Source organism: Diadema setosum, chromosome 18 (assembly GCF_964275005.1).
Source record: "Diadema setosum chromosome 18, eeDiaSeto1, whole genome shotgun sequence".
Taxonomy (NCBI): Eukaryota; Metazoa; Echinodermata; class Echinoidea; order Diadematoida; family Diadematidae; genus Diadema; species Diadema setosum.
The window spans coordinates 29,310,337-29,382,425 of record NC_092702.1 but is presented as its reverse complement, the minus strand read 5'-3'; the positions used below and the strand labels follow the sequence as shown (position 1 = coordinate 29,382,425).

Below are 72,089 nucleotides of genomic sequence, written 5' to 3'. Positions count from 1 at the left end.
CGTTACGCGAGGAAAGGGCCCATAAGGCATAACATACTGAAAATGAGCTTTCACTTCCACATTGTAGAATGAACTCTGATGTTTTTAGATACGCAAACCGTTTTCTGAAATTCCACTCCTAAATGCCCCCAATTATGACATTTCAAAAGGCATGTTTTGGCCAAATCCTGCCACTTTTTGATGCGTCTTTGCATGCGCAGCTAGTTAGCTGATCTTTTATGCGCATATTGGTTTGTCAAACTTCTGTGCGTTTTTATGGCATTTGTGTGCAACGGCGCTAAGGGCCCTTTTCTCGCGTCACGGCCCATATATATATATATATATATATATATATATATATATATATATATATATATATATTTATATATATATATCATGGCAACATAAACTCCTACAACAAGTGTGTACACAAGTTTTGATGCTCATTATCCAGTTTTTGAGACAGCAAGGAAGGCAGAGTGTTATTCCTTCCTGCATGCATTCTCGGAAATGTATTTCAGCTCAAGCCATTTCAACTGGAGGGTTTCACTTTTGATAATATATAAGCATATGCTTCTGATCCAAACATCACTGTACAGACCACAGGGCTTGCGTACTGGCGTGCAACATCGCCACATTGAATCATTATATTATATTGGATGGCTATGAATGGGATACCAGGGAATATTGCACGAGTTAGGGCCAATATTGCACGAATCGAAGATGAGTGCAACCTTGGCCCTAACGAGTGCAATATTCCCTGGTATTCCATGAATCAAGGCCATCCAATATAATTATTATCATCAATACAATCAAGTAGAGCAAGCATTTGTAAACTGCACAAAATTACCCGGCTTCTACTCGTCTTTGAAGTTGACTCAGCAGTCACATCCTAGCGCTGAAAAGGGGAAACCCTTAAAACTGCGTACATGAAACAAACAACTAGCAAGATGCTTGCGCGCTTGTGAATTGTAACAAAAACGACGCACACTAGTAGCAAGCGTTTGCGCATTCAGCAAGCGCTCGCGCAATAGACGAGACAGAATTGAATATGGTATGATCTTGAACGGCAATTAACAATGGTAGCCTATGGGGAATTAATACGTTGGCCTATGCGTTTCGTTCAATACGCTCTGATATTGAATGGTAAAAATTGAGCGGACTACAATACGCGTTTTTAATGCGCCGCTGAAACGTCCTATATAGATGATAATCATAAATATTGCGTAACACTTTAGGCTTGATCATCATAGTTGTGTTGTTACAATAGCAAAGGTAATGATCATTGATAGCTCTTGCTGGTATGGTCAGTTTTGTAGTGCACAAGAACTGTCGCCAATGTTTGATGAATTACAACAGTGACCTTCTTCTGGGGACCTCAAAATCTCATCTTACATGTCTCTTCCTGCACAAATTAAGTTTTGCATGGTGAATTTAATTTCAGCTCATGCATGTTGCAATCTGACAGACTGTCAAAATATGAGAGATGGAGAAAGAGAACAGAAAAGGAGATGAATAGGGTAGATATGAGAGATAGAGAAATGGTACAGAAAGAGAGATATGTAGATATGAGAGATAGACTTGTAAATAGTACAGAAAGATAGATATGTAGAGATGAGAGATAGGGAAATAGTACAGAAAGACAAATATACAGATATGAGGGATAGGGAAATAGTATAGAAAGATAAATATATAGATATGAGAGATAGGGAAATAGCACAGAAAGATAGATATATACAGGTAGATAAGAGACATAGGGAAATAGTACAGAAAGATAGATATATAGATATGAGAGATAGAGAAATAGTACAGAAAGAGATACAAATAGATATGAGAGACAGAGAAATAGTACAGAAAGATAGATTATATAGATATGAGAGATAGAGAAATAGTACAGAAAGGTAGATAAATAGATATGAGAGATAGAGAAAGTATTGTGTGATATTGAGACATACAAGACAGAGAAAGTACAGAAAGATAGACATTTGTATAAACGAGGATAGACAGACAGATAGGAAAATAAATCAAGAAATGAACCATTTATGTTATAGATCTTCAAATTTATGCATATATACAACTGCACAATCATTACAAACAGTAAGAATTGATAATTCAGGTAGTTTTTGCTTTGATCTTGTTGGAATTGCCAGTTATCAATTACTAGCAATAAACAATATATGAGGATAGCCATTTTTACTGAAATGACAGATGGCAGAACCCCTGGAAATTCATGCCATTAGAAAGAAAAGAAAAAGTAAGATACTGGGTACAATCCTACATCCCCTTGTGTACATCTTTCCTAACAAACAGCAAATTATCATTCCCTTGACACTTCCACCACATTCCTCACACAGCCTCATCAAGACAACAATACCATGTACAAGTGTATACTTGTACCATACATGCTTTACCAAAAGTAATGACATGCATCATTGATTCCACTTACCCTTAATTGGGTGACCCGATCGACATGCTACATATCAGTGGCTGATTACAAGCCTCACATGAATACAAACAAACACTATGCAAGGAGGGTCCCAGGGGTGTTATCAGGAAAATGCTGTGAGCTGTATCACGCACGACAGTGTCTGCACTGACTGCACTGACTGATAAGACAAGAGGATTACGTAACCTTCTGAGCAACATCATTGTCAATTGCAGACCAGTACAGTTGAAATTAAATACCATTCATCAAACAGGGCATGCTACAACCCGGTCCCAACAGACACACAAGGCGCATCCACACGTACATGAGATGCACTCCTAACTAATAGATGGGGACGGAATGCAGGAATTGATATCAATTATGGGAAATAGGGATTTGTAATCTAACATTTGAATAATCCATGGAATGTACACTTGGATACACGTATACATATCTGAAACTTATAATGAATAAATAATACATTAATCTGCATTTGCAACATTTAAAATTTACAACACCTGCTGAGTAAAATGAAGTGTCTTTTTCATCAGTTGAGAACGCAATGATGATCATAAGAAGATAATCTTCACAATATTTTGTGTCATTTCCACACGCCTGTAAGCTTAAATGAATTTATCTGTTCTCCCTCTGCCACACAATGGTGTTTAAGATTTGCAACATGCTGCCATGTAGATTCTGACAGATGCAAAAAGGCATGATGATGTGTTTAGCCGGCATGATGTAAACTGCACTAATTATTTGTAGCGGCCTGCTGTGCGTGCAGTTTAACTCTGAGGGCTCGTTATCGGCTGCGGTGCGTGCAGTGATGGCCTGTGAATCACACGACAGCCATAGCTACGTGTAGCTTACTGATCACATGGAACTATGTTGGTCTGACAGTGGATATGAGCCACACATCAAGTTTAATCCCTTCACGAGATACTGAAAACCTCATGGACTTAAAAAATGACTTCCCATGTTTTTGAAGACAATGGGTTAATAGAGGAATGCACACAACATTCCTAACTTGACTCCAGTGGTTTTTCTACTCACATTTGATTCACACATATTCTTCATATTTTTGTAAAAATAAATTGCAGTGCAAAGTGTAAATGGCCTGTATTCGACAAAAGGAGAATGTGTATCACACTATATTTTGTGCATCAGGCCAGCGGGCGTGTGTATAATTGGCTGCAGTGATAAGCGCATAGTGGTATCATCACATAGAACATGTACATGTACAAAACTGAAATTGACAAACTTGACAAAGGCACTCCAGAAATTCCAACTTAATGTGGTACAAATAAAATAAAGAAAATTTGGGGGTTCAAAAGGCTTCATTATAAGAACTGTTGAAAAAAATACTTGAACAACAAGCTGAGTTGTATTGGGATGAGGTAAAGGCATGTACAATGTACATGCATTTACATAATAATGTTTATATTGCAGGCACAGACAGATGAACTTCAGCACTGAAGAATGCAACATGTAAACTTCATGACCCGAATTCACGAAGGTGGTACAAATGAAACCATGGTTTAAACCATGGACAAAAACCATGGAGCGCAAAGTGTCGCTTGGAATATTTCGTTACGAAATCAGTCATTTCGTTGATGAAATGATTATTTTGTAACGAAATGACAATATTTTGTAACTATATGAACATTTCGTCCACAAAATGATAATTTCGTTAACGAAACAGACATTTTGTCGATGAAATGACTGATTTCGTAATGAAATATTCCATGCGACACTTGGCACGCCATGGTTTTTGTCCATGGTTTAAACCATGGTTTCATTTGTACCACCTTCGTGAATCCGGGCCCATGTGTCTCTGTGGTTACCTTGAACTTGGATATTTTAATCTTTTATCATCTCATGATATGGCATGAATAATGCACACAGTCAGATAGTGTTGAAAGTAATGAAGTTTCACATAGGGCCAATGATTTCAATCAGGTGGTCGAAAAGGTATACAACTGGTTGATTATTTCTTCCCTAAGATGAAACATCTGAATGATGCTAGTACATGTAGTCTGAACATACATAAAATTTCAAGGGTTGATGTCCCTCTGAGATTACTGGTCTGAGTGTACAGATCGATCAAATCCACGATACAAAGTGAGTCAGATTTATTTTAGAGCTAGTGTATATTCTTCAGATACAACTGTAAGAATTTATGCAATAATTATCTTTTCTTTCAAACACAATCAAGACAATAAATACATTTTTGTTCAACCAGTGTATGCATACCAGTTATAAGCATGTTATGTCAAGCTAAAAGAGGGGCAACGCCATTAAAATAAAAGGCCTAAGTTCTTACTAATCAAACTTGTGATTTGATATTTTTCATCACCAAACAACAGTTACACGGATGATGATGGTGATGATGATAACAACTAAAATCACAATAATAATTCTCATATAAATACCATTACCATCATCATCATCACCACCACCATCATCATCATCATTATCAAAATGACCTCACACACTAATTTTGTGTAGGTACACCAGTACAGGTTGATATGCACATACTCCAGTCAGTATTTGGTGGAATTTTGCCTCATTTTGCTGGTCCCTAAATTCAAGAATTAAATATGGGTATTTGCCCAATGAAACATTTTAGAGCAAAATTCAATTTCAAAGTCAGTTAGGTTGGTTGCTTTAACTGAATTGGCGCCTTTAAAATGTAGGGTATATTCCTACAATGAATGTACATGTACAAATATATCTATAGCAAGTGTATGCCATTCATCCTCTAGAACCCTAACTGGTCAGCATCAGAAAATAAACAATTTGAGACAGTTAAACTAATACCAAGTGCAGAAATTTTCATATTATATCTCATAGGTATGATGGATGTTGTATTAACTTTGTAATTTTGCTGACTGTATACATTTGATTAGTAATGGTATAAATCTATGTAAACATAATAGAATATTAAGATTGAAAAATTTGCAAGTTTTCATCTCTTCACTCTTATCAAATTGAGTAAAGTACACAAAACTTTCCACATGAGAAAATATTTCCAAAAATGTGGTCATTGATTATCAATGCAACATGAAATTTTTCTGGGAATGATAACACACATGTATGAATAACAATAAGATATCTAAGCTGTACTTTGCGTGTATATGTCTATGATGCTGAAAGCCTACAAGTGATGCAAACTAATAAGCACAGTCTTAAATTCTACTCATTTCCCATCATCAACACTTCACCTTTCAATAAATATTGCTTTTTTTTCTTACCTATAGTAATCTCTGCAGTTAGTCCCACTCAAACCGCATGGCTGTCATATGTGCATTGCAGTACATTGTGCTCATGCACAATGTACCTTCTTTTATGACATCTTCCACAACTGTGGCATTTACACATTCCCACCCATTCAGAGTGTGAATATAAAGGTACAACAAACTTAAAACAGGCATGTCTCAATTGACATGTTACATTGAAAACTTAGGCTGAAAAAAGAATCTACATTTGAAATTTGTACATAATCATCAAAGACGAATGTAAGGCAATAAAGATAGACAGCGAACAGGTAAAAGAGCTGGTTACTAGGCCAGTTCATTCATCAAAAAAAAAAAAAAAAGGAAAAAAGGAAAAAGAAGTAAACTGAACTTGAAGTGAAACTGATGGTAAAGAAAGAATGAGAAATATAAATCATTCATAAAGTATATTCTGATGATTTGTTTTTCATAGAACTGGACTTGCCAGTTGCATGGACCAGGGCTGGAGCCGAAACACTGCAGGGGTCAACCATCCACAGGTGCTGGGTTCGGCGGACTGATTATTACTTGCACGACATATCCTTTCATTAGCTTAGCCTCCTCTATTCGTGTCTTGTCCGTGAGCAGTTTGCCACCGAAGTAAAACCGTTGCCGCGAGGGCTCCACGTTCTCCGAGGCATGAATGCGCTTCTTCACCTGGTACATCGTGTCCGTGGATCGCACAGTTAGTTTGATTTCCTTGCCTGTGGACAGGCGGAATTTGACAGTCAGTTCTGTGCCGCCCTCTGCTGGCGGCTCCGGGTCAATGACATCAATGTCACTTGTCTCCTCGACCATGTTCACGGGCGCACTGAGGGTGTAGACGGGTAGAGTGTAGCGATTGCCGAGCTCATCGTAGCAGTCCGTTAGGGCACCTACAGGGAGGAGATGAATCAACAATGACATGAGTATCTTTTTAGGTAGAATGAGTGTTTTCATGAGAGTCTTTCTATTATTATTATTATTATTATTATTATTATTATTATCATCATCATCATTATCATTATTATTATCATTATTATTATTATTATTATCATCATCATTATCATTATCATTATTATTATCATTATCATTATTATTATCATTATTATTATTATTATCATTATTATTATTATTATTATTATTATTATTATTATTATTATTATCATTATTATTATCGTTATTATTATTGTCATTATTATTATCATTATAATTATCATTGATACCTTCCAACCTCTGCACACCAAAACACAAATATGGACGGATACGTGGCAAAAACATATTTTTTTAGGCAAAAAACAGATTTGGGTGAAAATAACCATACTGTTGTAAAATCAATTTACAGAAACCATTTTCTCATTCATGCACATACAGTATCTTCCTTATTTTCAGGGAAGAAAACATATCCTGTACATACTTTAAAGGGTGTGTACAGTTCTGGTCGAGGTGAGGATTTAGCTTTTAACGTTTTGCAAGATATTCAGAAACCACTCTATGAGATGTCAAAGAGTATGCAGTTCTAAGGGGTATCAAAAGTTTATTCGATAAAAATCGGTTTTGAAATGGCTGAGATATCCAAAAACAAGGTGAAACAAAGAGATCCTAATAAAGTTGTGGCATGTCGCCTTTTATTATTATCACTTTTGTGGATATCTCAGCCATTTGAAAACCAATTTTCATCAAATAAACGTTGAATCCTTCTCAAAATTACATGCTCTTTCATATTTCATAAGAGGCTTTTCATTATCTCATTTAGGAATGTTCAAAACATGAATCCCCACCTCAACCAGTACTGTACAGTCCCTTTGATAGCAAACATTGCAAAAAACATATTCAATGATAAATCCATCACATTACTATTCAAATGTCATACAGCTTTACATGGACTTGCACAACCAAGGGTTTAGAAGGAAGAGGCATAGTACACTGTAAATGGGATCTTAAAATGTAGAACATATTCTACATCAGCCACATCCAGGCTGTTCAAATGCTATAACAACATAACCATGCTGTTTATAGGTAGAACTTCAAAAACAAAACAAAAGACCACAAATATAAATTTTTCTGGTCGATTAAAAACAAACATTACTGAAGAAAAAAAAACTACAACTACACATTTTAGAGAACTTTAAGTCACAATAACAGTAAATCCTGCAAATACTACAGAAAATATAACAACAGGTGCACTGTATAGTTGTATTTATAACTAGATTGTTAGTCTTTAAAAAAATGTTCATATCGCAACTTCTGTACACATTGCTCTATATTGTTCCTTCTTTAGTTTTCCCTTGGTATGATTGTATTTTTGTAGAATTTACAGTAAATGAAAAAAAAAATGCAAACATCTCAAGTTTTCATCCCCTAATATTTTTCCTAACACTTGTGCACTGGCACTGAATGAATGTTCTGTGCAGTAATGACTCATGATCCTGGCATGTGCATACTGCATGAAGGATTGCATCACATTTGTTTCGCATGCAAAGCTCCAATTGTACTACTACAATTGATGTAGTTGTATGTTGTATTTCCTAAAATCTGTTCCATAGGGCTACCCACATTCAAACAATAAAACTGCTGTATCTACCAAAGTGGGTAAAAATAGGGTAAAAGAGAGAGAGAAAAAAAGGAGAAGATGCAGTAACAGTAGGGTACCAGCAATACTCCAATATTGTATTGCTCTCTGTTATTAAGGATTGCAAAAATTCTGCACATGACAGACTCATGCCAAAACATGGTGTACAGTGTACATACATGTAAATCATACATGGTCTGGAGGGAAAATTCACAATTTGGTTTAAAAGAGTGGGAAAATTGCACATGTCAAGCATGTTAAACCTACTTTTAGAAAAAGAAATCCTATAAGTATTTCTATTTTTGATTGTGAAGAAAAAACACAAAATATTACAAAAACATACACACATTTGTATGATTGTTATAAAACTTGAAATTCAAGGCAAAAGGTAGAAAATTTTAAGGTTCAAACAGTAACAAGGGGTACATGTATCTAAACGAATGTGTAAAGGTCTGTGAATGACATGTCCAGTCAGGCTGAGGTCAAATGTACAAGTGTACATCATTCTGTGTACACTTCATTTGATACATTCATTTAATGTCAGAAGCAGTTCACTATAGATGTGAATTCAATGGAGACATGGATACCCATTGAATTGCCCCCTGCGCACATGAACTTTGAGCAGTGCAGTAGAATATCAAAATAAACGGTAGATCAAACACAGAAGGCCTTCTTTACAGAGACAATCACGTTTATTCATGACTCTCTCCACAAATTTAGACAAAATAAAAAGAATAATTTGGGGGATTTACCTTTGAAGAGCGCTCTGCATGTGTAACAAGTACAAATAAAGGATTTGAAATGTAATTTATGAAATGACTCCACCCTTAAAAATCACACCACACAAGCTGAGCTTGCACAATAGAGGCTTGAAGACTAGTACAACAATGTAGGTTTCTATCTCAAACAAAAGAACTTTCCATGCATCTCTAGACGAGTGCCATGAAGTGCCTTCCCATGCATGGACTTCATTGTACTGTTTCACGACCTTGCTAAACGACCTCTGGCTCTCAGTCTCGGCTGTAGTGCAGTGCTCATCACATAATCGCAAGCTGCTTCTGTGAGAATACTGACTATGTGCAACAAAAATTCAATGCACACTGAACAAAACTTGTGCTATTTTGACAGCTTAATCAAAACCACACCCCACTTTTCCAAGACCATTGTCTGAGCATTCCCCTGGTTGCACATCATACAAAACTGAAATTACTTGCATGGTCTACTAGAAATATCTAATGTGCCTTGGTAAATTGTTCACAAACCCTGCACATACTGTATTTAATGCGCGCAGCATCACTGTTTCACAACTGGAGTACAGCGTAACAACAACCAGCAATACTCTGCAAATATTGTGACACCATTGCTGGAAAAATTCCACTGGACTGAAATTAATGTGGTTTGGATTTAATAATTGCTTTATTATTATTTTTTTTTTACTCTGCCAACATAATGTATGGGGACATTGCTAAATTGTGCTTTGCCTTGTAAATGAGAACGGAAAAAAAGATCATTAAAAAAAAGAGAGAAACAATTTAAGGAACTATGCAGTGTAAATGCATGTTGATATACAACTGTATAATATCGATTCATGACATCCTGATCATCAATCACTTTGCCAAAAGAAAATAAATATGTATCATATAGTTTATTATAATATTTCTTCTATTTTCCTTCAGATTGCATGTACCTTGCACTTGTACACACCCACAAAGATCTCTCCAAACCTAAGATTCTGTCAATGACATCATCTGTCAATCATTGCTTTAAAGGGATGGTACACTTTTGGTTGAGATGGGGCTTGAGGTTTCCAATTTTTTTTTTTATGATGATTTTTTTTTTAGATGAGAAACTTCTTATGAAATATGAAAGAGCATATAATTCTAAGAGGAATTCAGAGTTTATTTGATGAAAATTGGTTTTAAAAATGGCTGAGATATCCAAAAAAAAGCAATCCTAATAAAAAGCTGGACCTACCTTTTGAGGATCACTTTGTGTAAACATTTTTTGGGGGGGATATCTCAGCCACTTCAAAACCGATTTTCATCAAATAAAGTTTGATTTTCTCTTAGAATTATATGCCTTTCAACATTTCGTGAGGTGGTTTCTAAGTATCTCGCAAAAAGTTAAAAGCTGAATTCTCATTTCAACCAATATTACACCATATCTTTAAGTACTAATATGATTACCAAAAGACATTGGTGTGCATCTTTCCCTATCAGACCAGGCATAACTTGCATGTTTCCCTTCAATGTCTATATCGTCGCTGGGGTGACAAGACCTCGTATCTCAAAAATGTCAAAAAATTTTTTTTTAGCTTAATGGTCAAATAATGGGTCAAGTGATGTCTTGGCCAAATCCTAACTGTCTTACTCCAAAAATGAAGCCACCATGACATGTCAAAGAGAAGGCTTTCCCATTCACTATAGTGCTTTGGCCGCCATGTTTTTTCGCTCTCCTGAACATTTGACAATTTTGAGATACGAGGTTTTGTCACCCCAGCGACGATATACTGAATGATATTAGTGACACGGAAATATACAAATTATGCTCATTCTAGGGAAACGGGTATTCCAATGTTGTTTGTTTATCATATTAGTACTTATAAAAAAGCAATAATTGACTGATGATGTCACTGGCAGAATCTGGGTTTGGCAGGTTTTGTTTTGTCGGCATACATATTGTATATATATATCCAAGTACAGTTATGGTCTGAAGATAAATAGTAGACAAATTATTACATGCGATGTAAGATATGAGTATATGGTACATACATTGTACATATCATATAGATTTTCATTTGGCTGCATACATTTTATAAGTGATACTGAGCACACAAAGCATTATAAATCAACTGAAGTCAACATGCATTTGCAGATCATGCATTCAATGACATTTGACTCTTTGGTTAAAGGTACTATTTATCATTGGGAGCAGTGATATAAATTTTTTTTCGAGATATCACATTTTATGCATATATAATGTGTACAGGAGGTATGTTGTATCAACCATCACATCCCCCATGTTAAAAATTTGCAATAAAGCCTACTGTAGAATAAGTAGATACACATATCACTAATTTTCTCAATAAACCATAACTGTAGACGGTTTAATCTAGAAACACTTTTATTATCAACTATTGTTCATATTTTGTATACTAGTATAATATATTCAACAATACTTATCAATAATTATACTGATTCAAATTTCTAAATTGGTTGTTTCTATTCCTAAATCACATTATAGAACTATTTTGAAGCACTAAAGAGGGGTTTTTGTTTAATCTGCAAATGGTAAATAATGCCTTTAACATCAAAATCAGGTGATTAATTAATATCTGCTGACTCTCTGCTGAGTTAAAAGAGTAAGAATACTGTAACTGCACTTCAGTATTGGGCCCAGTGCTATTTCTGTGAGATTTGATCACCAAAAGAAATATTACATGGTTGTATTCATTAACCAAGTCTGTAAACCCACAGACATCTACTGTGTGTGTATATATATGGCATATACACTGCATATGAAATTTAATTTTGATTATCAATTCTCAGTGTCACACGCGAGTCATGAAAGCAAAGTCTCGCTCAGGTCAGACCAGACAAGAAGAGGCCAGGGGCGCCAGTCATCTGTTGCTGAAATCAACGATAACATCTGTTGGAATGTTACACAATGGAAAGACCATCGTCATTCACTGCATTGATTCCACTACCCCTTGTGAAGACACTTTCCATACACACAGGCAATTAAAAGGATGGGTTTGCCACTGGAAGTGTGGTCAAAACAAATCCCAGGCTTTCCCATGCTTTGCATCTTTCCTACTAAAAACTTCCTAGGCAATTATGGTTTGTTTGCTTGTTTTTTTGTTTTTTTTTTTATGGGGGGGGGAGGCTTGATGGACACATAATTTTCTGCTATACAATGTATCTGACTGTACTTGTTAACACATTGGCACATTCTATGTGCCGCTATACAGTATGTTGTACTTGTATGCATTACCAAATACCAGGAAATGTACAACTATTACAGACATCATTCATTTAAATGACAATGAGCATTTACTGTAATAAACAAAAGGGCTTGGTTTCTTGGAGGGTTCAAGACAAAGCAAAGTTACAGTTCCAATGGTGACTAGCTCCAAATACTGACATACAAGTACATTGTACACTTGTATGTTCTTAAATTTGAACATTATCCAGATTTTAACTATCAAAAGCATTAACATGCATTTTATTTGGATAGATCTGTACACTAACAATAAAATCCCAGTAACTGGAGCTGTCTACATACAGTGTAGGTGGCAGAAAACAATAGCTAATTCTACCCAAAAGACCAGCTCTAAATACTGACATGTCCAGGCAATGCCATGTAAAGGTGACTCTGATTATAACATTAGTAAAGTTTTGAAACTACATCAGCCCAATACAAGAAAACAAAAGCGTCACCAAACTCCTTTTGATATTTATAGTTTCCACACAAAGTTGGGATGTCACTGTTAAGCATTAAAAATGACTTAAAGGCGTTATTTACCATTAACAGATGAAACAAAAACCCAGCTTTAGTGCTTCAAAATAGTTCTTAAATGTGACCTAGAGATAGAAACAACCAATGTAAAAATATCAATCAGTATTATCAATGTTAAGTATTGTTAAATATACAAAATGTGAACAACAGTTACAATAAAATTGTTTCTAGAATAAACTGTCTACAGTTATGGTTCATTGACTGCTGACAATCCTCTCAGCTCGACATCCACCACCCTTCAGTTAATGCCAAGGGCACGGCATTGTCCCCATGGGAAGTGTTCAGAGAAGCACTGGTACGTGTGCACACATGTGGGTCACGATTCGGTAGTCGAAATTCTGAGAAATGAAGTTGCAACATCGCAGCCCCACTTCGCCCCCGCCCCCACAATATCAGTCTATGTACATGTGGGAAACTTTTCAATGAATGCCGTATTGATAAGGGCACAAGAACTTAGCCTATGGATGCATTTTAACCTGTTGAGGACGAGTCCCGAGAACAGTTATACTTGGGCAGGGGTCTATGGAAAATATGTGTTGTATAGCAAAATCAGCCCGTCCTCAATGGGTTAAATGCTGACCATTTTCTAAAGCGTTGCATCAAATTATGTCCAGCAGGATCCCTCAGGATCCTGCTTGAATCAGGATCCTGCAAGGTATAATTTTGATGCAACGCCTAGGCGTGTATACCTTGTGAGGGATCCTGCTGGTCTAAGACCCCGTTTACAGTGCGAGGCTCAGCCCAGCCCCGCTTCAGTGTAAACGCGCGAAAGGCCAAATGCGAGGCCAAAATTGGCCTCGCATTTGGCCTCTCTCTGGAGGTGGTCTCGGCCGCGGCCGAGCCGCGGCCGAGCCGCGGCCGAGCCCGGCCTCTTCTTGGTGGTAACGCAAACTGGGCCAAATGCGCGGCCAATTTTAGTCTGCCTTCCAGACCCTCTGCCCGTACTATTTCGCTATTCAAGATATTCACCCCCTCAACGTCGACAACTAGTATAGTTTAAGGTGGTTTTGTCCTGCAAAGGATTTTTCCTTCGGCAAAGGCCTTTGCCCGAACGGCGACTTCGTCGCAACGGAATCCAGTTGGCAAAGGGTCTGAAAACCAGACTATACCAAATTGCGTTTGTTTACAAGCAGAGCGTCACTACGACAAAATATTGAAAGGTTTGAATTAAAAGCGCGGCCGAGCCCAGCAGTGTAAACGGACAAAATTGCGAGGCTCGGCCGCGCAATTGAGGCCGGGGCTCGGCCGCGGCCGAGCCGCGGCCCCGCACTGTAAACGGGGTCATAAACTTGACTGGAATGCACTTTTGTGTACTGTAACAGTAGTGCATTGTTACTTCTAATAACTGGTTATGCTGGTACCTTTACTGTGCCTAGGATTTTAGCCCCAAAATGTGAAGAGGAAAGACAGAAAAATGCCTTCCACTTATGATACTTTTAGTGTGTACATGTACGGCACTCTTTTACACTATTTCAGATGACACTAGCTTTCATTTCAATTAGAAAGTGAGTCTTCGCTGTTCCAGGCCAGCAGGCATATCGGCTCATAGCGCCATGAACAGTCTCAAATTTCACTGATATGTCACACACAGTCATCCTGTCATGCTTTGGAATGGAATGGGGTTAACTCACCGTTCGGACATGATATATTGGCCCCGTCGATGATGGCCTGAGCCAGGACATGGTCGCCGGACTCCAGGGCGGAGGCCGCCCCTCGCAGGGCATCCCAAATCTCCTTCCGTCCCTCGTAGGCTGGGGCAGTCTCCCAGAACTCATCTCGCTTGCTCTGTAGTTGCCCCGTCGTCAGGGGAACGTCGCTCTTCCATTTTGGCTTCTCTGGTTTCAAGGGTTGGTTCCGCCCTATGGGCACTGCAAAATAGAAATCATGATTTGTGAATTAATCATCCAAAACATAAAATAATCAATGTGACTTTATACTTTCACTTCTTTTTCCATTTCATAAAAGGACACATCTGAGGCTTGTGTCAATTCTTTATATTGTAAATTGGAGAATTTAGATACCAACACCTTACATCTCAATGGTTGAAAACTGACCTTTCAATTCTTTTTTTCTTTCTTTTTTTTGGGGGGTCAAATTTTTGCCCTCATTTTCATATGATTTTCAATTGTTATTATTACAGGCTGATTGTGATCTCATTGAAGGAAAAATTCAGGATAAACTAGAACATTAGAAAATTACTCGGAGAGCGCAGACCTCCACCAAGGAGCCTATTTCCAACCCATACACATATGCTGCACAATTTTCCAAAATAGAAGCATTTTGTTTATGACCACCCACAAAAACCACACACTTAAGAGCCCATATGCAAACCTGAAATACATACATGCAGCTTGAAACTCCAAGTTCATTGCCCCTATTTGCCAAAGGATTAAAAAATCCTTCAAAAGTTCATAATGATTCCCGAATCACCACCAAAAATTTAATCATCCATTCCATGTGTCATCAACTTTTCCTGCAAGTTTCATCAAAATCTGTGCGCAACTTTTTGAGTTATTTTGCACACACAAAAACAAACAAAAAAACAAACTGTAGCAAAAACATAACATGCTTGGCGGAGGTAATATATGCTGTATGAACAGAATGTTATAAGGCTCTGTAGATAAATAGAGCAAAATTCAGTATGCTGCAGTAGTGCAATGAAACGTTAAGCAACATTCATACAAAATGATGACTTGCAACCTACACCTGTAATATACACTGCATCCCCATAGGGGGAAAAAAAAAGCAAAACAAATGGAGAAAGCTGGTGAAGGATAAGATACCAGTAACTCACTGAAATACTTTTTCAGCAAGCTAACCAGTGATTCTGATCAGCAAAGGAGTACTCTGCTTTAATATCCGTTTCCCTCTATTTGGTGACTATTTCACTAAGTGCCACCAATTAAGTGTGGAACAAATTTGTCATTATTACAGAGTTCCATGTATCTTCATTATTTATCTTCATTATTTGTTTGGTACTGTGTACAGCCAAATGCCTATCTGGATTTGATGGTACAATGTATAATGCAAGTTGTGCTGACATTTGTTACCATGGTAACTATAACAACACAGAGCTGCTTTGGGATATACTTTCTCTTGTCTCCCCTGTCTACAAATCTGGCATTAATCATCAGGACAAAACCCTTTTAGCTCCACTTTTTTATGTCTCACGTCTAAAGCAGTAATTACTGCGCTCCAAACCAAGCAAAGAATGATATGACCACCCAGCATGGCAGTTACATGCACACAACACAACAAACCAGTAAGTAAGTACTGTGATGAATGAGCCATACAGGTCTATTCAAGAAGTTGAAACTCTTAAACCATCAAATCTGAGAAATCATAATCCTATGGTTTAGTGAAGCATCTTTTTGTATGGAGATTTTTGGTCATTTCGTGCATGTGCCATAACGTGTACTTCCACTGCTGAAGAGCGGACAAGAGCAATGTTCAACTGTGAGCTCATTCGCTAACCTAGTCTGAAATAAATTCTTTGTGTGTGCTCCATGTTTGATTGCCCATTGAATCTCGCCAGTGACCCCCAAGTCACTAGTGTGAAAGGGGTATTAATTGTACAGGATTCTCTGTTCTGTCAAACTTTCAGAAATCAGTCAAAATACACTAAAACCTCGCTTAAGTTGACATCGCATAAGTCTACAACTCGCTTAAGTCGACACGATAAAAAAGTCCCAATTTTTGCCTTTGTTATTCCTTGAAAATTTCCTCATCTTAGTCAACATTTATAAGTCAACAACTCGCGTAAGTCGATCTGATTTTTCAGTGCCAACTGGGCTGAAATACGTGTTAATTCCCTCGTCTAAGTCGACATAATTTTTCGATCAAAATATTATCACCATTCTCTGAAAAAGAATTGTTTTCCCGCTCCGATGTGCTGCATTTCTACTCGGTAATTTGCTAGTGTAAGGCGCGGTAGCATTCGCGCCATGCGTCCATCGTCTTGTATGCCAGAATAGAAAGGGCATACACTCATTTACACTGGAGTATTACATGTAGTACCCAAGGCAGTTCACTTTACCCCTTTTTTCCCTCTCGTTATTTTCAAAACGCACAAATTTTGTACACCTATAGGTCCCAGTAGGTATTCATTATCCGAACATGAAATAGGTGTTTTTGTTCATCCGAATATTCTAACGTTAATTATTCCGAAGAGGTATAAGAAACCTGGGCCCGTTTCTAGAAAATTTATCAAAATATAACTAATAATGCAACTCAAAAAATCAAATGCAGGTGTATCAAATCACACGCAACTTTTGCATTTAAACGCAAGTGCGTTGCTGAAAAGACTTGCGTTTGATAATCATACGAAACTAGAAAATAATTGTACGAACCTGAAACTCAATTGCGTTTAAACGTAACTCTAAGAATCAAATGCAAGTCCATCAAATCACACGGAACGCTGAAAAGACTTGCGTTTGATAATCATACGACACTAGAAAATTGCAGGAAATCTAAACTCAATTGCGTTTAAACTCTAAAAAATCAAATGCAAGTCCATCAAATCACAAGCAATGCTGTATTTAACTCTTAATGTGCCAGGCCCAAAACCCCTAACGTGCCAGAGGTTTTTACTTAACGCCAGAATGTTTCGAAACTGGACTGACAATGTAATTTAAAACTGCCATATCTTTGAAACTATCGATTGTTTTGAAATGTGTTCTACACAACAAATATCAAGAAATGATTGTTCTTTCGTGTCATGTAGTCACTTTGCCGTAATATCTATTTCAACCTAAAATATTGCAGAAACAATTAATATCATCAAAAAATTATTAGAATTTTTTGTGTAGTATGAAAAGAAACCGTCAGTCGTGGTTTTTCTTCAATAGAACGCTCCCTTGACTCTGTGAGAAAGTTTTAGAGCTACATCTCCCCTTTCAAATGATAGCAAAATTGCCTTATAGAAGTATATGATTCCAAAGATACAGGCAGTTCATTTTGTCTTACCAATTTCTCTTTCTGCCTCAATAATTCATTCCCAAATCTGAGTCCTTTAGTCCCAGATCCTGTATTTGAAACTAAAGTAATTGTCCCGGGCCCTGGAAGAGTGTCTTTTGTCCACTTGAGAAGGAAGCACCTACTAATCCTTCTTTTGTCTATGCGGACTGCGGGCGGGCGTACTCTATTGAAATCGGCAGGCCTTTGTCAGCGAGGGATTTGGGCGCGCGCAATTCCTTGGTAACGGCGGAGATAATCCGAGTACTGATTGAGTACAATACACACTAGTGGTTGCTAGGGGCAGCTTGAAGGATGAACATAACTCCTGAAAGCGAAGATGCTGGCGTGATCTGACTGATAAAAGTGCACGCGCCTTCCGGATTTTTTTTTTTCTTACGCCGTATCCAATCATGAATGTTGATCCGATCTACCTATCGCCAGCCACTGTCCTTCTGATCACAACATTACTAAAATATTTCAACAAAGTTAATTCACGATAGTATACCACTTACATATTTATTGCCAATCCAGGGAAATCAAAGTAAAGTGGGTTTTGGCTAGAAAACCAGTTCAATCTCAGCACCACGAGGTCAGTCGCTCGGAGTAGCAAACCATGTTCACGGTTCTTGCAAACCCAGCGCTGGTGTTTGAAGCCACGTGCGTGCAACTGAAAAAGCTCACCATTCATTTCATGATTGGGTAAAATAGCACTACGTAGGGAGGAGCCCTCTCATTCTCGAAACGATCACCTCACTTTCAAATACAGTGTAGTAAATTTCAATAGCGCTGTACTTGTGAACTATGCGGCTAGAGTTGTGAAGTAACTTGAATCTTGCAAACGAATAAATTCGGTCGGATTTGAAATTTTTAAATGTCAGATCAGAACAGAACAGCGAAAATAAAAACGCATTGTGACAAGACACTGAAACATGACACAGATAAACAGTGAAAGGAAAGGCAGCTTGCGCATATCATGATGAAGGGGCAAACAATGCAATTACATTCAACAACATTATTACGGTAAAGAATAATTAAAAGCCCCCTGAGTAGGCCTGATTTGTATAGCAAAATTGGTAACAAGAAGACAAAACTGAAGGTGGTGATATATTGAGCCTACACGTGCGTAAACGACAAATATGAAATCAATTTTTACATTGCTGGTATGCTTTTTCGATGTTTGCTGTCTTTGATTGTCTTTAGTCTCATTCGCTAATCACATTTGATTATCTGAATATGACATTATTCAGCGGCACATTCCTTACTTTCGCATGGCGTCGGACATCTCTAGCGCCTGTCAATACTGGTTTCACCGAGCGATTTGTAACCATCAGAATCATTTTGATATTTTATGGAAATTATAACATCACTCTACTACTGAAGTTCCTTCATTGGTTTATAATAGCCGATGGATGTTGGTTCCGTACTTGAATTCAAACCTATCATTTACCTTCATGGCGCTGTGACACAGTTTTCACGAAGCAGCATCATCCGACATTTCTTTTTCCTTTTTTTGTGTGTGTGATCTCCAACACTGATTTACTCCAAGGACTGAACAGCGGGATCAGAGTTTGAAGTTTTCAAGATCTGCATGCTAACAAATAGTTTGACGTTACTTTGCATTGATCATGCTCTCTCTATCTCTCATCTAAAGTTCTACGTAATAATAATCTTGACGGATTTGCTTGAGTTTGAACATTTTCCTCTTCACCTGCGACTCGGGGGAAAATAGCATGTTTCTACAATGTATCATAGAGGTAGGAATAAAACGATAAGCAAAGCTCAACAAATATTATAAATACGTAAATATACTTTAATTCTGTGTCTCACTGAGCGATGAATGTTTGGAAACCTATCAGATTTTAGGTTTCGAGCTTCCTAAACCGTTGCAATCAAAATCAAACAAGAAAACCCGTTTGCGAATTTGATATCGGCTGTCTACGAATTACTGATCGAATTCTGTTCTACTTTACCGAGTCTGTGCTGTAGGCACGCTACTCTCTCCAAATAATGTGTCTGCACCATCCCTTGGCGATAAACGATACTGCTTCGATTTTTGTCATCACGAAATGATAAATTGATCATTTTGCGTGGTTGAATTAACAATTACCATGATGCACCAACTGACTGTCAATGGTTCTTTTTTGTTTGTTTTGTTTTTGTTTTTGTTTGTTTTTGTTTTTTGGCCAAAAGAAATAAAATACATATTCTTGACGTTTGCAACAATTCTGGTCGCTAATTCGAGAGTACGTAGTTAGAGACATTTGCTGTTCCCATATAGCCAAAGTTGTTTACACGCTATTTATAGCCGGAAAGCTACAAGAACCAAAACATCCTTGAAAATACGGCAGCAAAATGACAAATTATACGGATACGGAGGCATGCACAATGCGTGAAAACTAATTTTCTTCAAAATGCATAGGGAAAAGAAGAAGCGACATAATATTGAAAGAGAGAAGGCACGCCGAAAGAGGTAGGTACCCTACAGAATATATGAAGACCAACTGAAGAGAAAATCTCAAAGAAAAAAAAATGCAACGATGAACGCAAGCACAAACACAAATACTCGTACATGGAAAACAACATAGTTTGACCGCTTTTCACGTGCACTTCGTCACATACAAAGAATCACTGGCAGGCGCTATAATGTACTTTCATATCCGTGGAGTTGAACCAATACAGCCAGCCTGCCCCACCCCAAAATCACAGAGAATACTAGATAGGTTTATTTCTAGTCACTTTCGTAAGTTGATTGGTATTTTGTACTATTTGCATGTCGTCGCTCAAAACAACAGCTCTCTTCGCGCTTTGCGAACGCTGCCTACAATAAATGTTGAAACTGAACTGAGCAAAATAATGTTCATCTTTAATGCTCTGTGTTTTGTCTGAAATTCCGAAATACTAGATTTCTACTTTGATTTTCATTTCGCTTCGAACTAGGAGACGACGATCACGTCAAAACAAACTAGGAACTACGTGCGGTCCCAAGCGGCATAGTTTACAGGTCTACTTTATGTTCACTGTACACGTGCATAGACAAGAACAAAAGCGTTTTCTTCTTTTGTATGCCAGCGTGGGGACGATTAGTGAAGTTCACCAAAACAAAAGGATGAAAGACTTGACCGACGAACGAAAGCTTACCGTCTCAGAGGGACAAAATCAAAGCAGCTTCCCGCCGGACAGCATCCAAGCGGAACAATACAAGTGGAACCGCATAGACAATACACGCAGATTCAATAGCATACACACGCGTGGTTTACCAATGAGTCTTTTGATCTAAACACATCACGCAGAGGGTGCGCTCGCTGCGGATTTTCCCGACGCGAAAAAAATACATCTAGCCGAAAAATCACGTATTTACTCGAAATTGTCCAATGTAAGCATACTCATATTTCTAGTGGAAACGATGGCTATGCAAGTCAGCTACCATTACATATCATTGTCAGTTTCTTGGTGTAGCACTATATGGTACCACAATAACTTAAATGATCAATGTTTTTCGCGCTCTTCTTTGTCGCCGATCGGCGACCATGGCACGTCAGGACTAAGGTCGCCGTTCGGCGACCATGGCACGTTAAGAGTTAAAACGCAAGAGCATTGCAGAAAAGACTTGCAGCGGTTTTTTTCTGAAACTAGAAACTGCATTTAAACGCATAAAGATTTACGGAAGTGCGTCATTGTGAAAAGACTCGCATTATTTTTTACTTCGTAACGGAACCTTCGCCGTGACCAAACTTAGTCTGCACTTGCAGGGGAAAGACATCGCAACATTTACACGTTTCAAACTACCGAAACGCATGCTGTTTCACGAAATGTCAATTAAAAAATGATAAATTGTTGTTAAAGTTCGCTATCCCGAAAGTTTAAATCTCAGTTCAAAGTTAAATTAGTCCGACAATGGAAAGAGGTTTGTTTTTACGAAGGTTAGTAGTCCGAAAGATGTTGTTTTCGGATGAACAAACCTTTCTTCTTCTTTTTATTTCAGACAGGCCCGCGCCGTACAGAGCGGTAATGTTGCGAATCGGAGTGCGAGAACAATTCATTTTCAGAGTATGGCAATAGAAATTTAAGCAAAACAAATATGGCGGCTTAGGGAAGGAAAATTACACATATTTCAAGTCAGTCGGCACTGAAAAATTCTCTCGACAGAATCATACGAAATCACAAGCATATCTTCACAGCAACGCACTTGAATTTAAATCGCAAAGTTTAAAGGTAGGGAATCCCATTTGCATGCCTTACATGAAGAGTTGTATAAATACAGTGGTATGTTGAAGAGAGTATCATTTTAGAAACTCCCATAAAGTATTGAAAGTGGAAGGTAACATTTAGTACATTTTTTTGACCGTTAGATTTTCAATTGAATTGTTTTTGGGGCTCACCGTAAATTCCAGTACATTACTAGGCTACCTTTGCAGACCCATGTACTGCATGTGTGTCCATCATGTATATTTTGTGAAGAAATTTCATCAACACTTACAAACATTTCTATAAACATTCTTGCCACACACTCTATATGTTATTACATCAGCTCTTGTACTTTTAGATTTGTGTTTATAGATCACAAATACAGAAGAATGCAACAAAAAGGCTTAAGTGTGGCTGACACACAGAACTACTGAGTAGTTGAGTTTTGTGCATTATTCAAATTTTAGATAACTGTTGACTTCCAAATTTCTAAGCAGTGGCATAAGCAAGTCCCCTGAGGTTCATATTTAATGTTTTGCTGCATTTTGGGAGGTCTGTAAAAGGTATCCCCTACCTTTAATGCAATTTGGGGAATTTGCGTTTGATATTTCAAATCAAGTTTAAAACGTAAAGTGTCTAGAAACGGGCCTAGGTTTCCGATCCCGCTCTCTCAAAATCTCTGTAGAGATTTGGGAATTGTGCGTTGTCATTACTAACCCACGCGAGATTTATGCATGATCTAAAACATTATTGTTGCTGATGTCAGTAGGCATGTTTTGGCGGCAAAAGGAGTAAGATTTGGGTAGCGATCCGCATCGTGATCCAAATCTTACTCTGTACAGGGGAAATTAGTTTTCATTTATAAGTCGTCAAAATGTCGACTTACTCGTAAGTCGACGTGTTTTGCTCAGTCCCGAATATGTTGACTTACGCAAGGTTGACTGTATGTCCGAGTCACTAGTGTGAAAGGGGTATTAGTTCTATGGGATTCTCTTTTCTGTCAAACTTCAGAAATCAGACAAAATATGTTATGAAAGACACCACTGTGATTAAGATCTCAGGCCAGCATAATAAGCGGGGCGGTTATTATACATGTACTACGGTGCAGCACAAGTTCATCTGAGTGAGGTTTCCCCAAATTTCCTGAGAATCCTTGATTTGTTATGTAATACCAATTTCCAGAAGCTCCAAATGACCAATACAAAAGGCTTGGCATGCACAAGTACATGCCAAGTCTGACATGTGTATGATAAATGCAGACATATTCAGTGCACAAATACATTTGCAATATGAGTCACCATCATACAGTACCAAGCTGCACTAAAGTGTACAGCAGTCTATGTTTAATTTCAACCCACATACTTTCGGTGGTGCTAAATAAAGAGCTATAAACCACTTCTTTAGAAGCCAACACATTTCAGTATTCAGACATTTTTGCAGGTGGCTAACTTTTGCAATGTGCCGATCACATTCAGAGTACATTGACATGGTCTTTCGCCAAGCACGAAGGTCATGTGCTACATAGAACACCATAGGTAGACAAAATAATATTGTCTCATACAACATTAAAGGACAAGTCCACCTTCATATGATGTAGTTTGAGTGAATGCAACAATATTAGTAGAACACCTCAGTAAAACTTTGGGGAAAATCGAACAATCCATTCAAAAGTTATGAATTTTTAAAGTACAGTGTATCTGCGCAGTCACTGCTGGATGAGACGACCACTACAGTGTATGATGTCACATGCGTACAACGATATAAGGAAAATAAAAAGAGAATTTCACAAAACTTTACTTTTCGAATAAAGTGCACATTTCTTTGACTTGTTACTGATGTATGTTAAGGGTAATATCATTCCCCATGCCTTCTGAAAGAGAGAAGTTGAGTGTTCTTTTGTTATGTGAGAAAAGTGAAAATATGTTGAATTTTCTTTATTCTTTCTTTATATTGTTGTACACATGTGACATCACAAGCTATAGTAGTCTTGTCATCCTGCCGTGACTGAGCAGAAACTTCAAAAATTCATAACTTTTGAACGGATTGTCCGATTTTCCTCAAACTCTCACTGCTGTGTTCTACTAGTATTGCTGCATTCTCTCAACCCACATGTCTATGAAGGCGAACTTGTCCTTTGCATTTTGAGGTTGCAATGTTAAATGGCATGTCTAAGTCATCATTGGGATGTCACTCAATTTCATAATTTGTCATAAGGATTGACTTAGATCCCCTTTAACATTTGTCTGTTTGTTGGTTTTCTATAATGTTTCCCCTTAACCCATTGAGGACGAGTCCCGAGTATACTCGGGCAGGTGTCTATGAGAAATGCGTGTTGTAGCCAAATCAGTCTGTCCTCAACGGGTTAAAGGGATGGTATAGTATTGGTCGAGGTGAGAATTTAGCATTGAACTTTTTGCAAGATACTGTAAAACATGATATATTCGCGGCATGAAATTTTTGCGAATTGGAGCCGATGGCCTTTTTCGTGGCATGAAATTTTTGCAAATTGCCACTGGCGTTCAATGCATATAGTGTAGAAAAGAACTTTTGCATGCATTTTAATTCGCAAAATTCGCAAGATTAAAATGCATACTAACATTCATTTTACAGTATTTAGAAACCACTCTGTGAAATGTCAAAAAGTCTACAATTCTAAGAGGAATTCAAAGTTTATATGATGAAAATCAGTTTTGAAACAGCGGAGATATCCAAAAACAAAGTAAAACAAAGCGATCTTAATAAAAGGTGGGTCCCACCTTTTATTAGGATTGATTTGTTTTGGATATCTCAGCCATTTCAAAACCAATTTTCATCAGATAAACTTTGAATTCCCCTTTGAATTACATCCTCTTTCATATTTCAAAAGAGGTTCCTCATTATCTCAAAAAATTATCAACATGAAACGTTGCAAACCTCAAATCCCATCTCAACCGAAACTGTAAAATCCCTTTAATTATAGTCTAACTATAATATCCATGCTCCACATTTCCCTAAACGGTACCTGATTTTATCCCGGAATCTACATGTACATGTTGTACTAAACAAGCTTGCTTTTACATACATTGTTGGCCACATGATTCTCCTACTTTGTAAGAATAGTCCAGTATGAGGTAATTACTGTAAACAGATTTTTATGTTTATTTTCATATGAAGACAGTTGTACATTCAGGTGAAGGTTTCACCTAATTGGCATTTTGTAATTTTTGTATTACAGTATTGTTATGTGTGTGACATTTTCTTCAAAAATATGAAAATGAATTGAAATTTTGCAAAATTTGTAAATATAAAATTCTCAAATAGATAATGCCTCCAAACAGCATCCATAGACTGCAATACGACATATTACATATGACTGGCAAGGAAGGGTGTCTACTGTACACATGTATGCACCTAAAATAACATCGCAGGCACGAGAGGTAGGAATGAGGAACATTGATGACTTTATAATCATCCAGCCGTATTTATCTCGCCTCAATAAGCCCATACTGCTACTTGCTATGCATGTTTGTGTGAATCTACATGGTAGAACCAGAACTGCTACAATTCTCCGTTGTTCTGCCAAAGGCTTCCTGAAAACTTGCATAAAATATAAAATATATCTTTTCATGTTCACATTTCTGTAAGAGAATATATATAAATATCTCTGACTCAGGTCTTATTTTTTGTAATTTGATGTGTTCTTATAGATGGCTGTTCCTTCTTCCTTTTTGTTTTATCATGATGAAATGTGCTATTAAAGCATTTAGAGCATCAGTCAAATTAAAAATGTAAACATGCAAGTGATTGTTGCATGCATCAATACATGTGAGTAGGGTATGTGACATTATGGGCACATATAATTCTTGCACAAATATATCGGCAGGCCGGTTGATTTTTGCATGTACAAAAACCGAAGATATAATTTGTTTATCATTACATTGTATTATATTTGTTTTGATAATAAATTAATGAAATAAAGAATTCATATTTCCATGGGGGGGGGGGGGGGGTGCCCAGCATTTGTAAAATAGCCTCATGTCATCAATCAATAATTTGTTCATGATATTGTAACCTAGCAACCGAGTGTCAAATTTTTGTTTCAAAATGAAGTAAGAAATACACACGGCAGGGAAAAAGTGCTCCAGTGCCTCAGCTACTGTACTTCTTATCCCATCTGAAAATGTTGAGGCACATGCATGAAATACAGTTTGTAGTGTTCATGTGGCAATGTGAATTAAAATCAAGTTGTCAGATATGTTCAGGATGACACATACATTGTAAACTGCATATTTTGTTGTACATGTTCATGACAAGTTGTATGCAACAACAACCACTGCATTCATACTTTGACCAATTGTACACTTTGCAGTTTTTACTACATTTCCGCGTGTGCCTGTGTTAATATTCTGTGCGAAAAGTTGTCTGCGATAATGACCAATGCCACAAGGCATTCGCCATTTGTCAAGTTATGTGATTGGCTACCTTGTACCTAATGACGGCACAATTCAATGATATCTGTCCCTAGAGCATGGTGCAAATCATCATGCTTTCTGTGGAAACGCCAGCCCCAGAGATCGACAGCAGAAATGGCCTTCTCGAAGACGGTGCCGGACTGCACAAAACAAGGAAGCCACGCAAGCGTACCAGCAAGATCCGACGGGCATGATATGATTCAAATCAGGCTGGTCACACCTTGCAACCCAAGCCCAAGTCACAACCCATCCATAGGGGCATGTCATAATGACGTCTTTGACTGTGGTTAGACGTCATGAGAAGACAGTCATTGCAAATGGCTGGATGAACAACAGGCGTCACCCCTCACTGAACAGAGTGCAAGCTAATGGTGATTAAATATAAATAAAGGTCTCACAGAAATGTCAGTGGTTAGTTAGTGAGGCCATGAGTGTTAGTTACATGTTCACATGTAGGAGTATCCCACGCATTAATGTCATAGAAATGAGCTACTGTATGATAAACAATGTAGTAAATGTAATCATTATAATGATAAAGTACAATAGACACAATACTCAGTGGATATGGTACACACTACATGTACAGTGTACGTTGTACTATACAATAGAATGTGCACGCTCGCATCCACCAGATTCACATTGACAATTAGTCAAAGGACAAGTTCACCTTGTAAAGGCATGGATGGACTAAATGCAGCAATATACATGTAGAATACATCAGTGAAAGTTTCAGAAAATTTGGACAATCTGTTACACAAATACAAAGATAATCCCACAAAATTCATTGTTTTGTTTTTTTGTTTTTTTTAGTACACATTCCCTAAACCTGTTTCTGATATGTTAAGAGTACAAAATAATACCATTCCCCCTCCCTTCTGAAAGAGGCTTGACAAGTATTCTTTTATTATGTGAGAAAAACAAAAATATGTTGAATTTTCTTTAATAAATAAATTTCTTTTTAGTCATATCATTCTAGGCATGTGATATCACAAACTGACTTAGTCTTCTCATCCAGCAATGGTGGTAATGAAACTTTAAAAATTCATAACTTTTGAATGGATTGTCCAATTTTCATGAAACTTTCATTGACATGTTCGACTAAATTGCAGCATTTCCTCAATCCATAGGTATACCCTACATGTATACATGACCATGCATGCTTATTAAGGTGAACTTGTCCTTAAACCAAGTCAAGTCCAGGATGAATTTGTTACAGAAATTACCAATTTGTCATAATTAAATTAAAGTGACCCTTCTGAATTTCACAGAATATCTTATATTTCAAAAAGATGTTTATGAAACAGCTAAAAATATCTTGAGTCTGGACATATATTGAAATTCAGAAAAAAAAACACAAATACAAAAACTTGTCGGTTTGAGACAAATATATTTACCTTAATATCTTCTGAAATGTGATGCCAATACAAAAACCACTTGTAAAACTAGTGCGACTTAAAAGCTTTTCAAAATTCTGCAATCAAATTTCACAATTAGTACACGTACTTATATCATGACCAAAATATGGCTAAAATGAAAAAGAATGTTTGCATCACCTTGCAATATGACAGGCTTAGCAATGAATGATAGAATGATATATCAGAGAAACTGTGCATTATTATTCTCTTGTGATGTTTCAGTTTCAATGTGACTTCAGAGTTTAACTTTGAAAGTAATTTATCAATTTTATGCTACCTCTTTTCCTTCACATACAAAAGTGAGACAGCATAGGTACAAAAGAACATTGCAAAATATTAAAGGACAAGTCCACCTTCATATACATAAGGATTGAGAGAATGCAGCAATATTAGTAGAACACATCAGTGAAAGTTTGAGGAAAATCGGACAATCCATTCAAAAGTTATGAATTTTTTTAAGTATCTGCACAGTCACTGCTGGATTAGAAGACGACTACAGTGTATACATGTAAATATCATATGCGTACAACGATATATAAGGAAAATAAAAAGAGAAGTTCACAAAACTTTACTTTTCGAATAAAGTGCACATTTCTTCGACTTGTTACTGACGTATATTAAGGGTAATATCATTCCCCCTGCCTTCTGAAAGAGAGAAGTTGAGTGTTCTTTCGTTATGCAAGAAAAATGGAAATATGTTGAATTTTCTTTATTCTTTCTTTATATCGTACTCATGTGACATCACAAGCAATAGTAGTCTTCTCATCCAGTTGTGATTGAGCAGAAACTTCAAAAATTCATAACTTTTGAACGGATTGTCCCATTTTCCTCAAACTCTCACTGAAGTGTTCTACTAATATTGCTGCATTCACTAAACCCACATGTCTATGAAGGTGAACTTGTCCTTTAAAGATGTGCACACATTTATGACACCTTTCAATTTACACTATCATTCCTGTACACACTACAAATTATGGCTTAAGTTTAACCTCTTTGTATTACTGTAAACAAAATGGTAAACAGACCATGTTTGAAAGCATTTGAAATACAAGTCAGTGAAGAATGACAGATATAGAAAGTATTATAAAATGGTGATATGGATCTTAATCAAATGATTCCCGAGGAGCAACAATGTGACCATTCTTTTGTTTTGTCCAAAGGCCCAAGTTTACTTTTAACAAGTCATTAGGGTAGTGACCATACTAATGGCTGCTCATCTGCACTGGTCTGCACTTCCTGTGTATTACAAATGCACTGCAATCAATTCTGCGTGTAGTTCAGTTATCTGGCCTAGCAATCTTGCAGAATTGGCCACAGAGAAATTTGAAATCATGTTAACATTTTATACAACAAATAATGCATATTACTTGGCCGGACATTAGTAGTAAAATTATTCACCTCCCATCTTTTGAACACTCCAAAACACAACATGAACACTGCAACACTTATAATCTTTGCTACATGTAGCCTACTTAAAATCATACATGTTACCATTTGTAACAGAAATGTCAACATTTGAATGTAGAATTCCTAACATGTTTCTATTAGGAAAATTATGGGTAAATTATGTGAGTTTTGAAGGAGTTCTAATTGAAATTGAAATAATTTCTTTCTCTCTTCAGTGTGTGAACATGTGCAGATAAGTCCGGATAAGAGATGACCAGGTAATAAAGAATGTAAAGTTTGCCCTTTCTACTACCGGTACTGACCCCCCACCCCCACCCCCCCCCCCCCAAAAAAAAAAAAAAACTACACACACACACACACACACAAATCAACACAAAAGCAATATGAAGTGCATTCAAAATTGTGTTGCCTAACAAACAATACATTTTTGCTGTGAAAGGCAAGTAAAGTTTTATCAACCTTCTCTTTAAATAGAACTGATCACTGATTACAACTTATCTACCCAGGGTATGCCTTTAACTCTAGTGTTAGCAAAGCTTTTTGTTTCTAAATTTCTACAACAACTATAATTAGTGTGCATACAGTCTGCATATAATCTGAATTCCAGTAATGTTTTAACTATAAAGCTATATACCAAATTTCTTGCTTGCTAGACACAATTTCTTCTTCTTCTCTTTCATTTTTAAATAGATCTTCAAAGGGCTGCAGCTGGTCACAAAGATGATCTTGTGTGGGTACAAAATATTAACAGTAGGTTTACCACTTCATTGGGTGAGCAACCTGCTCTTTACTATAAATGAGTAAATTAAAATCTTATAATGAATGGGTTGTGACTTTCTCACACACAATACCTCCCTTTTAATGTCCTATCCGAAGGACAGTGTTTTGTCTCTTCAGAGGGGACAGTATGACTACAGCTGCTCAGTTAGACTCAGGAACTGAACCGAGGTTATTTGGACTGGGAGGTAGGTAAATGTAGGCTCTGCGACTGTGCCAAATGGTGTTGTACTGCATTCACACAAAGTTTGGACTAATTTACCACTCTGCATTGCAGTTAAGCCTATCATAATTATGCATGTATCACACCATAATATATCATTTACGCCAGCATAGGAATTATTTTTCTCACAAGTTGTAGACTCTACAGTGTAGTCTATTTTCCATCCTTGATAGATAGACTATAATAACATGTGCATTTTATGCATGAAATGTAAATCTATTCTGCAATGGATGTAACCCCGGGGCGCTCCTTGTACACAGTTATACTGTGGGAGCGCCCCAAGTTGAAAGAGTGTTGTCACTGAACGTTCGAAGATAACCCCAAATTTTTGCAGCTCTATAAGTTACTATTTCACCAGAAAAAGGCTTATTTTTATATTCTACATACGTCTCTTATCTAATTCATACTTGCCGTTCACTTTCAAACTGATCCTACGGTCTTGAAAAGACATTTTTCTACGAGACCATCTCCGTTTTCCCCGTTCCTCCCTTCGTTTTTCGAAACACACTTGAACAACTTTGCGAAGGCTCATAGCGCATTGGCGATATGAATATATGCATGAACGGCGCAATGTTGTTCGCCTTTGGACAAGGCCCTTTCGCTCTCACACTGTGCGCTCGTCTGGGATATATCGCTTCTTCATTCGCCCAGAAAGCAACGCAATACAGCGAGAAGGCCTTGTGAAAAGGCTACATTGCACTCCGGTTAGCGCATGCGCACGGGTTTCAAATCCGTTGAATGGAACAGTTATCATTCTCACAGATTCCTCATGAGCGGATCATGTAGAGTCTCCTATATTTACAGAAATGGACCACTAGTGGAGGAGCAAAACGTACCAAGGCAAGTATTATCAACAATCAGACCAAATCTGTAAGTATTCAAATCGAAGAAATTTGAAGTACTTAAGTTCGAATTTACCCGCGAATCTACCCTCTACCGTGACTAAATATCCCTCCCTACACAGGAAGCGTTCGGGCTGTGTTTCGCAGTTACAATGGATGCTGCATTTCTGTATACATTGTATGGTTGGTCCTACTACTCATTGACCGCCTAATTTTTATTTGCTTGATAAGAATATTTAACACTGAAATTCACGCAAAAATTTGACCTACGTGATTGAGAAAATCCAGCACTACCAAATGCTGTTGTTCCCTTTTCAATTCGAAGTTTCAGTGCAAAAATATTGCCGTCGAACTTGAGTGGCCTCTTTTCAGCTCCCCGCGGTGCCGCTCCTTTTTTAGATCGACCGCTGTTTTTGCATCGACAATGCACACAAACCGAGTTGTATTGAACATCATGTTGTACGAAGCTTTTTTTTTTGAAAATGCATTGACATTACATTACGATTCGGTTAAAATATTCATTCGAAATTTTGTCCTTGATTGAAACCATTAATGAACAGTGAATTTTCGCGTTTTCCCACACATCCTCATCAACAGTCAAAGCCACTACTGGCACTACATTTTTATGTGCTCTGCGCGCAGTGTAGTGCGTACTAAGCCTTCTTTGCGCCAAATCTACGCGGTCGGTTTAAAAAAGGGTGGTCGATGTGTAGAATCTAGAAGTTAGACTAGAGCTACCATACTGCATGTTCATTTGAAGTGCCAAGCCTCAGCATTATCATTATTTGACGCTGATGATCAGAAAAGGAGGATATCAATACATACACAGTATGATCTACATCATGTGTTTTCTGTGTTATTGGATGGCAATGACATCGGCATCCTGCTAGTAGGGGCTAGAGAAGTTGTGTGAAACATGTGAGTGAGATCTATAAGAATGCTGATTGCTGTATCATTCAGTCATGTTAAACCTAAAAAGTATCAATCATTTATTTTTAGGTCTAACGGCACGGGTGAGTAACGCAATAGAAGAACTGAAGAATAACTTTGTTGAGTTGAGGTCATACTCAAAACTGTGTGTGGACTGTGGTCCCTAAACCTGTGGATTTATACAAAGACCCCCTTACTTCTAGTATTCAAAGGGTTTTCATAAGATCTTGGGCTCCTGTTCAATGTAATGTTCAGAACATGAATATTCGACGCCGGCCGGTACTGCTGTAGCAGTGTGATACAGACTCACAGTGTGATAATATGCAGTAAACATACATGTACGTGGTGTCGTGTAACTTGCATGGGCCAGTACTAATGCAGTGCCGAAAAGCACGGACGGACTCGTACTCGACAGGTTCATTCAATGTTGTTGGATACGAGGAAAAATTAATGAACGAGGAGGAATAATAATACTTACTTGAACCCACTGTCCCATCTGTGCTCTCTCCTCTCCCGCTTGTTCCATCATGCGAGGAGCTAAAACAACCTCCCATGATGGCAGAAAGCCCACATAAACGTGCTTAGAGCTTCTGTTTTCCCTTCATTCACTTCCTCTCTGTTCCGTTTGTTTAGTGCGATACACAGAGACTCGTACGATTATGGTGACGGATGGGAAGGTAGCAGCAAATTATCATGAGGTGGTACGACGTACTGCGTCTGTCATGCGTTTGACCGAAAGATCGGTCTGTATCTGGTCGTCGGGGATAATGTTCCGCGGAGACTGCGTCTGAATGGCTTCACGGATCCCCTCCTGTGTCTCCGGAGGAGAGCGATAACGTCAAAAAAATAAAACACTCCTCCGGACAGACGGATCTTTCTGTCTATCATGCGCTATATGCTTGTAGTGCTGCTGATATCGGACAGATTTTTTTTATTGTTATTTTTCATATAAAAATACAGTGGACAGCAAAAGAAAGTACCCACTTCTGTCAAAGGCTGCACACAAAAATTCACCACCTAGAAATAAACAATTTTTGTACACAGGTATGCTGCAATATCCATTAGTAATCACATACCCAATAGGAAGTGATTATCTTTATTACAAAGAAAAAAATAACATGCACAGCATCTTGGTCACTGAATAAAAAGTCACAAAATGTAACAGAATGAGCCTTACAAGCCTTACAAGACGTGGCATATATAATTTTTCTGATGGAAGCTTGCTAAGAGCAGAGTAATGTCCAGTCTAAATAAAAGAGCTAGCTGATTTTATTCTGAGAATTAGCATAATCAGGAAGGATAGCATCCCTAAAAACAGAATACAAAACAGGTGTTCACTTGGACATATTGGTTGTTTGAAATTGTTATCCATTCAGTGGCCATTTTTGCATGGTGGAAAGTGCTGCTATGGTACTTTTGATTCAATGACCAAGATGCTGAGCATGTCAAGTTCTTCCTTGTTATGAAGACATTCACTTGCTTACAATGTGCAAGTGATAAGTAAGGGGCATTGTAGCACACTGGTGGTGTACAAAAATTTTATATTTATAGGGGGTGAATTTTTGTGTGCGGCCTTCGACAGAAGTGGGTACTTTCTTTTGCTGTCCAGTGTACATGTGGTATCCGCATACGTAAATCCCGCCCCTCCCCTTCCCATTATCCATTTGGCAGTCCAGTGTTTACACGCATGATGCTTGTTCCAGATTCTTAGAGATTTCGACCCACGGATAGCTTTTGAAAGGGAAGCTATCAAAATATTACCCTTATCACGAGCTTTTGGAAGGGAAAACATAGGCAGCCAACACAGTATCAAGCACAATGCTGCACCTCCCCAGTTCCGACATTTTCAGGGGTTTATGAATAGGCCCTATATAGCTCTATTCCGGAATCCGGACCTTACTTCCGGATTATTCTTTCCAGATTTTGAGACTACCCCTAATTGAAAATACTTTTGAAAATATTTCACAAAAGCCCCTCTGTTTCAACGATTTTTCGGGATTTTTTTTCCTGAACTGAGCCCCTTCCCACCTCCATCCCTTCAAAAAAATAATAATAATAATGATAAAAAATAAATAAGATCGAGAGGAGACCTTGTACCACTGACTCCAACAAGGGCGGGCCATAAAATTGTACAACAAGGGGTACTGAGGGTGGGGTGGGGGTGGGGGAGGGCACAAAGCAGTTTCTGGTGTCACTTCCAGGTTTAATCAGCTAACAAGCAAGCAAAAAAAGGGGGGCCTAATAGGACTTTTCTTGTACTTCCGGGGCTAATCGGCTGACAAGTTTAAAGAAAAATAAAATCATTTTGTTGTGCCACTTCCAGGTACAGGTTCACCAGCTGACAAGCGAAAAAGAAAATGAACAAAGAATGATGGGGGGGGGGGGTCACCCCCCTTCATTCTTTTTCTTTTTCTTTCTTTTATTTGAAAGAACACAAAAACAAATCTAAAGGGGGCGTGCACCGTGCGCCCCAAGTCCTGGATCCGCCACTGCTCCAATACTAAAGTATCAAAGAAATAGAATTTATTGTAATATCATATTATCCATTTTTATCATCAATTATTATTATAGGCCTATTTATGACAAAGATTATCACAGTGAAGTTTCGTTACACCCACCCGGTGATCACCCGGGGGTGATCATTGCACAAAGAACTTACATAGTGAGAATAATCTCTTTAGGATTACGTGATTTATTTTATTATTTGTGTGTGTGTGTGTGTGTGTGTGTGTGTGTGTGTGTGTGTGTTGCTATTTTAGAGATACCTTACTTATGGAGAACCTCGTTCAAGAAAGAGCCGCTACTTGTTAGCCAAAATGGCAGCTCTCATGAAGTCTCTCATGTGGGAAGAAATTATCGAGAACTATGTTCGCGGTGAACAGAATGAGGCACTACATCAGCTTGTCAAGGGTAAAACTAACTTCTGTATGTGCATTTTGGAGAAGTTGTGGAATAAGAATATGGACACAAATGATTCTGCTGGACATAGCCGTACACTATTCGAGTAGCAATTAGAAATTTCGCTTCATTGACATTGTCATTGTAACAGTCCCATATATGCTTAACTGTGTAACCCATGCTTACCACGACTTACCTGGTAGACCTCTACAGCTGTATTAAAGTATAAGAATGGGTAGCCCCGAAGACCGCGCCGCCAGGCGCGGTCCTGGCGGCTTCCCCACTGTTTCGCTTATGTTATAGTTCAAGTATTCTGTGCGCTTGTGCATGTGATTGTGAATTCTGTGAACATCGGTGAGCTGCTTATAAGACATAATTTTGTGCATCACAAGCAATGAAATGCATCAAACAGTCGCCGATGATAGTCATTTAGGTTTCATCGACCCATGTAAGTATTCCTAGTAGTTTCTGTTGAAAAATTAAGGAAATATAGCGCCGCAAAGGCACCCGTTTGTTCAACATGAAGATCTTTTATGGGAGCACGGCGCAGCCGCCACACTACGTGTGGCGGCTGTCGCAGTTAAAGAATGGGTAACGTTTGTTATTGACCGACAAGTAGGCCTATGTCTAATTCCGCGAAAAACTTCGGTCAACGTTTGTTATAGATCTAAGTTAATTTAACACTCTAAAAATAAGAGTAAAGGCTGACTCCAGGTTTGTACTGGGGGATGGTTATGTTGTCTTGTGTGGACAACATTAACAATTTAAAGAAAATATAAAGAAAATTCCACAAAAATTCACTATTCTAGCATTATGAAAGAGCACTTGACTAACCGCTTCGCTTAGCTTTCATCACATTAAAAATAAGCAACGGGGGGGGGGGGGGGGGGGGGGGGGTAACCGCACCAGCGACCCCAACCTGTACCGAGTCGAGGGTCGCGTTGCAGCCCTATGGCTATTGATGTACCAGACTACCACCTGATATGGCTTAGCATTTTGGTGACAAGAGACCAAAAATTTACGTTTTACACTGAAATCCGTAACCATACTGTGAGATAAGATACTGACAATTAGAGGCGTGCGCGCGTGGAAATCGATTTACAATATCTGTTTTAAGAGCCCAGTGAAAGATTTTATTGGAGGTTTTATTCCTTTCGCACTTTGTATCGTAGTACAACTTATGCACTTGTCAATGTAATGACGCACCCCACTACCCCCGGACATGGGTGCGTCATGGTCATTTTTTGACTGACCACACGGGGTATTTGACGGACACCACAGTCACTTTTTTGACGGACAAAACGCTGCAAGTGACGAACACCACAGTCACTTTTTTGACGGACAACACGTTGAAAGTGACGAACACCACAGTCACTTTTTTGACGGACATCCTCGGTACATTTGACGCACCCCTGAAAATACTGAAACGATTTTTGCATACGTTTTATTCAAGCAATTTCATTTTCTTTTGGTTCGTAAACATAATTTGTCAAAGTTTCGGCAAGTTTCCCTTACCCTGGCCCTGTAAGCACCGTACCGTCATTCACCGTACATCACGCTGCTGCATGCTACGATACAAAGTATTCCGTACATTAGTGTGTATTCTGTGCATGCAATCCATACATGACAATCACATGTGTGCAGATGCGCTGTGTGTGCGCGGCCATTGCTAATCCGGTGGATGCATACTGTACTGCAGCGAAGTGTCGCGCGCGCGTCTCGTCGGGCTAATCCCGCGAGCAGAAAATGGCATGCGGCAGGCAGTTTCTTCTGCTGCCGCTTCTTTTACTGTCGAAAATTCGCCTTTGTCACCACAGAACATTATTTAGAAAATGTGAGGAGAAAGGGTGGCTTTTAAATTATTTGTTTGCCAGATTCTGGCAAGCATTTTCCCCTCTTATTCCAAAACGCTTCCCGACTTTCACTTGCCGCGGGAAAACGCTCACTGTCATTTCACTCGCGGTACGTGTATACGGTACTGGTAGCGTGCAAAAATGCGTGCAGTTTTCCATAGCAAGTGACGCACCCCTCGGTTCAGAATAATGCGTGTTATTTTCCATAGCCAAGTGACGTACCATGACGCACCCCTCGGTCAAAAATTTGACCGACAATGATGGGATTTTGACGCACCCCTCGGTCAAAAATTTGACGGACAAAGCTGGTAAAATGACGAACACCTGGGTCACAAATTTGACGGACCAAACGAGGAAATGACGCACCCATGTCCGGGGGTAGTGGGGTGAGTCATTACATTGACAAGTGCATTACACAGTGTGTGCGCTGACAGCCTTACTGTCGATCGGGTATGGATAAAACGTAGCACATATTATAATACTCGATGCATGCGTGTGGAAAAAAAAAACAGGACGGCTAGCTGAGAACTGAAATGAATATTCATTCGCGCATGCGCAGATCAATTTTTTCCGTGATATGTACAAAATGGCAACCCGCAGATCCTGGAGATGGTCTCAAAGATGATGACGAGTAATCTTGTTTTCCGGAGGTAATGGTGAGGGATTCATAGTCCCCTATAATATTCAACAATAAGGTATTACAACATGTGGCTTTTCGTTGCAAATCCAAGTGTCGTTTTGAGCGATGGGTTGTTTACAGAATTGCAAACATCGCAGTGCACTTGATTACTTGATTAAATTGCATACAAGTCGTCGGGGCGCTGTTACTAGTTCCGGGGGGGGGGGGGGGGGGGGGGGGGGGGGGGGGGGGGTGGGAAGCCCGACGGTGCCTCACCATCAAAGTGGGGAACCACAACACAACTACAAAACTTATAACTATTTATACATTACTTTTGTATAGACATTTGTACGTTACTCGCATAAAGCGCATGCTTATATTGCAGATGGTACATAAGTCCATAGAGAGCCCTCACGATAAGTCCATTGAACAAAAAAATGGCACTTTCTAGCACAATCCCCGACCGTCGGGGTTCATCATTGCAGAATTCAAAATGGCGCGTTGACCACTCAGCAAAATGCAAATTATGCGTGTGCGTGCGTGGCCGGAAGTGCAGCGATCTACTGCGTACGTGCACTCTTTGGTAGCAGCACACACTGATTTAATCAAATGCATTGAGAGTTTAATTTTTTTTTAATTTGTATGTTTGTTTTAACGTATTCAACAATAGCACATCATAAAAACTTCCAAAAGTCATTTCAGATTATGTATTTCATTGTTGTTGGAATTTGTTATGTATTTCATTTTTTTTTACGTTTGTTTTTTTCTTTTTTTTTTTCAGTGGAAATTGTCACTGACCACTTCTCTCCCATAATTAGCATAAGATTATTTGATAAAAGTGATAAATAGGAAATAATGTTTTTCTGAGTTTCATGACAGAGCACTGTTTTTCATAGGAAATGTATACAAAATCACAAAATTATGCCTGTTTTTGGGTGACAGGCAGTTCCAACAATTGGCGTGGCTATGTAACGTACAATACGCGCCAACGTCACAGATTTGGTCTCAAATGGTGCACGGGACTTGGAAAAAGAAAAGTCAAGAAGCCTCATGATATTAAAGCCTTCTCGCATTTCAGAATTATTGCGCACAATGTCAAAGGAGAGCAGATTCCCCTCGTCCTCACCCCTCCCCCATGTTGAAATGGGGATCAGAAGAAGATTTACTTTAAACATCTGTTTCTTCACAGTTTCTATGAAAATACAAAATCTGGGTTAGTATCAGTATTGGTCAGTTTCCTTTTTCTTTTTTTAATCTTACAGAGTTGTGATCTGATATGAATCCAAAATCCCTCTAGATATTCTTCATTATGTTACCAGTACGTGTAAACACAGAGAAATACACTGAAGCCTTCGAAATTACCCTTATAGTGCAAGTGACAGAGAAATTACCACTTCTACAACACATTTCAATTTCCAATTCCATGCAACTTTGCAAGTACATAAGTCTGCAAATATTGCCTGTACCCACCTTCATTGTGCCATTTCATGTTCATTTCTCTAGCTGTTTTAACTCATCTTTTCTTTTTTATCCAGAGAGTAAAACAAAGATTTGAAAAAATGACAAAAATCACCAAATTTAAAGATAAGTAGAAAAGTAGCAATATCTGTCTAAAGTGGTGTTCAGCTAGAAACTCTATCATCTGTGTGTATCTGCCTTCATTTAAAAACTCTCTCATTGTGTGCCAGTCTTTGTGACTGTATATCAATTTAGCACTTAGAATGTGCTAATAATGCAAAATAGATGCATGGCAATGTTTTTAAGGGTACTAAATGCTTGAAATGTATCTATCCATTTTTCTCATCAGATATTGCAGAAGGAAGAGGAACTATAGAGAAGTACATTGAAAGCATGGGGTAAGTACTTGTATGTCTGTCATAGTGGACAAGTCAAGTGATGATATCGTGGCTGTGACAAGATGTACTCCTCAGATCTGTTTGAGTTGTGATGTCACTTTGTACAACATGTATGGCAAGAGAGAAGCAATCATATACACAGGCAATATGTTTATTTGTATGTGAGTAAACCATTGATGGTATGCTTACTGAGTGATCTGTGAACTTCAGTCATATGTTCTAAAGTTCAGAATAAGTGTTGACAGGTGGTTTATTAAGCAGTTGTATTGATCTCATAAAATCTAAACCAGTGAATTTGGCATTATGATACAAATATTGACACTTATATCATGTGATTGGAGTATTAAAGGTTGCAGATGCTGACCCTCTGTGATGCTCACACATCAGCCTCAACCCAAAGTGGAGCCGAGGGTCATATCCATGCTTGTTAAAATCTTTTTGGATGGACAATTTGTAGTCTGATCCTCAGAGCGGTCAAGCTGTTTAATTAGTGTAACTGTGTAAACATACAAGTGTACATGCAGGTCGTTTGCTGATGCAAGGCAGTTTGCCTCAATAAAATGCAGGAGTTACAATCTGATATTACAGGCAGAATATAAAAAATAGAAAATGAACAATATCTGGAGAGTCTTGCAGTGTTGCATCACCATATTTGTTTTTTTTTTTTAAATAGATGATGCAGACTTCTTATGTATTTTGATGCTTTATTAGAATGTTACACAGTTGAATACAGACTGCTTGAAATGAGAAAAAACTTAGATACGCAATACTGTAAAAGCGGATATTTTTACATGACTAATTTTTTGTGCTCGTCTGAGTAAGAAGAGTTGCGCGTGTTTTCAATTCCGCGGAATCAAGATATCAGCTACTGGAACACATGGCAAGCAAAAATATTCTCATGCTTTTGTTTTCACGCTATTTTCTGGTTGCGCAAAATGTGCCAAAATTTCGTCACTGCAAAAATTCCACTTTTACAGTATTCAGTTTGAGTGAATTTGACTGTGAATGATTTCTCTAGTATCAGTCGCCTGTGTGTGAAATAACGATCAGTCCTGAGTCCGCAGGCCAAAGTCCACTGAAAAATTGAATACCTCTTCATATGCTGACAAGGGAATAATATAAAACCTACCTTAATTTTGGAATCATCGAATATGAGATACAAGTAACAAGTAACACACAAGTATCTCCCCAAGCTGCTCTATGGAATCTTTCAACTTTTTTCAGTGTGTGAGAGTTGGCAGCTGTGAGGTCTTTCTTCACAGATTTGACTACTTTTTTTCCATCACCCAAGTCTCTGTAGATTGTCTAACCTTCCCTGAGACAATAAGCCTTGTTTTTATGTAGATTTTGAAAAAGAGATAGTGGAATGTGGGGATGCTTTCATTTGTTGACACTTCATTGATTGTTGGGCATCAGTAACACAGAGAGGTGTAACATCACCCAGACCAATTTCTTTCTCAGAAGGCATGTGAAACAACTACCCCTAAGTTCGTGGAAAATCACCTCTTAATCATACTTCAAAAGCATTTTGTACTCAATGTCCATGTATTATGCATAATTATTATTACATTGTGTTAATCTTGGATGGTCAGAAACATTTTGGCCTTCCAGATAAGTTTCCTGGCAAAGGAGAGAAAAAGCAGGTAATGAATATTGGGCTTAACTTAAACAGGTTATCCTTGACAAGTACGGACACCAAGGTGAGATGTCGTGGGGTGCAGATGATGGCTGAAGTGATGTCCAGTCTTCCCAGAAACCTCCTCAATGAACAGCAAGGTGGGTTGGTCACATTTACTTTAGAGATTAATCTTATGGTGACTTAAAGAACACTAGGACATTATTTTGCTGCAAGCGCACAAAAGGCTTTTGAATATATCATGTGGTAGCCAGCTTATGTTTGGGGGGGAATGAGAGATTTTATCCCAAGTGTTACGACCAAAATCACTCTGAGAATGATCGCACAAAAGAAACAATCAACTGATGTTCAGGCGGTTTATTAACAGTGATATTGTGGGTACAGACTCGTAATCGGTTTTCACATCAGTACAATAATGATCAATAAAACAATTATAAATCGGTAATGGAATCACTTACAGGCAATATCCCTGGAAATCAAATAATCCTTTGAGAATGTCCAGATACGATGTTCGATGCACAAATTAATGGTCCTTGATGCACCGATGAATGATTCCTCCAATGTACATCCAGAGGCACTGATTGCAATAATCCACGTTATAGATCCGGGGTAAAATCCACGATAATGGCCACGGCGAAATGTGCAAAATCCAAACGTTATGACGACCACGTCCAGTTGATGCGTTGAATGATGATTCACTTTATAATGTCCAGCAAGGAATCCAGCCCGTCACAGCTTTGCCGTAATAATGTCCGTTGACACTAAAATATGGAGTCTCTCTTCAATGTAGGCAAATTAATTCTCTGCAGGCAAAATGTCTCCCAGGCCTTATCTCCACAAACACAGTTTGTATAGCAGGTCAGCAGGTAACACAGGACTGACTATAACAAGTCGCTTCAGAGCCAGAAGTGACGTAACTCTCAGAGCAGAGGTGTTGGGTACTCTGCCTACCTCAGAATTTCTCCTGCTTATATACTATCCATTCACCCCTTTCTAGTACATTCTGTAATTTTCTCCAACCTGGGGCCACATACCTGAACATACTAGCAAGTCCAAATTCCAGGAATCCTGGATGACTCACTGCCTAATATGTGCATAACATCATTGCCAAAATTAACTACCAATCACATTGGGTTACAAGGGCAGTGCTTCACTCAGCCAGCACTTCCTAGAATTTTCTGGAATGGGTTAAATCATTCTAGATTGAGTGAGCTATAATGTATTTCCTGTCACATGCATACATGTACTGTAGCTACATTGTATACTATGTAGAAAATTCTCCACTGATCTGGTCAGCCTGTATGTACTATATCTATATCATATAGAATGTTCTCCATTAATCTGGTCACCCTGTGTACATAGACATTAAACAACCATGCATACAGCCTTGATACATGTACATAACTACTTGTGTGTACATTTGTGACACCATCCCCCATGGGAAAAAGAAAACCTTGCCGTAGCAAGGGTTTCTTTTACCTTCACAATTTCTCATTGTTAATTACAACGAATGTGAGGTACAATCCAAGTCAAGCAACAATAATCACATACTATCACATGCCTTTTGAATAGCTGCATTAATTCCATGTTCTCTTTTCATGGATACCATTTACAATGATATTGCTTGAATTTTCTGAAATACATGTAATCATGTCAAACTGTTTTGCATTCATTAGTGGATATGCTAAACACATACACTGTAAGTGATATGAGGTGAAAACTTTTCACCCTTGACTTCTACTGTGCTATCCACTACCTATGTCACACCAACTGACTTTCTGTCATAGCATTCTTTCAGCATGTTGACATGACACACCCTCTGATCTTTTCGTCTGCCTGGTGTACTGATCACATAGTTCACATCATTGAGTTTCTTTTTGACACAGTATGGGCCACTGAACTTGGCTTTCAGTGGTTCACCTTGTATGGGCAGCAGTACAAGAACTTTGTCACCTGGTTTGAAGGTTCGGGCTTTGGCATTTTTGTCTGCCTTTCTCTTCATTGAGTCTTGTGACACTTTCAAGTGTTCCCTAGCTACCTCACAAGCCTTTGAAAGCCTTTCACGAAACTTTGACACATAGTCAAGTAGGTGGACCTCATCATCCTCAGTCATGAATTTCTCTTTGATGAGCTTCAGTGGGCCCCTAACTTCATGACCGTACACCAACTCAAATGGGCTGAAACCCGTTGACTCATTTGGGGAGTCCCTCGTTGCGAACAGCAGGAAAGGGATGCCCTTATCCCAATCCTCGGGATACTCCTCACAAAATGCCCTAATCATTGTCTTTAAGGTCTGGTGGTAGCGCTCCAACGCACCTTGGGATTGGGGATGATAAGCTGACGACTTCAGCTGCTTCACACCCAAACGATACATCACCTCTTGAAATATGCCTGACATGAAATTTGACCCTTGGTCAGACTGCACTTCCTTGGGCAACCCATACCTAGTGAAAAACTGCACTAGAGCATCTACCACAGTCTTGGCAGTGATATTTCGCAATGGGATAGCCTCTGGAAACCGTGTAGACATATCCATGATTGTCAAGAGGTACTTATGACCCGACCTAGTCCTAGGCAAAGGTCCAACACAGTCAACTAGAACCCGACTAAATGGTTCTTCAAACGCAGGTATCGGAATCAATGGCGCCGGCTTCACTGAATGCTGTGGTTTACCAGCCACCTGACATGTGTGACAAGTCTTGCAAAACTCAGCCACATCCACATTCAACCCTGGCCAATAGAAATGCCTCATGATCCGATCCTTTGTCTTTCTGACGCCTAAATGGCCGCCAACAGGTAACTCGTGAGCAATCCTCAAGATCTCACCGCGGTAACTGGGAGGGACAACAACTTGACGGACCACCGTCCAATCCTCATCAGCTGGCCTATGGGGAGGTCTCCACTTCCTCATCAAAATGCCATCTTTGACATAATAGCACTCAGGGACCTTTTCAGCCTCAGCCTCAGAACACGCCGTCTGAGACAAGCCTTTTAACTCAGAGTCTGCCTGCTGTGCTTCAACCAAGGAAGACTTGCTAAACAGCCCATCACTGTTAGCCTTGGAGCCTAATACAGCAACCCCATCATTCAAATCCTTGAAAAAGGTTTCTGCCAACCAAACACCGGAATTCTCCTCCACATCAACAGAATCCGCATCATCTTGAACAGCTCTACGAGCCTGAGACCTAGTCACAACACAATCTGGAAAAATTCCAGGAAACTCCTCTTGCAACTGCTCAGTTTCAGCAACCACCACTGGTTTATCCGAAACAACTGGAGACGCAACCACCTTGTCCCCAGCCAAGTCATTCCCCAACAAAAAGTCAATGCCTGCCATGGGCAACTCAGGAACAACTCCAACAGTGACAGGACCAGAAACTAGGTCACACTTCAAATCCACTCTATACAGTGGTACTGACATATAACTGCCATCAACAGTCTGAATCAAGACTTTTGCATTCACTGCACTATCTGGTGGAAAAGTCATACCACCATCCACCATCAACGACTGAGAGGCCCCCGTATCCCGCAGGATGACTACTGGCTTACCTGCCTCACCAGAAGTACATGGGGTCACCTCACCATCAAACAAAAAGCTACGGTAGCTCTCATCCACCTGCTTAGTCCTATCTTTGAACTTGGGAGATTGACTTTCAATGGCCTGTGTTTCACTGAAAGGGACACTATTTTCGGGTAGGACACTTTTTGACATGACAAATCCCATGTCCTTCTTTGTTTTGTTTTGCAACTTCCAACACTGTGACTTTACATGCCCTGTCTTGTTACAGTGAAAACATTTGATGACATTTGCACTTGTACTGGACCCTTTGTCAGATTGAGGCTTTGGTGCCGATGAAGTTTCAGAACTCGTGCCTTTTTCAGAACCAGCATTCTTTGGATTGCTCGACTGATTTTTGTCTCTCTTATTTCCAGGGAAATTCCTGAAAGGTGGTCTGTTGTCATTTCTGTGGGTCAGCTCATACTCATCAGCCATCAAGGCTGCTTTATGCAAACTTGTCACTTTGTGATCATCCAAATGCGACCTCACACTGAAAACAACACTCTTTTTGAATTCTTCCAAAAGAACAACCTCACGTAGGTTATCAAAATCCTGATCCACTTTCAGGGATCTATACCACCTATCGAACATCATTTCTTTTTCACGAGCAAACTCAACATGTGTCTGGCCTGGTTTGCGATACGAATTTCTGAACTTATGTCTGTACGCCTCTGGCACCAACTCATAAGCATTCAACACTGCCTTCTTGACTGTAGCATAGTCACGTGATTGCTCTTCAGAGAGAGATGAGTACACATCGGCTGCTTTGCCGACAAACACACTTTGAAGGAGCAAGGGCCAAAATTCCTGTGGCCAGTTCAAACTGTTAGCCACCTTCTCAAATGACACAAAATATGCATCAACTCTGTTTTCTTCAAACTTTGGCACCAATCGAATGTTTTTGGCCAAATCAAATTCAGGAGGAGCCCTTTCACGATTTTCAACAGTATGTGCATGAGTCAATTCCATCTCACGTAATTTCAGTTGTTGCTCCACTTCAAGTTTCTTCATTTCCATTCTTTCCTTCACTTCCAGTTCTAGTCTCATCTTCTCTTTCTCTAGTTCTAATTCCCTTGCTCTTTCTCTCTCCTTTATTTCCAATTCTCTCTCCTTCATTTGTAATTTAGCAAGCTCAAGCCGTGTTTTATCCGAAATTTGAGCTTGATCTGGAGTGTCAATTTCTTCTTTGAGCTCCATGTGACCAGCTACCAAGTCAAGAATCTCTGCCTTTCTTACACCTTGTGGAACATCAACATTTAAATGCTGTGCAACAGCAGTCAAATCACATTTGCGTAACCTCTGCAAATCTTTGAGGGACAAATCTGTCCTCTGAACAAATGCCTGAACATCCATTGTACTGATTGACATTGTCACAATGTATTACACACAATGTACAATTGAACAATCAACTCACTGGTATTTTGTCTGTACCAATATTTTAGGTTCCGGAACGTTCCAAATTCTAAGTTTGGCTTTAAATTCACTTCCCGGACAAGCCCCCAATTTTGTTACGACCAAAATCACTCTGAGAATGATCGCACAAAAGAAACAATCAACTGATGTTCAGGCGGTTTATTAACAGTGATATTGTGGGTACAGACTCGTAATCGGTTTTCACATCAGTACAATAATGATCAATAAAACAATTATAAATCGGTAATGGAATCACTTACAGGCAATATCCCTGGAAATCAAATAATCCTTTGAGAATGTCCAGATACGATGTTCGATGCACAAATTAATGGTCCTTGATGCACCGATGAATGATTCCTCCAATGTAAATCCAGAGGCACTGATTGCAATAATCCACGTTATAGATCCGGGGTAAAATCCACGATAATGGCCACGGCGAAATGTGCAAAATCCAAACGTTATGACGACCACGTCCAGTTGATGCGTTGAATGATGATTCACTTTATAATGTCCAGCAAGGAATCCAGCCCGTCACAGCTTTGCCGTAATAATGTCCGTTGACACTAAAATATGGAGTCTCTCTTCAATGTAGGCAAATTAATTCTCTGCAGGCAAAATGTCTCCCAGGCCTTATCTCCACAAACACAGTTTGTATAGCAGGTCAGCAGGTAACACAGGACTGACTATAACAAGTCGCTTCAGAGCCAGAAGTGACGTAACTCTCAGAGCAGAGGTGTTGGGTACTCTGCCTACCTCAGAATTTCTCCTGCTTATATACTATCCATTCACCCCTTTCTAGTACATTCTGTAATTTTCTCCAACCTGGGGCCACATACCTGAACATACTAGCAAGTCCAAATTCCAGGAATCCTGGATGACTCACTGCCTAATATGTGCATAACATCATTGCCAAAATTAACTACCAATCACATTGGGTTACAAGGGCAGTGCCTCACTCAGCCAGCACTTCCTAGAATTTTCTGGAATGGGTTAAATCATTCTAGATTGAGTGAGCTATAATGTATTTCCTGTCACATGCATACATGTACTGTAGCTACATTGTATACTATGTAGAAAATTCTCCACTGATCTGGTCAGCCTGTATGTACTATATCTATATCATATAGAATGTTCTCCATTAATCTGGTCACCCTGTGTACATACACATTAAACAACCATGCATACAGCCTTGATACATGTACATAACTACTTGTGTGTACATTTGTGACACAAGTATGTAGAATGACATGTTGTCAAATTCTTGATCAAAATATCTCTTGATTCAACTAGCAGAGCTTGATGCAGTTTCTTGATTTCTATGGACCAAGTAGATTTGTTTTTTGAATCTTACAGATGCTGTAAAGCTGGAAATAAAATGTTTCATGTACATTGTACACTTCACATTAATTATTGGCATGAATCAAGGTTGGTATACCAGGAAAAGTTTTTGTCTGCATGTGTCGTGCCTTTTGTGCAGTCTTTTCAGTCAGAGTACATTTGTATAGAAAATTTTTGTATTTCAAGAGGCATCAATCCTTCATTCGCACTCCATATTTCTATCTCTCCCTCTCCCTCTTTCTCTCCCACGCATGCAGTCACTGTACTACTGGAATTCTTCTGTGCACGACTCCTGGATCATTATTCCATCACGCCACACACTCTCAAAGGATTTCTGGCCTTGGTATGTATTACTTAGTAAAATTATACAGAAAATACCTCAAGGGGTTCTAGATATGTGTTGCCCAGGTCACCATGAAAAAATTGGTGCAAGGGAAGAAAGTAAACATGCTCTTCTGATAAACTTTATTGTCTAATCTTCACCCATTGTGTGCTTTGTTGTCCAAACTTCCTGGTGTCGAAGGGGCTAGTCATTATAAGTGATGAGAGTGTGAAAATACAAAGGAAAAAAATATAACTTCCTCCATGTAATGGAATTCAACATCAATTCTAATCCATTCTGTTGTCATTCTAGTTTTATCTGCTTTTTAATCTATGATGCCTAAGTATGGGGTATCTGTACATTGTACATAATAAGCAAGTGAAACAATATAAAAATGGTTCTGCAAGTATGTAGATATGTAACTGTTCCAGCAGAAATACAGTGTACTGTGGCACCAGACACAGAATAATGGGAAACAGTAGGACAATTATTACAAAAGGAATAAGATGATGAAGACCCCCAGAACAAGCTAAAATGTGACAGGGTACTAGACTGCAGTGCAAGTTTGACTAATCCAGCGAGAGCATCTTTTGGTGACTTATACAGACAAACATGCCAAACACAGGCACACCATTAAAACTTTGCATCACCAGAGTTCTTGGTCCTTCTCTCTTTTCGCTTTCCTCAGAGCTCTCAGTCCAGGTTCCCAGTGGGATTTGCGACATCAGTCATGACGGCCATCTTCAAAGAGGTCCAGGTCCAAACTTTGGTCCAGGTGGACCGCCGCACAGTCTACAACCTCATGGCAAATCTGCTTCGTACAAGCATGCAAGGTATTTTTTCAGGAGTTTAAGCACTCCAAGCCACACTTTCTCATTGAGAGGATGGTGAGTGATTCTGTTCTTGAAATTGTCTATTGAATCATTGAAGAAGCTCCCTCATACCCAACAATGTTTTGTTTATTGTTGTTAGATAGTTCCCTGAAAGTTTGTTTGAGCTTCAGTACTTTTGCTTTGTTTTGTTTCCAAAGAAACGGATTCTTCCAAGTTTCTGATTGTAAGCCTCAGCAACGCAGTATTAACAAAGCTTGAAGATGCATCATTGCAGCACATCATCAGTACAAATGATATCTTTGGGTGCGTTTATCAATTCTTTTTCTCGGCAGAAACAGGTTTTCCAAACGGCTTTCAAGGAATTTTCACGAATTGATAAACGCAAAGTTGTTTTGAAAGCCCTTTCGGAAAGCCTTTTTGAAAGCCACAAATTTGTGGCTTTCCAAACAGGTCTCCTAAACAGGTTTTCAGAAACCTGTTTGTAAAAGCCTTTTGAAGTTGATGAACGCAAAGCTGTTTTGAAATGGCTTTGTAGTATTGTACTGCAGTTACGAACAATGCACGCCTTATATGACCTCTTCTCCTCGGGTCGAATTGCGCAATGCAGCTGTGCAGTGACAGGCCAGTTATCATGTTCGCGAAGAGTTGATAAACGCAACTATTTTGGAAGCTGTTTCTAAAGGGCTTTGGAAAGGGCTTTTGAAAGCCATTTCAAACAGGGGAAAGTTGATAAACCCAGCCTTTGTCTATCAGCAGATGGTTGTGAACTATTCATATGAATTGTGACCTTAATACCTTGCTGAGGTAAGATGCATGTGATTCTTGTAAGCAAAATGTAGACATTGACTTGTAAAATCATTAGGAGAATATTGTAAATACTATAAGTTTGCAGTCATGTGTGCATTTCTATAGGTTGAATATGATGCTTGCAAAGCTTCATCTGTGCCTTGATAATTTATGTGACATGTTTGAGCTGTATTTTGCTGCTGCAAACTTTGTGTATCTGTTTTGCTTGCCCAACACATTTGCCCAGTATTTTACACCCATCTGTTTAACTTATCGTTCCATGTGCTCTGTTTCCATTCTTCTCTTTCATGTTTTTTTTTTCCGCTCTGTAGGTCAATATGATATTGCATAAACTTCAATGGCACATTTTTTGTTACTTTTTGGGGGTATTGTGTAAACGCTACTTTTCTTGACACTTCATGCAATAATTTTGTACTCTTTCTCGATGCTATCCCCCCTTCATTCATCTAGAACTGCAGGCGATGGGGTCAGAGTTTGTGCTTGGAGTCTTGCATGCAGTAGATGGTGAGAAGGACCCTCGAAACCTCATCCTTGTCTTCAACATCCTTCCAACCGTCATAAACAACTTCTCCATTGGTGAGCAGATCATTGAGATGCAATTATCACACATCTTCGCAAGATGCATAAAGGTTCTTTTTTTTTTTTCACAATCAGTCCAAAATGACATTTTGGTGATATTTTTGCCTACTAAGGATCTGCAAGCTTCATCAGATATAACTGCAAAAATATAGGATCTCCTGCAAGCTGATGCAGTTCTCACTCATCGAGAGTTTGAAAGAATGGAATCCTACGTTGAAAAGAGCATGTATTGCCCCAGGTCCTGGTTCATTGTTTCCCCTATTCTATATGAATGTAAATGTCCTCCTTTATCCATCTTGAGGGTTTGATGGAGTCACATGCCAGGATGGAGATCTTTTTTTCCTGTTGATATGACAATTTTGACTGGCCACATGGTTTCTCATGGCAAACTTGTGCATTTAGGAAGTGGACTCCTTTTTTTTTTTTCATCTTGTGAAGTAGGATGATGCAATAGCTTCAACTTCTCCTTGGTGTTTGCTTTTTCTGGTCCCAACTATGTCAGCTAGTGGGAGAACCTTGTTCCTACAGTATGGTCTGTCAGAGCTTGCAGGTTCTTGTCAGGCAAAAGTTCTGAATCTTGCAGCTATGTTTGCAAGATGTAAATTTTGATCCAGAGCTTGGATGATGGTCAACACCCAACTTATCCCTGAACCTTCAAGGCTCTACCTTTCCCCACCTAGATTATATTTTATTTTTCCCCTTTGTTTATTCTATCATTCCCTTATTATCTGTGTATGTGGCATGGACTGTGATTTTGATAGCCTACCACTTGTATGCTCTTCTAATCCCCCTATGTATGAAATAGTAATGACAATATTGTTCGTTTTATTTTAATCAACTGAAAATCACAGAGCAGGAATTCATATTTCATCTGATTATTATTGTTGTTATAGGACAAATTTGTATAGTGCAGCTACTATATAGATATACTCTACTGTGCTGTGTAACAGAGCTCCTAACATTGTTACTGATTAGACACCCACAAAATAAGTAACAAATTGATCAAAGGCTTCTGAAAAAAGATAAGTCTTCAACAAAGATTTGAAGACAGCAAGATCTGTCTGATCTGTCTCTTTTGTTTAAAAGTTTATTTCATTGGCACTGGCACATCTTATCCTCATATGTATTGCCTTTGTAGATGCAACAGTACCTTTGTTTATTACTTTCTACTCTTATGTTTATCTAGTATAATGTCATACCTCTGTTATATGAAGGAGAATGTAAAAGATATTACCATGCAAGTTGATGTGCATGTAGTCAAGTAAAGACTGCCAACACCGGCAGTATATTCATCCTAAAAACATGCTCCTGCATTTAGGAGAGATTTAAGTCAAGGTATGTTATGTTTGAATTCAGTAGTCGCGGCAAAGTGAAATGAGAAGATTACGGAAGTAAACATCTTCCATACAGGATATGGCACATAGCATTCATAAAGACCAATCCATCACCACAGCATATCGTATGTGTCCATTCTATTTGTCGTTTTTTTCCCCCCACAGATATGTTTGTTGAAGAGACTTTTGAGGTCGTTGCATGCTACTTTCCAATCGATTTCCGTCCTCCGCCCAACAACCCTTACAACATCTCCAGGGAGGACCTCGTGGAGGGACTGAAAACTTGCCTTAGCTGTACACCCAAATTTGCCCAGGTACGTTTCATAGTCCCATGCATTGCTGTGAATGTTGCCCAGGTATGTTTCATAGTCCCACGCATTGCTGTGAATGAGGAGAGGAGTAGACATGAGAGGAGTCTGATGCTGACAGGTAACTTTTCTGTTATCTTCTCCAATGAATGAAACAGTAATAGTGGCCCTTCTTTGCAGCGGCTTCCTCTTTTCGTGAAAGTTTATGTGCAGGTGGCAATTCATATATGACTTTTCAAGTTCCAGAGTTTACATTGTCAGCTGAGAACCAGAATGCCGTTAGTGCAAATTTGGTAACTTGGGGGGGGGGGGTAATGAATTATTGTTATCACATTGCAGAGCTCAATCTTTTATGGTGTCAATTTTAAATCATATTCATTTTCAGTAAAATCTTTTAAATTAAACTCACATGGATGCTATTTTACCTGATATTTGGAATAATGCTTATAAATCTAACCACTTTTGATTAGATAAACTTTTTGTTTTGTGAAAATTGATTGTTTTGTTTTTATTTACGCTCAAACCTTAGAACCCAATAGTGCCCTTCTGGTTCTCAGCCTACGACATGTATGTCCCTTCCAGAGAAAGCGTAGAATTTCCCTTGTTAAGTGTATCACATGCTATGGCTTCTTCTACATGAATGGATGATCATTCACTATCAAAGGCCATTAGTTGTGTAATATTATGTAAGTGCTGTTTTTCAAAATTTTATCAATGTTGATGTCATTGTTACTGTGATGGTGTTGATGATTTAATCGTGTGGAAAACCGAAAAAAAAATCTGACATTGAAATGCTGCGAGAACCCCTTCAGATATATTCTTTCAAAGTTTGCCACCCAATGATGCACTCTGCAAATTTCCTCTTTTCAGTTCTGTCTACCCTTGATCATGGAGAAGTTGAGTTCCGACCTCCAGTCGGCCCGCCTAGACTCCTACCAGCTGTTGCAGGCCTGTGCCCCCACCTACCATCAGGGAACACTCATGGGTTACCTAGAGCCTGTCTGGGCCTACTGCAGGAAAGAGGTAAGAGAGGTGTATCGAGGACTAGACAGGATCTCTCACCAACTTTCGCAGTGTCACAATGATGCTAAATTATCAGTATGATACTGTAAAACAAGGAATGTTCGCGTGCATTTTAATTTCGCGAATTTTGCGAGAGCCGAGTTTCACAAAATTAAAATGCGCACTAAAGATGTTGTCTACAATGTTAGAGGCAACTCTGGAAAATTTCATGCTGCGAATAAGGCTATCAGCTCCCATTTGTGAAAATTTCATGCCACGAAAATATTGTGTTTTAAAGTAGTGGCTGCATGACTTGAGTAATGCACATTAGTGTCACTTTAAATTGAATTTCTCAGGAAAAATAACTGTAGAAAGTGTGGTGTTACAGAGCAGCTTTAGAATGATGAATCTTGTTCCTCACCTCCCCCAAATCTCTTTGTGTGTATCCTCAGCTGATGCAAGGCGTGAGTGTGGAGTTGGACGCAGAGGCCCTGAAGACACTCCGAGCGGTGGTTGCCGTGGTTTCCACAGGTGTGCAAACACCAGCATCGTCAGGGGGTGGGGACGGAGATCTCATGTCATTTCTCAGGAATGTTCTTATAGGTGAGTATTAAAACAAACACAGAATCACTTAATCAACAAATCAATTGATCAATCATTCCATGTTTGATAATCTCTGGCTTTCGTTTAATAGAAATCATCTCAGTCATCAGACATACTTTTGTGGACTAGTTTAGGTATTTTGACTAGCTATGTAATTACAAGCAGTTGACATTCATTAGTCAGTGACAATACATAATGCAATGGATAATATTTCCAGGTGTTTCTTTACTTCACGGCCTTGTAATGTAATCATCTATGCATCATTAGATATGCAGAATTGAACCTAACAATCAACTACTCATGTCCCAGAAAGATATGTATGTGGTGCACTTTTTGAACACATCTACTTCTTGATTAGAATAGACAAACAGAAACCAACAAATGACAGTAGTTATGGATTCTTTACTGTCACGATTTTAACAACACTTTCTCATTACAGAATGCAGACAGCATTTATGTGAACCAAACCATCGCATGATCCATCCCTGCAGCAAGCTCCTCGTTGCCGTGGCATCAGCCTCGTACCCAGCATGTATTACCATTCTTAAATTTGCCATTCCACTGCTTATGGATCAACTGAGTACATGTGATCAGGTAAGTTGTGTGTATATGTGTGTGTGTGTGTGTGTGTGTTCTTATGCAAGTTTCACTTTTACAGTAGTTTAGTATGATAATGTTCATGTGCATTTAATTTTTTGCAAATTTTGTGAGAGCCAAGATTTGCAAAATTAAAATGCATGCAAAAGTTATTATGTACACCAAATGCATTAAATGCCAGTTGCAATTTGCGAAAAATTTCATGCTGTGAAAATATCCTGCTTTACAGTGTATTTATGTGGAGAATGAGTCCATATTGTGCACCTAAAAAGATTACCAGTTGTGGATGTAGTTTTTATTTTCATGATGCATCCGTGATATTTTCCAATAGTTCTGGGCTGCTATGAAAAAAAAAAAGAAACAACACCAATGTCATGCAACAGTGATGATATGGTTATACATCCTGTTTGATAGTGTGTTTATGACATGAGAAGTCATCGCAACCAAGAGTTGAAATAATTGTTAAGATGCTGTTATGATATGTCAAGACAGCTACTTCTGACATGAAAGCAAGAACATTTTTTGATGAAAGGTTCTGTATGGACAAGATTCTTGAATGAAGATTTTACAAACTATCTTGACATCAAATGATATGTACTGATCACAGATGATATCGTTATGATTTTCTCATTCCTGGCAGACGAGAGATAGGATGGTTCTACTAGATGTTATCCAGAGACTTGTTCACACCGGTCACAATTTTCTCGCAAAGTCAGACGAGTGGAGGTCGGTCTTCGCCCACCATGCCAGCTCCGTGACAGCAGCCGTCGTGTCTATCATGACCGAGACCACAGTTCCGGACCTCAGGCAATCCGCACTGGAGACTCTAGCGGAGCTGGTACAGGTTCTGCTCTTCATGGACCAGAAGAACCTGGACCTGGTGGGACAGGAACTGTTAGCACTGATGCTGAAGGAAACTAACAAGAATGTCAGGTTAGTGGAGTTTGACAATGGTACACCTGTGTCTCTTTTTTGACCAGCTGTATTCCAGATATGGTACCCATTATAGCTTGTCATACAACAAACTTGGCACATCCAGAGCCATCGACAGTAGCTTATCTCTCATCTTTATTTCACTATAACTCTTTTAAGATCAGCAATGTTAATGAGCTGTATTTAAAATCTCATTTCATTTTATAGAGATTACAAGAACAAAAATAATTGCTGATATGTGCTCTCATGTAGTCTCGAAATGTGCTTCTAAGTTGATGTTGCCCTTTAAGAGTAATGATATTATGATTTTTGTCTTTATAGCAGTGATCATCGTTGTCATTATCATAGTCAAATTCTCCTAAGTCCAATCCAAAGGGGCCAGAGAAGATCCTTCAACTTACCTGAATTTTGATTTACACAATAGAATTCACACATGTTTGTATCCAACAACAGTAGAATTTTCTTGACGTAGCCCCCCCTTTTTTTATGCCTCCGCAACGAAGTGGCCGGAGGCATTATGTTTTCGGGTCGTCCGTCCGTACGTACGTACGTCCGTCCGTACGTCCGTCCGTCCCGTTTTGTTTTTGTCGATATCTCAAGAACCGTGTGGTGGTTTTACATCAAACTTGGTATGAGGGTATATCCTTGGGGGATAATACTTTGTGTGGATTTTAGGGTCACAGGGTCAAAGGTCAAAGGTCATAGGTTATTTTGTGAAAAAAAATTTAAATTTCATGTTTTTCTCCATATCTCGCAAATGGTTCAAGGTATCTTCATGGAACTTAGTATATATGCTTGTACCGATGGGCAGTGATTATCTAGAGAAGTTGGGGGTCATGGGTCAAAGGTCAGGGGGTCAAAGGTCAAGGTCAACTCCTCAAAATATCACTACTTTCCTTATATTTATGCAATGTCTGAAGGTTGTTTTTTTTTTTTTTAACTTGATGTATGCATGTATTACCCGATGTATATTCTGTGGGAAGTTTCTTGCCAAAAGGTCAAAGGTCAAAAGGTCAAAGGTCAAGTGAAAGTGTTGAATTGCACTTTTTCCTCCATATCTCAAAAGTAACTCAAGGTATCATCATGAAACTTACATATTTATGCATGTTCAACCTAACAGTGATTCTCTTTGGAACTGTGAGGTCAAAGGTCAAAGGCCAGGTTTAGATAATGCTATTTTCCCATTTGATACTGAAATTATACTTTTTCTCAATACCTTGAAAAATTACTCGATGCATAAACTTATAAAAGGGTCAAAAGTCAAGTAAAAATCATCAGTTCCCCAAATACCTGCACTCTGACATTTTTAATCATTCATCCAATTGAACCTAGTTCTAGGAAATTGAACATTCAGCACATTTGTGGCAAACCTGTCATTTTAATATTTTGCCAATTGTGTGAAACTGTCATCACACATTGTCAAGACATTGTACTATAGACCTATTAGGAGAACCATGCATTATGGCGGAAGCATATCAGTCGCCGTAGCGATATATCTAGTTTTTTATTTGCGCAAGGTCACCTCAGGCAGAGTTGACTGTATTTCATTTTATTCTCTTCCTGATTACTATTATCATCATAATTGCCACTATATTGTTGTTAATATTATTGGTTGTAAAACAGGTCAGAGTGCATCCAGACTGTATCCTGCTTAGCCAGACAGCACACAGACTATGTGAAGGAAGTCATCATGACCCCATTGTGGACAACTGTACTGAAAGGTTAGTGGCCTCCTTGATGAGTAGCAGCGTATTGCAAGATGCCTTGAAAAAGAGTACTGTTTAATAAAGCTAGAACCTTTCATGAATTTTGCGAAGAGCCAAGATATGTGAAAGTAAAATGCACACAAAATTATTTGTCTACACAATGAATTGGATGTTAGTGGCAATTAAGTTTCATGATGTGATGAAATTGCACAAGTTTCATGCCACAAATATTTCTAGCTTCAGAGTAAACTTCATTTTGAATCAAAATCTGATGTTTCATCATTTCACAGCATTCAATTCATTGCCGAAAGTTTCATTGGCTCACAACTTGCTTCAAAATTGGCAATTTTGATATAGATTTGAAGATAATTTGCTATGATTGAAGACCAAAATTGTCCTGATTAGAATCTGAAGATATTGTCCCAACTACCATGTGGGATATTTTCAAATTATAGTGATCCCGTCAAAATGATGTGTAGACTGACTTGGGATGATACAACCGGGATAATACATCCCATTGCACTTTGTGTGTCCAGCGCTGTAGCCACTCTTTGTCTTCAACCAAATGATGTTGTTGTCATGGTTACTGTATTCATATATGCAAAAGGTGAACCAGGTTACCATGAGGTGCTGAACGACATGGCTGAGATAGCCACCAGAACGTCAGACACTATGAGTATGACACTTGTCTCCGAACTGATGGACAAGATTCAGGACATCAGTGAGTATTGGATCGCTAAGCTCTCAGTTTTGTACCTTTCATTTTCTAAACCCTTGAGTACTTGACCTGCCCAGTATGCTGATTGTGACAATAACGGAATCACCATGATATTTATCTGTCTTGTGTGTGAAAGAAACAATTTCATTGCAACTGATTGACAAATTGCCTTACAATGACGTGAATAAACACCAGTTATTCAGTTTTTTAATACAGGTAATAGCCGTGATAAAAAGTTTTATGGACATACATACTTAGGTGAGATTTAAACCCACAACCTCCTGATTGTTTAAATTCATTAAATTCTTCCATCGAGCTATTTTTATTGCAACTGATTAGCAAATTGCCCTTCATTGACGTAAATAAATACTGAATTGATCAGTGATTTAGTAGTAGCCATGATAAGCAAAATCATGGGCATACATACTCAGGCAGTATTTGAACTTATACAACTTTCTGATCTCTGGACAGGCATCGTATCCACTAGACCACCGAGCTTCCGCCCGACAGCCAGTGCTGGTTCTAATCCTTGCAGTCTGAAGCGGGTACTGCGTAATTATTTAGATTCGTATATATTCAAATGTCCAGATGAAGTGTATTTGTTTTTATTTGCGCTTAGCTCAATTATCCCATTTTCTGTTTGTTTTTTTGTTTTGTTTTTACTTTAGGGATAAAGGAAGACTATCACTGCGTCTACCTCACCACACTTCAGACTGTCACACAGAAGCTTGCCAGCAGCACAGCCTCTTGCCACGAGTCCCTCCTGTCATCTGTTATCTACCCGTTCTTGAAGATGGTTGCGTCTGCAGCCCTGCTGAGTAGTGTAGAGGCTGGGAAGTGTCCACACTGTTGCGGGGAGGTTCTGGTGTGTGTGGCAAAAGTCATACGTTCGATTGTCCCTCATTTAGATAGCAAGTAAGTCTGGCATTATATTAGCACAGTATGGTTACATTATGTCAGGTAATCAAATACTGGGCAGCAATTGGATAAACATGATTACATGACAGCTATCCATTTGTCATGAGCTCTCACATGCCAAAATATGGAAATGTTTTAGTATGGAACATTGTAACTTAGTTTTCATGTTGATTAGACATTCTACATGAGCTCCCCCAATGCTAGGAGATTTCACATAAGATTGTCAAACACTAGAAAACTTTTTAAAATCTTAAACTGTTCAGTTCCTTATCTCCATAGAACGGATCTGTTTTATTCCTTGCAAGTTTACGTGCCATACATACACATAACAAAATGATGATGAAAATTGTTTTAAACTGTTTCATTTTTTTTTATGCCTCCGCCACGATGTGGTGCCGGAGGCATTATGTTTTCGGGTTGTCCGTCCGTCCTTCCGGCTGTCCGTAATGAATTTTGTGGACAGCATAACTAAAAAACCTTTTGAGGTATCCTAATGAAACTTGGCATGTATGTGTATTAGGGGGTGAAGTTGTGCCTATCAACTTTTGGGTGCACATGCTCAAGGTCAAAGGTCAAGGTCAAATACGTGTAATTTCACTATTTCCACCATATCTATGCAATGCCTGAAGATATTTTCTTGAAACTTAGTGTATACATGTATTACCCAAGTAAAATTCTCTGGTGAAAGTTTGGGGTCATGAGGTCAAAGGTCAAAAGGTTAAGAAAAAAATATTAAAACTTTACTTTTTTCTCCGTACCTTGGAAATTGTTCAAGGTATCTTCATGGAAATAGTATATATACATGTACTGACTGGCAGTGATTATCTAGAGAATTTAGGGTTCATGGGGTCAAAGGTCAGGGGTCAAAGGTCAAGGACAACACTTCAAAATTTTACTATTTTCCTCATATTTATGCAATGCCAGCAGGATTGTTTGTTTTTTTACACTTGGTGTATGCATGTATAACCTAATAGAGATTCTCTGACAAGTTTTTATTTTTTTTTTTTTTGCCTCAAAGGTCAAAAGGTCAAAGATCAAGTGAAAGTGCTGAACTAACTTTTTCCTCCATATCTCGGAAGTGGCTCAAGTTATCTTGAAACTTACTACATATTTATACCCCCGCCAAACGAAGTTTGAAGGGGGTATATAGGAATCAGCGGACGGTCGGGCGGTCGGTCGGTCGGGCGGTCGGTCGGGCGGTCGGTCGGGCGGTCGGGCGGTCGGGCGGTCGGGCGGTCGGTCCGTTGCAAATCTTGCGTCGCGAACTACTTCCTCAGTTTTCAACCGATTCCCATAAAACTTGGCACAGATGTGTGCCTTGGGTTGTAGATGTGCAAGACGTATTTTTTGACAGTACCCAAAAGTACGTTGCCATGGTAACGGCATATTATGGGCAAAAATGGGTACAAATCTTGCGTCGCGAACTCCTCCCACAGTTTTTGATCAATTTTTATGAAATTAGGTACAGATGTTCATCTGAATATGTTAATGTGCAAGACACATATTTCCGCAGTGGCAAAAAGTGCGTTGCCATGGTAACGGCATGTTATTGGTAAAATGTAGGGCAAAATGCTTCATGGCAAAACTGCTTCATCAGTGTTCTTCCAATTCTCATGGAATTCATATTGAATGTTTGTCTTAGGATATAGGTCAGCATGACACATTTCTTGACAGTGACAAAAAGTATGTTGCCATGGTAACAGCTCACATATTATGAGCCAAAATGATGGAAAATTTTGTGTTGCAAACTACTTCCTCAGTTTTTGCCCAATTTCCATGAAACTTGGTACAGATGTGTGCCTTTGGTTGTAGATGTGCAAGACGCATTTTTCGACAGTACCCGAAAGTACGTTGCCATGGTAACGGCATATTAATGGCAGAAGATCAAGGAAAGATCTTGCGGATTTAACTACTTCCTCAGTTTTTTGACCAAAGCTTATGAAATGTTGTTTTGACCAAAGCTTATGAAATGTTGTTTTGCGGGGGTATAACCAGTCGCTGTAGCGACATTTCTAGTTATGCCTGTTCTGCCTGACAGTGATTATCTTATGAATTTTAGGGTCAAAGGCTAGATGAGAATGGTAACAATTTACTATTCAATACAGAAATTGCACTTTTTCTTCATACCTTGAAAATTGCTCAATGCATAAACTTATGAATGGGTCAAAGTCAAGTTAAAGTCCTTAAATCCCCAAATACATGCTCTCCTATTCATCCAATTAGACCTAGGTCAAGGAAGGTAAACATTCAACACATTTGTGACAAACTTGTCATTGTCCCCGCCGAACCAGTTCGAGCAGGGGACTATGAAACGGGCTCCGTACGTGTGTGTGTCCGTCTGTCCGTCCGTCCGTCCGTCCGTCTGTGCGTCCGTATGTGATCAAAATGTTCAATTTGCTACTTCTCTGTCATTTAGGAGCCAATTTTGATTCTGTTTGCTTTATATGATAGCACTACATGGGAGCTTTGAAACTTCTACACAGAATTTCAGTTGTGACCTTTGACTTTGACCTTTGACCTATATTGTACATTTTGCTTCAAAATGCTACTCCTTCGCCATTTCTAACCCGATTTCGATTCCGTTTGCTTTATGTGATGGCACTAGGTGATTGCTTCAAAACTTCTACACAGAATTTTGACCTTTGACTTCTTTGACCTTTGACCTTGATTTTTTACCTATATTGTACATTTTGCTACAAAATGCTACTCCTTCGCCATTTCTAACCCGATTTCGATTCTGTTTGCTTTATGTGATGGCACTAGGTGAGGGCTTCAAAACTTCTACACAGAATTTTGACCTTTGACTTCTTGACCTTTGACCTTGATTTTTGACCTGTATTGTACATTTTGCTACAAAATGCTACTCCTTCGCCATTTCTAACCGGATTTCACTTCCGTTTGCTTTATGTGATGGCACTAGGTGAGGGCTTCAAAACTTCTACACAAAATTTTGACCTTTGACTTCTTTGACCTCTGACCTTGATTTTTGACCTATATTGTACATTGGCTACAAAATGCTACTCCTTCGCCATTTCTAACCCGATTTCGATTCTGTTTGCTTTATGTGATGGCACTAGGTGAGGGCTTCAAAACTTCTACACAGAATTTTGACCTTTGGCTTCTTTGACCTTTGACCTTGATTTTTTACCTATATTGTACATTTTGCTACTAAATGCTACTTCCGGCGGGGACATATATTACGCACCGCGTAATTTCTACTTTTCCTTGTTTTAATATTTTGCCAATTTTGTGAAAATGTAATCACACATTGTCCACATGTACTATAGACCTATTAGGAGAATCATGCATTATGGCGGAGGCATACCAGTCGCCATAGCGACATTTCTAGTTTGTATGTGCATCACTTTATTGTCTGCAAATGCTGGCTCATTGCTAGGTAAGAGATGTTTGGTGAACTCACACAGTTTTTGTACATTCTCTGTTTGAGTAGAAGCTGTAAATGTTTCCAATACAAGGGGGAAAGTGGCATGAAATAAAGATTATGGAATGGTTTTCCTTTAGCACTCAGAGAGAGAGAGAGAGAGAGAGAGAGAGAGAGAGAAAAGAAGAAGATATTTCAAGAGAATCAGAGTAATACTAATTACGATTTGAATTTTTATTTCTCCTGTCACCTTTTCACACTTTTCACAGGAGAGGCAGTGAGTTGTGTCAGTGTGTTGTAGATGTTTTCCTCCATGGAGATTTAAACCGACTGGACGTGAAGAATGAGAGCAAGCTGATCAAATTCTCTTCTCTGAATGTAAGTGTGAAAATCGTTGTTTCTTTGTTGTTTGTATAATTCACCAAGCAAATGATGATTTCATCATTTACTCATGACTAGGAAAAAGTGCATCAAAATATTCAGAATTAACTGTGTGCAAAGTTTGCCAATTATATTGTGTTTCCTGAAGCTTTGCTTCTTACATAAGAACAGGTCCATTACTTTCATGTATGACGTTTATTGTACACCTGCGGATGCCACGGTTTTAATATGTTGCCACAATCATTCTACTTTTTAATTCTTGAGAACAACATGTTTTAACCTGTGTATGTATTGCAGGGTAAGCATTATCTCTGCAAGAATCATTAGAAATATGAACATTACCGGATAGTAACTCTAAAGTAGTAATTGCACCTCAAGATTTGGCATTATTTTAAAAGTGAGCCTGTAAGAGTCAATTATGACAAGCCCGTACAGACACAAACAGCTGATGAAACCCATAAATTGCTACTCTGTTGTTCAAATCGCTTTCCAAACCTCTTCTTGCATGAAGTTATCTAGCAGTAGTCTACCAAACCAAATACTGAATGTGTAGCAAGTATGTGACCTGGTAGATTGCATCATAACAAAGTACTGTGTGCACCATATACCGGTAATTCATTGGGTTACTACATGTATTTTCATGAATCAGCTGCTATTTGCAAATTTTAACAATATGCAAAAATATCAACACTGATCCGGACATGATTGTGACTTGCACACCTACGTTTCGCCATTCATAACTGTACTCCGCAGTCGCGATTGTAACCACTCGTGAAATTGTTGGAGAGTGCCCATTTGTGAAGAAATTAGGCCATCTAAATATATGATGAATACAGTTGCTGCAAGTTGTGGCTTCTTTTGGGTCTCACTTGACCATTTTTTGGTTACTTTAGCCTTCGGCGCCAGTCCACCAGTCACAGCTTGTTACTATAGTCCAGCCCGTGGTGTGCTCCCTGAGGAGAGATATTGTTATCCCATCATCCAAGGAGCTGATGACGAGTCTACTGTACATAGCAGCTCACAGTACTCTATGGCTTGCTAGCACCACAGCAGCCAAAGCTCTGGCTGGAATTGTCAACAAACACCCAGCAGGTGATTTTGTGTTTCTTTTTCTGATATTTTCTTCTCAAGATGACCACTATGGCAAGTGGAAGTACCACCTTCTCCCTATGTGTTGATTATCATCACAATTTTTTTTTTTTTTTTTTTGGGGGGGGGGGGGAGCTATCATATTTTTGTAAGAGAAATTCATCAACATGTATGTATTTTTTCCTTTTTTTAGTGCAATACCTCGTTGTAAAACGCCCTCCACCTGCCTTACATTTAGTTGTCACAGTGATGCTGCTTTGTGGAGATGTGCAATATCTAAGGACAATAACCATTTTTTATTCAGTTTACCTACCGTCTTTTCTTTACAGGAGCAAAATCTATTGCTTGTGTAAGTTGCCTTGCTTGCATAATCATCTGTTTTGTTTATTTGGGATATTGATTTTGTCAACTGTCTACCATTCATCAAGGAAATCAAATGTTACAAATGAAAAGAAAAAATCCAGGCAATCTACTTTCTTCCCTCATATTATGTTATATGTTACTTTAAAGGCATCGTTAAGTATTGGTTGAGATGAGGATTGAGCTTTTAACTTTTTGCGAGATGCTAGGAAACCACTTATGAAATGTTGCAGAGCATACCATTCTTAGAGGAATTTTATTTGATGAAGTTTATTTGATGAAAATTTGTTTTAAAATGGCTGAGATATCCAAAAACAAATTAAAACAAAGACATCCTAATAAAAGATGGGTCCCACCTTTTATTAGGATCACTTTATTTTGGATATCTCAGCCAGTTTAAAAATGAATTTTCATCAAATAAACTTCTAATCCCTCTTTGAAATAGAATTACATGCTCTTTCATATTTCATAAAGGTTTCTCATTATCTCATTTAAAAAAAATTAAAAAGTTGGGAGACCTGAAGCACCGTCTCAACCAAAACTATACCATCCCTTTAAGATGGATTGGCTGCTCACATGTAAACCTTTTTTTTTTTTTGTTTTGTTTTGTTCTGTCTCTTTCTCTGGTTGGTGTCAGGGTCCATCCTGGATGATGTCCTGACAGAGGCAGAGAGGGAACTGAGTGGTCAGCTCTCGGTGGACAAAGAAGGTCTCGCCCGAGAACAGGCCCTCATGGCTTGGGTGCTGGTAGGTGTTGATAGGGAGGAGAATATTGTGTTGATCGTGAGTGGGGAAGTCAAGAGAAGTTTGGAAGATTTACAGATGTAAAGGTGAAGCATGGTGATGGATTAGTACCAGGATCTAGAGTAAACTCTGCACAACCCCGGGACCATGGTCATGTGATGTAGGATCAGGTCTGTAGTATGTGTTGCCATGGAGATAACACTGACTTAGCAGATGAGACAGGGATAGATGGGATAGGGAGCCTAGGGAGAAGATAATGCTGATTAGGAGTGGCAAAAGAGAGGACTTTACATGGTATATACATGATGAAGAGTGATATAATATGTACTTGAAATAGATTGGTCAGTACAGTTCAAAGGTCTAAATCTATGAACCAATGTGAATTAGCCTGTGTGACATGGGTTCAGGTCAGCATTTGTTTCCATGGATATGATAAAAAAAAAAAAAAAATGGGAAGTGAGATGTGTAGAAGTGTAGGTTGATATTTGCATGTTCAGAAAGTTAGGCATCTGTAAGGTCTGCATCACTCAACACAGAGATTTGGTCATTTGATTAAGTATAGCATTGATTGCCTGAAGGTCTGTTACATCACTCTACTCCTCATCACAGCTGACCAAAGCACTGCTGATGCGATCTCACCTCCGGGCCACACCCTTCCTGTCTGCACTCCTACGGATGCTGAGCGACCAGGAATTCAGAGGAGAGGTCCCCCGCTGCTTGGGCCTGATTGTGGAGGACATGAGGGAGGTGCTCTCTGAGGAGACGCACGCTGACATCAGGCTCACGTACAAGCAGAGGGTTTTCGTCCAGTCACTGCCCGCCATCTCCGCACTCTTTGGTGCTGAAGGTAAGCCTGCCCTCATCGTCAGGGCAACGGATCAGGGGATATATGTGCGCTTTAGACCTAGTGCTTGTGGAAGCCAAGTGTTGCCATGTGTCAACCCTATAGGGAGATCAGAATATCTCCCTCAGGAGGAAATGGGTTAATGTGTCCTAGTAATGACCCCTGTGCCCATCATTACCAGATTTGCTTTCGATTGCGAGCTTTATAGTAATGGATTCTCATTAAACCTAAATGATTAAATAAAGGGCAGTGATTTGACTCAGGGCAGTGATTTGACTCGGGTCGGGAGTGCATCTGCCTCCAAATCCATATGACCCGGGTTCTAACCCAAGTCTAACTGAGCAATATTGTTTTCATTCATACTGTCTTTTCTACTAAGAGGCAAAACACACTGTCCCTCGAATAGGACATGAGAATAATTGAGGTTCCGCGTAGGAGAAAGTCAAAACTCGTGCATGTAAAAGATCCTGCTTCATTTATTCATTGCCAAGAGCAGGGTGTTTAACCTGGTGAAGTAGTCCCGCCTTACATCCAACTGGACCCCATGGAAGACCAGCTAATGCAGCTGAATATGGGCTATCCAGCCATCTTCTCAGATACAGAAATGAAACAAACAAAAACGAGCTCTCCATTCTTTCAATTGACTGTCACTGACCAGGTCAGCAGAGTTTGGCCATGGAGACACTCTGCCAACTCCTCCCCAGTGTGCCACGCCCTGTTCTGCTGGCGGAGCTGCCCCCCTTGGTGCCACGCCTCGTGGGGTTCCTCCGGCTGGTGGATCCACGTCCTGCCCTCCCCATCCTCAGCATCCTCACTTCCCTCGTAGGGGAGAACATCCCAGCCGTTACCGAGCAACTGGACGCACTCGTCCCGACCCTACTCCAACTCTGCAACTATGAGGCTTCCATGGTGGGTTTGAATCACTGATGCTTTTTCAAGTTTTGTCATTGTGACTGAGACCATCTAATTGTAAGAAAGATGATAACTCCTATTGCAGAATAAGCTTTATATTGGTATCGAACACCTCTGTGTGTATGGCTGTATATCAAGAAACAAATTTTGTCAAAATCACTAAAGTATGAAACCATAATCTGTTTAGTGAGAATAGTAATTATATATTTAAAAGTGTGTGTGTTAAAACATTCACTATCTTTTCTACCAGTCATTTTCTCTTTTTTTTTTTTTTTTTGCCTGTGTTTTTCCAATGTGAGTTTTGACACCAAACAATAAAACAAAAATATCAATGACACTATTGCTCTGGTCCCCTGCCCTTATTGTTCATAAGTATTGTTCATAACAGTCATGTTGGGATGATATCAGTGGTATCTAGATCTTGTTGTTTGGTCTAATATTGGTAGGTTATCCAAACCACTTTGCCCCCCCCCCCCCCCCCCAAAAAAAAAAAAAAAAAAAAAAAATGGAAGTGATACATGATTTAGGAAACATTGATAAATCTGAAGATTTAAACTTTATTTTCTTGTACAAGGAAGAAGGAGCAATTATTATTTGTGTGTTATGTAGCATCAGTTGGTGTTGAATGAAATAAAAATCCTTCCCAAAGACTAAAAATGAGTGCAAGCAATCCCCTGTAAGTTTGAACCCCGTTCTACCACCTACCACAGTCAGTTTTAATTATTGTATCATCATTGTATCATATGTATATTTTTTTTCTTCTTCTTTTGTTACTGTTAATATGCTGGTTTTGTTAATGTTATTGTGTTTTCTAGTTTTCTAGTCTTTTTGTATGAATAGCACTAGTGTGCTTAGAAACACCAGTATGAAGCACCATATAAATGCAATTATTATTATTTATTACTTAAAATGCCCTTCATGTTGGCTTGCATTTCGTCTTACAGAAGGTGCGGATCACAGCATTGGAATGCATTGGTGCCTTGACATCACTGCCTCACCACCAGGTGAGTTGATTTGAAGCATTTCCATCATTCACTGCTCCTGATTCATAGAAAGAGGAACATGTATGACCTCTGTTATGAATGTGTGTTTTAGCGTGTTTGTGTGTTTGTATGTATGTGTATAGGTATGTATGTATGCATGTATGCATATATGTTTGTATGTATTTTTGTATGTATATATTTACACTAAAGTTGAGTAGATAACCAATTGGACAGGTACATAGTTAGGTAAACTGACAAATAGGTGAAGAACAAACCAACTGATTAGTAAGCCCATTTATTTAATCAAGTAAATAAATGCATCAATTGTTTAATTCAATACTTGATTAATAATTGTGAATTTATATTAATCAAGTATTGAATTAAACAATTAATGTCTCTTTAATGGAGCTGCCTGCAATGTATAGGTTGATGATAATTTGTTGCGGACATATCATTGGATAGATGATATCTGTTATTCTATCAAGCAATTTCTTGAGCTTGAAGATGTTCTGATTTGTTCAGTAAGATGTAATCATATGTGTAAAGTACTCTTTGCCATCCAGTATTCATTTAAAGGAATCCTGTTGACTGTTACAGGTGTTTCCCTACCAGCAGACCGTGGTCAGAGCTCTGGCCGCGAGACTGGATGACAAGAAGAGACTGGTCAGGAAGGAGGCGGTGGCCACCAGGACAAAATGGTGACCATCTTCAACTGCCCTATTTTTTATTTTCTTTAACCCATTCAAAACTCATTCAAGGTTTACTCATATTTTACAGTCTGACCTCTTTTATCCAGCCATGTCGGGATCAGCTCCCATCCGGATAAGCAATTTGGTCGGATAAAGGAGAAACGATGTTGACGTCCATGTTCATGTTGCTGCTGACCCAGTGATAGCTACAAAGATAACTCCAACAGTGGCGTAATCTTTGCGAGCCTTCTTAAAATCGTAGTCTGTGGTTTATGGAAATTGAAGCATTTAATTGTTAAAATGGCAGATTTAGAAACACGTTTCTATTGGTAGTATTTGGATATATCATGTGAGTTTTGTAGGAGTTTTAATTAGTTTGAAATCACCTTTCTTTTTTTTTCACTGTGTGGACACGTCCTTATGATAGAGAAGTCTCGATAGGAGATTGCAGGAAAAGCGAGTTTGGACCGTAGTACGTATGAATGGGATATGTGTCATTCAGATTACAGTGTTTTCTTTGCGAGAGGTGATATCACGTAAACTGCTGTGTGGTTGGATATTCCAGAGCTGATTGCTTTTCTCCTTTTTTTTTAAAGAATATTTGTTTTCCTTAGATTTTTTTGTTATAATAAAGCAAACAATGTCATCACTAGCATGTGAAGGATGATCTGAGGTCTGAGTATTCCAGATTGGTAGATGTAGTGTGTTTTTGAGCTTTATGTTGTATAAAGTTAGACTATGAAATATCAGTATTTTTCTGCATTTGTATTTCTAGTTTTCATATCCACAGCAATACAATTCTGATTTCCATGTACATGTCATGATAGAGTCAAAGTGGTGTAGTCATTTGTCCGTTGATGGTGCCCATAAAAGGAAATAGTCATTGTTTCGTTTCCAATACAAAGTCCTTTCATCTACTAGATATTTAACCTTTATGGTTTTCCTAAGTGATATCATTTTGTTTGAATTCCATTGAATTTGTCATGGTATGATTAGTCAAAGAAATAAAGATTCTTTCATAAGATTGTGGCATATTTTGCAGGGGTCACGGAATGTTTTTCTCTTTCTGTTTTTTTTTCCTTTTTTCTTTTTTTTTTTTTAAGATATCCCCCCCCCCCCCCAAAAAAAAAAAAAAAGAAGAGAAATAAATAAATAGAAAGTATGGTGTGGGGGAGCCTCCCAATCTACTGATCTCTGGTTTTGTCAAGACATTATTGTTCCTGTGCTGACATGTCTTTGATGTGAGTGTTATAATTTTTTATATTGTGTTGTATTGTCTTGACATGCAGGATCCTTCTGAAACAAGACACCTGAGCAATGCTGTGTGGACAGGACAAGATTTGGAATGGTTCCTCGCAAGTGCTTAAAATCATGGACAAACATTAAAATCATTATTTGACAGGTGCGCTGAGATTTTTCTTCCCACCCCACTTTGTGTGTCACTTGCTCAGATGACCGTGGACAGCAAGAAAACAAACTGTGCAAAGAAGCTTTTGTGTGCAGCTTTGCCAAGAGAATCTGTGGCTACATAAACATGGGAAGCGCTATGAATGTATGACGTTGTCTGCAGAGAAACCGCATTTCCTTGGAGCAGTCACATCGATCACATTGTGTACCACCCAGCATAGAGTAGAAGCACCACCCCTTGCAGGAACTTTTCCCTCTGTTACTTAGGAACCAATGACCCTGTAAAGGAGCAGAAAGATTGACAGCAATGACAACATTCATTTAACAGTCCATCATCAAATATTTGTACCTTTTTTAATGTCAACCCTATGGGGAGGATGATCTTCTACAGGAGTGGAACTTGTACTCTTGGAGGCATTATTGGATCAGTCTTCTACCATGTCCAAATGTCTGTACTTCTTACCATATTGGTTTGTGAGATCAACATAATACAGTATTGTGTAAGCTGGATATGTTAGATTGCAACAGTCTGTCAAGAGTCTGCACCAGAAATAACACTAGGATACATTATTACTGTCATTAATACAGTTATACAAATGATGCACAGGTCTGAGTGCATCAACAGGAATTGTGTGCATAATGTAACTATGGCATGCCTAACCCAGGAGGCTAAGCCAAGTGGGTCTAGGCTAAATTCTATCGTTACCGCACGCACACTATTCCAACTGACACACGAAAAGACATGTTCGTCATCTGTGTTGTAAAATGGGGACAATTTTCTTGCCAAACATCCATTTTCCGATCATGTTGCTTAATGGGAAATTTACTGGATGTATTTACTGGATACATAGTAAAAGTACTAGATGCATGGTTTTTTAGGCAATACACGTCTCATACTGAGTGCCCGAACGCTTGCTTAGTGCGCAAACTTTTGGTACATGTGCGCTAATCAAGTTTTTGTACGTGACCTAATTTGATTGAGTTTTGAAAACTCTTTCATATGATGCGACCATCATTTGTGATTTTACAAGCCTGCAAGCCTTAGGACCCTTCTGCCACACAGACCACAAAATATGAAATGAGCATGGATTTTTTGCACACAATAAACATTAATGACATGCTCGACTTCATAGACTGTGCAGTAATTCCAAAGGTTGCTTTATAAAGTGTCTGAGGTCAGTATCAATATCCAATCTGGTGTATAAGGAATCCTCTGCAGTGTATACCTCAAATGTCCAGTGTCGTGCATTGTGGGTCTATGATGATACACCGGTGTAAAACTTGTAAAACATTGTGCTTTGTGTAGATTCAAGGTGTATGGTGATGAATTGAAACATGGTCTAATATTGCTTTATTAAACATACAAATTATAAGTTATTGGACTATGTGACAATGACAATGACAATGACAATGAATTTTATTTCTTAAAATGGCCCCTCCCGGGGCATGGAAGAAATACAATGAGTATAAAACACACAATAAAAGAAAATTAAATCTTTGGCAGTCACAACACATAAATACATGTAATATAATATCGGCAAGATTTAACAACAAATAGAGCACACTGTGCCAACTTGCACACCTCATAGTTTTGGCACTACTAAAAATGTGTAGTTTCATTTTTTTTTATTGTTTTGATAATTGATTACGTGATTTGAGAGAGATAGAGACAAATATAAATGTGTGTATATACACGGTGTATATACATATGTGTGTATATATACTGTATACGCTGTTATTTTTGCTTACAGATATTTTCGCGAATGACGAGGTCATAGACATTTTCGCAAGATGTTGTTTTCGCGAATCAACGCCGACCTTTACATTAGTGCTTTATTAACAAAGCGCATGTAGACATTTTCGCGTTTTGTTAAATTCGCGATCAAACTGTGATTCGCGAAATTCGCAAAAATTAAACCCTCGCGAAAATAACAGCTTATACAGTATATATATATATATATGAATATATTGACAGCAAAAACTTTTCCTTGCACCGCCCCGCCATGTTCTGGTTTAGTCCATTGCAGTCACTATAGATATACATATACATATACATTTATGTGTGTATATATATATATATATATATATATATATATATATATATATATATATACAGTTGAACCTCTATTATCCGGCCTCTCTTTATCCGGATCTCTCTATTATACGGACGCAATCTCGCCGTGATTTTTTTTTTTTAATATTATAATTACGGGAGGAAAGGGGGATTCCCAACTCCATGAGAACTCCTACACAACACACATGAATTACATATACTTGATACATTTCTTAGTAATTATTTAGGTAAATCATCCCAAGAATTTATAAAAGAAAATGATTTCATTCTTGCAAACACAAACCTCTATTTTGGGGTCTGTTACTGAGTATAACAATGAAAAGGTTGCAGTATACCCATTACATGTGGTACTACAATGGGCTACATCAGTACATGTGTATGTATGTACATGTATAAAGCATTGAGTCTCCCATATCCGGCCAAATCCCTTATCCGGATGAGCCCCGGTCCCGACTTGTCCGGATACGAGAGGTTCAACCGTATATATATATATATATATATATATATATATATATATATATATATATATATATATATATATATATCGTCGCTGGGGTGACAAGACTTCGTATCTTAAAAACGTCAATTTTTTTTTTTTTTTTTGCTTAATGGTCAAATAATGGGTCAAGTGATGTCTTGGCCAAATCCTAACTGTCTTACTCCAAAAATGAAGCCACCATGACATGTCAAAGAGAAGGCTTTCCCATTCACTATAGTGCTTTGGCCGCCATGTTTTTTCGCTCTCCTGAACATTTGACAATTTTGAGATACGAGGTTTTGTCACCCCAGCGACGATCTATATATATATATATATATATAGCGAAAACTTTGAGCAAAGAAAATGGGTTTTCATTGGGATTCGAACCCGAGACCTCCGGATTACCAGACCGGTGCTCTACCGACTGAGCTATTGAAAGCTAGTACTATACATGTCTATCTATATACACATGTATCTATCTATCTATCTGTCTATATTTATTCATTTATCTATCTATCTATTTATCTTCTATCTATCTATCTATCTATCTATGGTATACAATAAAAACAGAATGCCATGGGGCCTTAAAGGGAAGATAAACCCCAAGAACAATGTGGATTGAGTGAAAGCAGCAACATTAGTAGAACACATCAGTGAAAGTTTGAAGAAAATCGGACAATCGATGCAAAAGTTATGAATATTTAAAGTTTTGGTGTTGGAACCGCTGGATGAGGAGACTACTAGAGGTTATGACGTATGAGTGGACAACAATACCAAGAAAATATAAAGAAAATACTACAAAAATCCATTTTTCATGAAAATTACAAATTCCATCAACTTGATATTGACATATGTTAAGGGTAGCAATTATTCCCCCTGCTTTCTGAAAGCGGTTGGTCCACTGCTCTTTCATAATTCTAGAAAAGTGAATTTTTGTTGAATTTCCTTTATATTTTCTTTGTATCGTTGTCCACTCATAC

The 72,089-nt window shown here is 38.6% G+C and overlaps 2 protein-coding genes across 2 annotated transcripts; one reads left to right on the top strand and one right to left on the bottom strand.

Annotated features, from left to right (window-relative positions):
* Positions 1-6,148: 6,148 nt before the first annotated feature.
* On the bottom strand, positions 6,149-32,575 carry LOC140241926 (ubiquitin domain-containing protein 2-like). Its single transcript, XM_072321673.1, has 3 exons — positions 32,413-32,575; positions 14,380-14,616; positions 6,149-6,554 (listed from the first exon to the last, which is right to left on the bottom strand). The coding sequence occupies exons 1-3, from the start codon at positions 32,486-32,488 to the stop codon at positions 6,166-6,168; spliced, it is 702 nt and encodes a 233-aa protein (XP_072177774.1). The 5' UTR covers positions 32,489-32,575; the 3' UTR covers positions 6,149-6,165.
* An 8,267-nt stretch (positions 32,576-40,842) lies between these two features.
* LOC140242180 (MMS19 nucleotide excision repair protein homolog) lies at positions 40,843-69,940 on the top strand. Its single transcript, XM_072321945.1, has 20 exons — positions 40,843-40,936; positions 47,364-47,449; positions 48,117-48,261; positions 49,519-49,644; positions 51,147-51,295; positions 52,160-52,312; positions 52,744-52,894; positions 53,334-53,488; positions 54,132-54,424; positions 56,048-56,145; positions 56,738-56,851; positions 57,517-57,763; positions 61,418-61,526; positions 62,423-62,621; positions 63,616-63,725; positions 64,332-64,569; positions 65,225-65,475; positions 66,423-66,482; positions 67,059-67,159; positions 68,440-69,940. Exons 1-20 carry the CDS (start codon positions 40,882-40,884, stop codon positions 68,462-68,464), a joined length of 2,865 nt encoding a protein of 954 aa, XP_072178046.1. The 5' UTR covers positions 40,843-40,881; the 3' UTR covers positions 68,465-69,940.
* The last annotated feature ends 2,149 nt before the right edge of the window (positions 69,941-72,089 follow it).

Coding starts and splice junctions, on each gene's coding strand:
- LOC140241926 (XM_072321673.1), bottom strand. CDS start 32,488: ATGGGAGGTTGTTTTAGCTCCTCGCATGATGGAACAAGCGGGAGAGGA. Junction 14,617..32,412: donor AGATGGGACAGTGGGTTCAA/GTAAGTATTATT, acceptor TCTATTTTGCAG/TGCCCATAGGGCGGAACCAA. Junction 6,555..14,379: donor CAATATATCATGTCCGAACG/GTGAGTTAACCC, acceptor TCCTCCCTGTAG/GTGCCCTAACGGACTGCTAC.
- LOC140242180 (XM_072321945.1), top strand. CDS start 40,882: ATGATGGCTGAAGTGATGTCCAGTCTTCCCAGAAACCTCCTCAATGAA. Junction 51,296..52,159: donor GTACACCCAAATTTGCCCAG/GTACGTTTCATA, acceptor TCCTCTTTTCAG/TTCTGTCTACCCTTGATCAT. Junction 56,852..57,516: donor GGACAAGATTCAGGACATCA/GTGAGTATTGGA, acceptor TTTTTACTTTAG/GGATAAAGGAAGACTATCAC.